Below are 72,089 nucleotides of genomic sequence, written 5' to 3' on the forward strand. Positions count from 1 at the left end.
TGATATGATATGTTGATGCATGAAAATTTTTTGATGTCTTATGTGTCTTTGTGGTGGCAAACACGAGATTGGTGCTCTGGTTTGGGCTCCGGAGAGGGCCTTTCCAAACATGGCTCATGAGATAGATAAGTACACGGGACTGGTGCTCTGGGATGAGCTCCGGAGAGGGCCTTTCCAAAGAATGAATGTTATGAGGCTTAGTGCCATATGCTTGTTGATCAACAGGAACTACGAATGTGCCCATTATGAAGGTTGCCACAATTTCACATAATTCATCACCCCAAAATGATAAGTTTCTATGTAATGTTCATGGTTTATGTTCATGATTTGATGTTGTCCAAGTTGCATGATTTTATTTATTAGATGTTAAGTGCAAAAGTTTATTTAAGAATGAAATGGTAATGTTTTGGGAATATGCATGAAGTCTATTTTCAAGATATAAAGTTAAGTAAGTTGATGTCTATGTTTAAGTTTCTTGCATCTTTTAAGAGTTTTGAAGTTCATGTTTAAGATTTTAAGTTTAAAGTTCCATGATGTTTACGTTAAAATTCTTCAAGTTCAAGGTATCATGTTATGTATGCTCAAGTCATTTTAAGTTTAAATTATTTTGAAGCTATAATGACATCGATATGTATATTTTAATCTTGTTGAGTCCTTTAGACTCACTATACTTGAATGATGCAGATGTTTTAGCAGTTTTGATTTAAAAAGCTTTGGTAGCACGGCTGAAGAGTCCAAGAGGCGAAGACATTGCATGACACAATAGTTCAAAAGCTCTGATGTATTTAAAAAGAAAATATTTACCTATGTTTATTTATGTTATGTTGTTACAATATTTTATTTACGATGTTCAAAAGTAATGGTTTAATTATTTAAATTGTCAATATTTTAAAGATGAGTTTTGAGGATCTCAAATGGTTCGTCTTTTAAATATTCATTTCAGTTTGATAGTTGTTAAGTGAGTTTCTCAATTGCTTTCAACTGTATTTTATTTATATAATAATTAATTGAATTCACATTCCCTTTTCCTATTTAAATGTTAGTAGTAAGTTTTGACGTGCCGTATTTTAAATGGTCTTTGTTATTGAGTTGCATCAGTATTTATTAGACTTCGTGAACACGGAGTCATGAGTTCTATTGTTAAAGATTTAGATTTTAAATTTTTTTTGGAATTGGTGTGATGCACTCGCTGTATGACTTTTAAGTTATGAAAAATTTTTCCAACCTTTTCCGCAACTATTTTATTAAATGTTCTAGAATACGGGACGTCTCAATATTTCCATAGCAATCGCTTCTTCTGAGATCCGCATCTTGATATTTTTGGATTTTTTGTTTTTTGTTTTTTTTGTTTTTCTCGCATTTTGGTTCTTTCTTTCCAAATGTTAGATTCGTCCTTTTTTTTTTCTTTCTTCAGTTCATTTTTGAAAAAAAGAAATTTGTGAAAGGGAGGGAAAAATTTTAATATACAAAGTTTGTTTATCTTGAGGCTAGCCGAATCGAATTAAAATCGAAAATTTTAACAGATTTGTTTTTTAAAAAAATAAAAAACTATAAAAAGTAAAAATCAAATACAATATTAAATATAAACACATACAAAAAATATTATAAATTAGATGTAAAGCTTAATAAAAAAAGTCGAAAGCGAACCGAATTGATCAATTTAATTGAATTTTTTAAAAAATAAAAGCGAACTCTGTATGAACCGAATTTTCGAATTCATTTGATTTGATCATTTAATTCGATTTAATCGATATAATGCTCACTGAAGGGAATATTTTATTTTAATCTTTGTAGATTTGATATGATTAAATTTAGAGGAATCCTACGTCTACAAGAAAACTATGTGAATAAGGATTCTTTGACCTTGTTTATAAAAGAAGGCGTGTACATGATGAAGAGAGACGACCAATAGAGAGTTTTCTAAGAGCTTCATGCGCGTACATATTGAGAGAATTCTGAAGATTTTCTGAAGCTTATTTTATGGTCATGCTTACCTATTTGCCGTGAAAGGTTTGATAGCATGTTGAAGACCAATTGCAGATTGTTGCTCTCGTGTTTTGGCATCTAGGGCCAGCTCCTTGCTTTGATTTTATTATTCTATCTTGCATAAAATTTTAGGAGTTGCTTTTATTATTTATTTTCTCACATATTTTGAGAAAATTGATTTTTACAATAATTCACTAGTTTTAGGGTTTAGTAAACTCTTTGATTATTTTTCTAGTAAAATTTTTGCCCTGAGGCGTTGCAAGAGTATTTTATACTCTTGCTTAAATATCTGAGTCTATTTATTTGGTTGCTTGTTTATTTTATTCACGTTTTTTTTTATTTTTCGCTGCATATTACTCAAGGTTTTATTGAAAGTGTTGTCAACACCTTGTGACAACACCTAAATCTATGTTTGTGAAACCAATTATCCCTTACAAGTGGCATCCGAGTCATTTTCTTGATACACTAAGAACTGATCCTGGTTTATTGTTTATTTTCAGGGAATAACATGGACTCATATACAACTCCCAATATGTTTTTGAAACCTCCGGTTCTTGATGACACGAATTATGCCTTGTGAAAAACAAGGATGCGCTACACTATCAAAGCTATGGATGTTCGTGATGAGCAAAGTATTCTGACTGGATAGACTCCTCCAAAGATATTATATCAAGAAGGAGAATACATTATCAAGCCAAGAACAAATTGGACCGCCGAGGAAACACAAAGCTCGAGCTACAATGCTAAAAAAATCAATGCAATAATTTCAACCGTGGACATGAGAATGTTTGGACTCATAGCTGACTGCACCATTGCCAAGGATGCATGGGATGCTCTTCAAGAATACTGTGAAGGAACTGAAAGTGTGAGAAGAACTATACTGAGATTTCTAAACACAAAATTCGAGAATCTCAGGATGGATGAGAATGAAACTATTGCTGATTATGACAAGCGACTTAGAGAGATAGCTACAGAGGCTTTTGCTCTTGGAGGACCAATTGCTAGTGAGAATATGGTGAACAAGGTTCTTTGGTCTTTGCCAAAGAGATTCAATGGAAAGATTTGGGCGCTTGAGGAAGTGAAAGACACCTCAAAGATGAAGTTGATAGAACTTATAAGCATCCTCCAAGTGTTTGAGATGAACTTTATATCACAAGAGAAGGATAAAAGGAAATCAATAGTCTTGCAAGCATCAAAGCCCTCATACGATGAGTACGTTCAATTCCACCAAGAAGTTCTTCAGTCTGATTTAGAGGATGATTCGATCTCACTCATAACAAATAAATTCAATGACTATCTGAATAAAATAAGAGAGACCAAGAAGATAGACCAAAAACTCAAGGCTCCAATGTTTCCTAACAAGCCTTTAAGAATTACAGGGCCAGAACAGACACCAAAGAAGTTTCCAGACCCTCAGAAGCCTCGACTTATGCTGGAAGGAAAGAAGAAGCCTACTTCAAAAAATATAGATACTTTACAGTGTCATTCATGTCAAGGTTTTGGGCATTATGCAAATGAGTGTGCAAATACTCTTCGGAAGGGAATGAATACATCCTTGAGTGATGAAGAGTCTGAAGAAGATGAAGAACAAGAAGATGAAGATGAAGAAAGTCACACTGCCCTATCTACCCTACTGGAAAGCAAAAAGAAGTTTCAAGCCAATCCTTTAGGTGTTGCCGCAGGTGTTGCCACACCTGGTCACAACACCTCCCAAAGGTCAGTTTGTTTAATTTTTTTTACTATTAATAATGCGTATAGTATTGATGCAGGTGATGAGACAATGTCTATGAAAGAAGCTCGGATGATGTTTTAAGAGCTACATACTGACAGGATTGAAAGAAATAAGACGAATTCTATTCTTTCAAAAGAAAATACTGATTTGAAGGCTGATGTATCAAGGCTTGAGGTTATGCTAAGTAAGAAGGACCTGGAATTGAGTCAGGTAAAGGATGAACTTGTGAAAGCTAAGGCTACACTGGCCAAATTCAAGTCAAGCACAACCAAGCTTGATTCATTACTCATGATGGAAAGATATGGTAAGGCAGGTTTAGGCTTTGAGAACAGCAAGTTTGAGATTGGTGAATCTTCAAAAGCTCTGGTTTTTGTCAAAGAAAGTATCTGTACAGGAAGCTCACCCAAAAAGGACACACCAGTTGAATCACCAAAAGGGAAGTCACATGCTACTGTTCAGAAAAAAATATGGAAGAAAACGTAAGTTTATCTGTCACTACTGTCATAGACCTGGTCATATCAAACCATAATGTTTTAAGCTGCAGGAAAATTATTGGCAGAAGTTTGCATCTAAGGTGTTGTCTAAGATGTTGCCAACACCCTCCCACAACATCCCAAAGAACAGATCTACTGGAAGAAAGGTTTGGGTTCCAAAAGCTGAGATTCACTGTTATATGATTTATATTGCTTTGAAAACTAATGTTTCAGGTGCATGGTACTTTGATAGTGGTAGTTCACGCCATATGACAGGTTCCAGAAGATTTCTCACTGATTATGTTGAGAAGAAGAGTGGGAAAATGACATATGAAGGAGGTTCAAAGGGAAATATTATTGGAAAAGGCACATTGAATGTTGCTGGTTTACCAAAGCTTCGTAATGTGCTTCATGTTGAAGGACTTAATGCAAATTTAATAAGCATTAGCCAACTTTGTGATGATAACTTGCATGTTCAATTTGATAAGAAATTGTGCAAAGTTTTTGATAATTCTAATTTGTGTGTAATGACAGGTACAAGGTCATCTGATAATTGTTATCAAATTGGAGAAGAGATGTCTTGTAGACACTCAAAAGTGATTGAATTTGAACTATGACATCAAAAGTTGGGTCATGCAAACTTTAAGACCTTGAAGAAATTGAGTAAACTTGATGCTGTTAGAGGTATGCTTAATTTAAAATCTGGAATTCCATTTGTGTGTGAAGCTTGTCAAAAGGAAAAGCAGACCAGAGTGTCACACCAGATGTTGTCAACATCTGAGACAACACGTTGTATTGAGCTTATACATATGGACTTAATGGGTCCAATAGAACTCGAAAGCTTCGGAGGTAAGAAATATTCTTTTGTTTGTGTTGTTGATTTTTAAAGATACACTTGGGTGAATTTTTTGAGAGAAAAATCAGACACATTCGATGCCTTCAAGAAACTGCTCACTAAGATTGTGAATCTATACAACATGAAGGTAATCAGAATTCACACTGATCATGGTAAAGAGTTAAAAAACTCTTCTTTTACTAGTTTGTGTGATGCAAAAGGTATTTCTCATGAATTTTCTGCTCCTAAAACCCCACAGCAAAATGGAATATCCGAGAGAAAGAATAGGACTTTGCTAAGAAATGGCAAGAGTAATGTTAACTTCAAAGAATATTTCAAAACATTTTTGGGCAGAAGCCTTAAACACAACATGTCATATTTCAAATAGAGTATATTTTAGGAATGATTATACTATGACATTGATGCGATCATGGATAGCTCGCATGTGGATTGAGTGGCAAGAGGAGTTTGAGATCCTTTGGAGTTGCCACGAGGGCCAATAACGTCCTGAATGCGGTCTTAGGAATATCTTCCTCTCGCACTCTCAGCTGATGATATCCTGACTTCAGATCAATCTTCGAATAGAAATAAGAATCCTGCAGTTGATCAAAAAAGTCATCTATTCGGGGTAAAGGATACCTGTTCTTTACCGTTGCTTGATTCAATTGACGGTAATCAATACAGAGCCGCATAGAACCATCCTTCTTCCGAACAAAGAGAACAGGAGCACCCCAAGGCGATACACTAGGTCTGATGTATCCCTTGGAAATAAAATCCTCAAGTTGTTCTTTCAATTCTCTCAATTCAACCGGTGCCATACGATAAGTATCTTTGGAAATCGGTTGAGTACTTGACAATAAATCAATGCTAAATTCGATCTCACGAATAGGTGGCAATCCAAAAATCTCATCTAAAAAAACGTCAGCAAATTATCTAACCACTGGTATATCAACCAATCCAGGGATAGATTTCAGTACGTCAACTACATAAACCATAAATCCCTCTGCACCTCTCTGTAATAAACGAGTCATTGATAACACATAAATCAAAGGAATTCTAGATCGAGAACCCTTACCGAAGAATTTTTCACTCGTCTGCCATTTTAGGTATGAATCTGACAACCTTCTGAAAATAATCTACGGTTTCCTTATACTTGGTTAAAGCATTTATACCAACAATACAGTCAAAATCTGACAGCCCAAGTACAATATAATCGAATTCTAACAAATTTTCCTCGAAACAAAGTTCACAGTTCCTGACTAATCTGACAGAAATAATTTCTCCACCCAAAGGTGAAGTAACAGCTACTACAGTAGGAAAAAGCTCAGTAGGCAAAGCATGCATCAACACAAATTTTTCAGAGATAAAGGAATGAGAAGAACCTGTATCTATCAATACATGAGCAGAATAACCAAAAATCGAATAGTTACCTGATATAACATCGTCAGGTTCTTCCTGAGCCTGATCCTCTGTCAGAGCAAAGACTCGTACCTGCTGTCTCATAGGCTCGTTCTCATTCGGGTTACCTCCCTGTCTATTCTGCTGCTGAGGCTGTAAAGAGTGAACCACAGAAGTCTGTCTCTCAAGCTGAGCTGAAGGTGTAGTAGAACTCCCACTCTGAGATCAATCTTTACCTCGCTGAGGACACACCTTAGCGAAGTGTCCTGGCTGCTGATAGATATTGCAGTTCCCAAAGACTCCTACACACTGCTCTTGGGCGTGTCTACCTCCACACTTGCTGCAGACCAAAGGTGAAAATCCAGAACTCTGTCCTGAACCGAACTTTTTGGAACCAGTTGAGCTAGAAGAACTGTTCCCTGATTTCTTGAACTGTTTCCCTTTGGCTCTGAAATGATCCTTTCTGTTACCGCTATTGATTCCTCCTTCGTACCTCTGTGGTTGGTTCTGATACTGCGATGGCTGATTCTAATACTGAGATGGTTGATTCTGAGACAGTCTTGGCTGCTGAGGAACAAACGAAGCTCCTTTCTGTCTCAACAAACCTGCATCAGCTCCCTTTGCATGATTCATGGCATCCGCAAAGTTATCAGGCCTAGCAGTGTTCACCAATGTGAAGATGTTGGGGTTCAAACCATTAATGAACTGGTCGGCTTTTGCTTCTTCATTGTCGGAAATGTGCGGTGCAAATCTCAGCAAACTATCAAACTTGGCTACATACTCCTCGATGTTCAAGTTTCCTTGCCTCAGAGTGGCAAACTCGGCTCCCTTATCCTTTCGATACGAAACTGGGAAAAACCGCTTATAAAACTCAGTTTTGAAAAGAGTTCAAGTAATGACTGTACCTCAATTCTCCATGGCTCTCTACGTCGTGATCCACTAGTTCTTAGAAACACCATGCAACTGGTGAATGACTAACCTGGTTCGGCGGTCATCGGAATAATCAAGGGAATCAAACAACTGATCAATGTCATCCAACCAACTCTCACATTCAACAGGGTTTTCAGTACCCTTCAAATTTGGTGCCTTAAAGGATTGGAACCTCTTTAGCAAGGTTTTCATAGGAGTTGTTGTGCCATCCATCTGATTAGATTCAATACTAGCCTGCTCGTTCGGAGGAGTAACTGGCGGTGGGTTTCTGTTAATAACTCGACAAGGACCCATCTGATAATCAAAGGTTAGGACACAAGATATTTCAATCGCTACAATTCGGTGACCTTTCAACCTCTCAGAATTTCGGATACAAGTCGATAACAAAAACAGTTATATCTCAAGTAGATCATGCTTTATAAATTTAAATCACATAATCATGTAATTCAAATAAATCTCAAATAATAAAGCATGCTCGCATGGAATTTAATAATCAATTAAATAACTCAATCACATGCGAGGAGCCAATACACGTAGACTCGATCTACCTCGCTCACTTCTAGTTCAACCAAGAACTTATCTCTCTGATACCACTTAATCTGAGACCACGGTTCTAGACATCTAATCTCGGATTAAACAATAAGTAAGCATACAAGATCCAAGATTAAAAACAATAGAAGAATTTTTTTTAAAGAACATGCCCGGACCCCGTGCACACATCCGTGCACGGGTCCGTGCATTTAACTGAAGCGCACACGGACCCCGCACCACCTCTGTATTCGGGTCCGTGCTTAAACATTGCACTAAAAACCTGAGTTTCTGTTCAACCACACGGACCCTCACCCGGAGGTGGAACGGGGTCCGTGCACTCAAAAATAAGCACACTATAAAACTTGCGAAGGGACACCGACCCTTGCACGGACGTGGCATGGGGTCCGTGACCTGCTGCACCAGAAAAAGTTAATCTTCAGCAGAACAAAATCCATGCTAACACAATCCAATTCTTAAATTCCACAATGATACAAACTCAATAAAACATGCATAAAGAGTACAAGGTAGATCTAGAGTTGTACATTATTCAAACCAGTAGAACATGCTTTGGTTCTAGATTACAATCCGAATACAAAACAAGTTCGAATTACAATTAGACTTCTAAAAACACCGAGTCCTCACTTCTACTCAACTCAACCCCTAGCATGTTGCCTCTAACTTGATCCTGCCCCACCTGTCGCCAAGTACATATACAAAACAAAGCAAGAGCCGGATAACTCCAGTGAGAATGATATTCCCAGTAAAAGCAACATAACAAGCAATACAAGTAATATTACAACAACATGATTTCAAGACAACATATTCAAGTTAATACGAATGAAATGCATGTCTTTAAAATCGAGATATCAACTCTGATAAACAAGGGATTGCTTCTCTGCTTTTGGGATCCCGAGGATGAGATCACGTAACGAATCACCGACTCTCCCAATCGAGGTGGTGCCACGTATCCCAATCTCGTAGACTTTGGTGCGACTATAAGGATTATGCTGACACTAGGTGAACTTCTACACCCAGGCCACTCGATTATAACCCCTAAAACGTCTAACAAAAAGGTCATACAGCCCGCTAAAAATTAAAGATTTAGGCTCAAGATGAATGCATAAGAAAACATAAGCATTTATCCATATAACCAAAAGCTCAAACAAAAAAATACAAGTTCCCCATTCTAGAACAAGTATTGATGCAAGTATGTGATTTTAAGGGAAACTCAAGAACCAACTGTCTCGAATGTGCTATCCCACTAACACGATGACTGCTTGTACCTTTCGATGCAATTAGCTCCAACTCTGGATACGCACAAAATAGGTTATATCAAAATCTATACAACCTAAACAACAATGCTGCTCAAGGTAAACTCTTTACCGCTCTTCGTCCAACTCCTCGACGATCGACTTCTGTTAACTTTGGGCTCGACAAACTTCAAAAAAATCTGTACAGAGGCAAAAGATGATAAAAAACGACGAACAAACCCAACTGCCAAAGTTCAACAACTCAAACGGTTCAAAATCCCAAAACTCAAACCGGCGGCATAACGACTATAAACTGATCAAACCGAAAACACAGACAACATTACAGAATTGCAAACAACTCAAATCAATGCTAAAACAACAATAACAATCCGAATCCAACAAATCACAAAACCCCCCTTTTTGAATTATGCTTTCAAAAATCATAACAAATCCGAACGACGCTCTATTTCAAAACCAACTGAGAATAATCGATAAGAACTATCTCAAGAGCAACATAACCGGAACTCAATCGATTCTAACAACATCCAAAAATAGAATTATAATTGATCGGAGAAATACTTACGATAGAAAAAAGCTCTCGCTGCTGTGATCGCTAATCTTCCTTCGGATTAAAATTCTAACGAACGGATCGAGCAGAAACCGGGATTAGAAAGCTTGAAAGAGGCGTTTCCCAAGCTTCCATGGAGAGGACACGATTTGGAGGGGATGATGGAATAGGACGAATGACTTGGTCAAGTCAAAATAATATAACAATTCCACTTTTTGCGTTTTAGTCCCTGAAATTTCCGAAAATTGCAAAATAGACCCTTATAAAAAACAAATCGGCTTTTGAACTCTGTAATCTCTGATTATCTCAAATAAACTCAATTAAGATAAATTCGGGGCATTACAGAGGCAATGACTGAAATTGGTGAAGGACTATGACTGTGACATTAGCTACCACCCAGGTAAGACTAATGTAGTAGCAGATGCACTGAGTCGCAAGTCTGCGACATTGAACCAATTGACAGTTCAACAAGAGTTAATTGCTGATTTTGAGCGGATAAGTTTGGAGGTACTCGAACCAATGGAGGTATGCACGCTATCGGCATTAACAATAGTACCTAGTTTGCTTGATAGAATTCGAGCAGGCCAAGCTTTTGATGAACAATTGATGGCGTGGAGAATTAGAGATGAGGCTAAGGGTGGTGCATTGTATACCATCAAAGATGAAATTGTTCATCACAGAGTTAGAATGTGGGTGTCAGCATTAGACTCACTGAGAGTTGAAGTAATGACTGAAGCCCATACTGTTCCATATTCCATTCATCCAGGGAGTACGAAGATGTATAAGGACCTGCAATCCTTATATTGTTGGCCAGGTATGAAGAAGGATATTGTAAGATTTGTGAGTAAATGCTTGACTTGTCAACAGGTGAAGATTGAGCACCAGAGGCCAGCAGGACACCTGAAACCGTTCCTTATATCCACATGGAAGTAGGAAGATGTCACTATGGATTTCGTGGAAGGATTGTCAGTGTCACCACGCAGGATGAACTCGATTTGGGTGATAGTTGACAGGTTAACTAAGTCAGCTCATTTTATTCCAGTCAGGAATAACTTATCGATGAATCAATATGCAGAGTTGTACATTTGGGAAATTTTCAGATTTCATGGAGTTCCAGTGAGAATAGTGTCTGACAGGGATCTTAAGTTCACCTCGAATTTTAGGGGAAGTTTACACCGAGGTTTGGGAACAAAGCTAGATTTCAGCACAACTTTCCACCCCCAGACAGATGGTCAGTCAGAACGAGTAATTCAGATACTCGAAGACATGTTGAGGACTTGTATGATCGACTTTGGAGGTAATTGGGAATCGAAATTGCCTTTAGTGGAGTTTACTTACAACAATAGTTATCAAGCAACTATTGGCATGGCTCCTTATGAGGCATTGTATGGGAGAAGATGTAGAACTCCCCTACACTGGGATGAAGTTGGGGAGAGAGCTATTTTGGGTCCAGAGATAGTGGCTCAGACAATAAAATTGATAGCCAAGATCAGGGACATAATTTTGACAGCTCAAAGTTGACAGAAAAGTTATGCCGATCAGCGGCATCGGGATTTGGAGTTTGAAGTAGGTGACCATGTATTTTTGAAGGTGTCACCATGGAAGGGAGTTATGAGATTTGGAAAGAGAGGTAAATTGAGTCCAAGATATATAGGACCTTTCGAGATCCTAGAGAAAGTTGGGGCTCGAGCTTACCGAGTAGCTCTACCTCCAAACTTGTACACAATGTATTTCATATCTCCATGCTAAGGAAGTATGTGGCGAATCCTTCCCATGTTATTCGCCATGAACCAGTGGAATGGACACCAGATTTTTCCGACGAGGAGATGTTTGTTCAAATCTTGGACAGACAAGTTCGTAGGTTGAGGAACAGAGAGATCCAAATGGTAAAAGTCCTATGGCGCAACCAATTGGTTGAGGAAGCTACATGGAAAACTGAGCAGGATATGCGAGCACGCTACCCTAAACTTTTTGGTAAGTCGAATTTCGAGGACGAAATTCTTTTAAAGAGGGTAGAGTTGTAAGGTCCAAAAATTCCACTAGCTTAATGACGATATAATTAATTAAATTAATTGATATATTGCATGTTAGTTAGAAAATTTAATTGTTATGTGTTATTATTCGAATTATGTTAATGTCTGAAATGTATGTGAATGTATGATTTTAAAGTTTTTAAGTTAGTATTAATTTTGGGTCGTAGGGACGAGTCTAGCCTTGAAAAGAGTTAAGAAAATATTTTAAATAAAGTTAAGTAGATGCAGTGTATTTTATTGAGAGATTAAAATTTTAAAACTTTTAATTGTAACTAATGAGCGTGTTGGAAGGCCATTAGTCATAAAATAGAAAATATTTTAAAATCTTCCTTTAATCTGATTAGAACACTTTCATTTTCTCTCCCAAAACTCACGTTCCAACGCTGCATCAAGGCTAGGGTTCTTCAGATTCTCGAGGTTAGATCGTCCTACCGCTTAGGTTTAATTCCATCAATCGATTCAGACAATTTTTTAATGTTTTGAAACCCATTCAAGAGTATAAATATTTTTATATGAACCCTAGGTTGATTTATGATGTTGATTGATGCATGTTCTTGTAAAATTTCATGAGTATGATGTATAAACGTGAAGCGTGAGGTGTTCCCGATGTCTTGATATAGATGTATTGTGGTTTTATGGATTTTGAAGTTAAGATGCAGAAATTTTGAGGTGTTATGGTGTTTTTGAAAACTTTGAATCAAACTATTGTTATTGGTTGATTTTGGGGCAAATTCATTTCAAGTTTTGAGTTTTCTTGTCCGAGATTGATTCTTTTCAAAAGAAAATATTTGATGGTGAAAAGAGGCATTTAGATCAAGAAAAATCGGAATAAGAAGGCTTTGGGCGTCTGTGCGATTGCTGCTTGGTATTACCGACAACGTGCCTCTCACTCGAGCGCAACTTGTTGCCGCTCGAGCGAGATGCACAGCTCGCTCGAGCGGCAGTTTCCTGTGCTCGAGCAAGCAGGGCTATGTCCCAAAATTTTTAAACTTTGCATGCTCAGTCCGAAATTCAAGTTTATGATCTTTTAAGCTCTTTTAAGTGTTTTTAAGACATTCTATTGGAGAAATTTTCAAAATAAATCGTCCGGGACGAACGGAACGGCTCACGTGGATCGTTAAAGTTATGTATTGTATGTTTATGTGATTTTCTCATAAAACCCCTTTCTCATGAAATTTTTTGAATGATTTCACACATGGTAGCATCTCAGTAAAGTTTTAAGAGCATGATGGTTACGAAGTTACGAGAAGAAAGTTGACGATATGACACTTTAAGATATGATAAGATGGATGTTATGTTGTATGGAAAATATTTTGATGACTTATGCATTTTGTGATAATTATACGGGGTATGCACTTCGGGATGAGCTCCGGAGCAGCTATCCAAACATGGCTCACGGGATGGTTATACGGGGTATGCACTTCGGGATGAGCTCTGAAGCGGCTATCCAAAGAATGAAAGTTTACTAGATTAATGTCATATGCTTGTTGATCAATAGGAAACTATGAATGACTCATTATGAAGGTTGCCACACTACTCATACTTCATCATCACAAATATTTTTATGTTATGGCTACATCAAAGTTATGTTTATTGCTTGAAAGCTTAAGTTAATGTTTTCTTTTTTAAAGTTTAGAAAGATCATTTTTTTATGCATTTTCTTGCCGAGTCTTTAGACTCACTATACTTGAATGATGCAGGTAACGATGATGTTGATGCCTTCATTGATGATTATGTGGGCGGACGTGAAGAAGAGGCAGATGTCGGTCCAGTGGGTGATGCATGAGTGCGAATGCTATTGAATGAAAGTTGTTTAAAACATTTTTAGTTGATGAGAGGAAAACAAAATTGAATTTTAAGTTGATGGCCATGTTTGGCAAATACTTTTAGATGCTATTTCATTATTTGTGCACTTTTAATACGCTCATTTTAATAAAAAAGATGATGCTTCCGCAAAATTTTTATTTTTTTCCTTATTTTTAAGTATGTATGTTTTAGTAACGCTCTGATTGTGAAAATTGGGACGTTACATATAAATTCTGAAATCTGTACTTTTGAGACTTATTATTGTCAAATAATGTTTGAAAAAAATGCCGGTATAGATCATCTCGGGTCTGAGGCGTGACAAATTAAGACAATAGAGAGGTAAGAAGATTACTAGTAAGTCCACATGCACTATCAAAATTACATAACAATTTTTGCAGAGTAAAATTGAAGATATATTTTGGTGTCGCATTGACTTACCATTTCTATTATATAATAGTGAAGATAATATATATACATAGAATTTTCTTGGGATGAAATGAAAAATTAAAAGATAAAGATAATATAGCATTTTTTAACTTTAATGACACTTGGAGTAAGTGGGAGATGTAATATCGGTTTTTATAGGAAATGAAATATATAGATAAAAATAGAATTATGTGATAAAAATGTATAGTTGTTGGTGTGGTCTGTACAATTACTATTAAATCTATAAGCTTTCGGAATTGCCAAAATACTCTTGTTCCACAAATATTTATTTTATTTTCCAAAATAAAACGATTATTAGTATTCTTTCTTGAAATTTAATTTCATTAATAATGTTTTACTTTGAAACATAAGTACATAAAAAAAGGTAGATATTTTCAAATTTTTAACATAGTAGTATCAATTTAAATATAGTTGAATAGTGTTATTGCATAACGTAACTAACATCATAAGTGGAAGCTATACTACATATATCTAAGGAACATTGAAGAAAAATAAGATTATATGAACCAATTAAAATCAAATATTACTAAGAAGGAATTAAAGAACTTATAGGATCATGCACATCAAGTTGAGTGGACCTAATTTTATTTGGGAATATTTGGGAAAATAGACTTAGTGAAATATTTTTTAAAAAATTAATCTCTCCAAGTGTATTTGAAATACACTGCATTAATATAGGAGGTCATTTTTTTTTTAAAAAATAGTTTGACCGAGATTAGATAATAAAATACCCATATTTGTTAATAGAAAATACATAACAAGAGAATATATATCTATATTGGGTTTTTTTTAATCATTTTTTTTAAAAAATGTTGACCAAAGTCAATTCCCCAAATATCCCTATATTTTATTATATTTATATTTATATATAGAGAGGAACGTAACACATGCATTACTTAACAAGTTGCACTAGGATTAATAAGAACATGATTAATCTGCAGAACGTCACCCATGATTAATATGCCCGAAATTTATCGGTCATGATTAATAAGAACATGATTAATAAGTTTTAGGAAGTGCATTCAGAAGTATCAAAGCCCGATCTTCATCCTCAATCTTTACTTCAGTATTCTACTAAATCATCCAATATCTTGGTGAACTCCTCGATCTTGTTTTCAAGATTCTTATCATCCTTTATCACAAAGAAATACAAACTCTATTTTATGTACATACGGTTAGCCAAGAATTTCGTCGTGTATAAATTCTCAAGTTTAAGCCACATAGCCGCTGCAGATTCTTCTATCGCAACCTCTCTGAGTGGTCTGTCACCCAAACAGAGAATTATCGCACTGTGTGCTTTCTCGAGCAATTCATCCTTGTTCTTGATATCATCAGACATCTCCTCTTTCTTCTTGAGGGTTTCCAACAACCCTTGTTGTATCAAGATCGCTCACATCTAGATTCTCCAGAGCGAAAAATCATTCTTGTCGGTAAACTTCTCAATATCAAATTTCATTGATCCCACAATCTTTGCTTAGTTTTCCACAGACGGTGCCACTTGTTAGGAATCAATTGGAACAAATTCGATATTCCGAGAATTCACCACACACACAGAAAACTCAAGAACACAATCCCAGATTTTGAATAATATCACACAACACAGATCAAACACCAACTCAACGATTTAAAAACACAAGTATTTAAGTGGTTTGGCAAGGAATTTGTCTACGTCCACATGAGAGCAACACAACACTTTTATTGATCACGAACAAGAGAAATCCAAGCTCAAACTAGATCTTATTATAAAACCAGACCAAAAAACTCTAATGCTAGATACAGACTCAATTCAAGACTCAAATACTTGAATAATCTTGTCACAATCTGTGCCCCAGTTTTCTCTTTCTGAATTCTCTCTTCTCTTCTTTCTCGAAATCTTATTCCGGAGGTTGAATATTCTATTATGATTCGTAATTCTGTTATTCCAACTTTCATATGCTTATATAGAGAAGACTCCGATTTTCATCTTGGGCTTTTAGGTCAACAATTTTATTCGGCCCACTCTTAAAGTCAACAAGGCCCGACTCCGATAAGTTCCTTTTGATCTAAATCAATATGATCTTCTCTCACTTTGATCTGCCTTCAAGCTTCTATTCAGCTTTATGGTCAATCGATCTGACTTCTAACCAAGTCATAGTATCCGAGCACTCGATCTGCTTGAGCTCATCTGAAGAACTCATCTGACAATAAAAATTACGAAACAATTGAATTTAATGAGACCTTTAGATAACTTGTATCTGACAATCTTCAATGAAGAATAATTGACAAACGCCACAAAGTTAAAAACTTTGATAAGTTTGATTTGAACAAAGCCAAAGCTTCAATAAAATTTTTGAGAGAATTTTAGACTGATAAAAATCAATAATCAAATTAATCTGTTGTGTTTTCAATAATTAATTTATATGTTGTATTTATAATACAACTACAAAATAATAAAATATAACACAAAATAATGCAAAAGATATCTAGAAAAAAGTTTCCTAACAAACTAAAATACTTAAAATAAACAAAACTTAAAATAATAGAAAATCTCGCGCACACACATACACAACGAATTGTGTGTGAAACGACGATTCACGCTGGAGCACAGGTATAGCTCGCTCGAGTGCGCCTGCTAAATCCTCTCACTGGAATTTCCATCGCGCTGGAGAGCGTCATTGTCTCGCTCGAGCCCGGCTTCATGCTGGAGCGCAATTTGTTCTCGCTTGAGCGCGCCCGAAAATCGCCTCTTCTGGTTTGAAGGCTCGCACTCAAGAGGGAAAAGTATCCGCTGGGGTGCGAGTTTCTTGTCCGGATCCTCGCTCGATGATTCCGCTGCACTTCAAGGACATTAAACCCCCTCTGAAACGAAATCCAAATGTACCATCTTGATTGTCATGCTTTCAAACTTGATTACCATGGATTCCAAATCCGTCCAATCTTGATGGCAAATTACATAATGATTTTTTGAACAATATGAATCTTCGAGCGTCTCCTAGATTCATATCATGTTGCCAACATCTAGTGACAACATCTGAATCTGATATTTTTTATGCCCCAATATTCTTTACATTATCCAATATTATTTGACTCAAATTCTAATTAGAATGATTCATAGAATACACCATTTTATATTGAGTTGCCATCCTCATATTTTATATCTTTCTTTATCCTATCTACGAGAAAAAACACGATGCGCCTAAGGCTGCCATTTTGGATGTTGATGGGCTTTTCTTTAAACTCGATGAGCAGCTTGCGTGTTTTTAGTTGCATGGAAGTAACAAGCTGCATGAACATTGTGCCAGCAATATTTTTGTTTACTTGGATATGTATATGAGAAATCTGTCAAACGTATGATTTTAAAATATGGAATGATTGCCCCATTTACTTTGTGACAACCATATCACTTACTCACTAAACACCATCTCAGATAAAAAGGAATAAGAGATGTGATCATATGAACAAAATTAGTTCTGGTGTTGGTGAAGAAGAACCACACATCCTGTTATTTTGTTTTGTAATGTTTTATCCGCTGCGTAGACTTTTTTACCAGTTTAAGCATTGTAAAGTTGACAAAGTTCTAGTATTTTGAATGACAGTGCATTTTCAGTATTATGAATAAATAAGCTAAGTTATAAATTTTGAAATTTGTACTTTTGAGACTTATTGTTGTCAAATAATGTTTAAAAACAACGCCGGTATCGATCATCTCGGGTGTGAGGCATGACAAAGACGATAGAAAGGTAAGAAGATTACTAGTAAGTCCACATGCACTATCAAAGTTACATAACAATTTTTGGAGAGGTAAAATTGAAGATAATTAGTATTCTTTCTTGAAATTTAATTTTATCAATAATGTTTTACTTTGAAACATAAGTACATAAAAAAGGTAGATATTTTCAAATTTTTAACATAGTAGTATCAATTTAAATATAGTTCAATAGTGTTATTGCATAACGTAACTAACATCATAAGTGGAAGTTATACTACATATATCTAAGGAACATTGAAGAAAAAAAAGCTTATAAGAACAATTTAAAATCCAAAATTACTAAGAAGGAATTAAAGAACTGATAGGACCATACACATCAAGTTTACTGGACCTAATTTTATTTTGGGATATTTGGAAAAATAGACTTGGTGAAATATTTTTTTAAAAAAATTAACCTCTCCAAGTGTATTTGAAATACATTGCAATGTTGGAGGTAATTTTTTTAAAAATAAAGTTTGACCGAGATTAGATAATAAAATACCCTTATTTGTTAATAGAAAATACATAACAAGAGAATATATATATATATATATATATATAGGAACGTAACACATGCATTACTTAACAAGTTGCACTAGGATTAATAAGAACATGATTAATCTGCAGATCGTCACTTTCCTCGAATGCGGCCCCAAGTTTTTCATCAAGAGTCACCCATCCTTCGATCCCATCCCCGGATCTTGTATCAATTAAATTCACAAGACCAAAAAACTCAGATTCAGAATTTGGACTCACATAACATGATAACCATATAGGGTTCCCCCAACCGAAGTCGACGTCATAGAAACCGAACTTACACCAACTGGTGAAACTCAACTGATTTGCACCCTTCCGAAACCCTTTCCTCGCCTCTTCAAAATGCTCATAGTATCCATTATTATTCTGCAGAACTTTGACGAACTCGCTGTCGATTTTCCTGATCGCCCTATGGACTTCACTCACCATATCTTTGAAATGTGTTGTTGGATTGATGCATTTTGTTGCTGTCAACCATATGAAGTTGCCGAAACTCTCTTCGGGTAGCGCGGGATCGGCCCTTGTTCTCAAGTTCACTTGATGATTGAGTAGAAAGGGCTCTTCAGGATTGCATACATTCATATAACATTTCCAAATGAATGCTGATACCACCTCGTTGGTTTAGCATGATCTGAACTCGTTGCTCTTTCCTTGAGTTTCTCTATAAGCGAGGCATCGAATACATATCTTCTTGTAACAAATTTTCCTAATCTCGCGAAGTTAGCGAAATAATAAGAATACAGCTTTGATTCACTTTTCATTGCATCAATGGATGGAAAAAGATCATGACCGATAAATTTCGGGCATGTAAATTCGGCTTCGTCACCAGTTGAACGAGCAGCAGCAGCCCAAGCTCGTAGAAAAGTAGTGAGACCCATCCCATCTGCTACTGCATGTGCAAAAACAACACTTATAGCCAGCCCGCCACATTCGAAACAGTTCACTTGGATCATAGAAGCATGATCCCCTGGACTTGGTGTGTGAAAAGCGTAATCAATAGGAACAAACTTTGTAATCATCAGCAAATCGGGTTGGCTCAGAAAATCTTCAAGGTGGCCTCTAACTTTGGCTACGAAAAAAGGAATCCCTTCATCGTCGCCGCCGCATTTAACAGAATGGTCGTCATTGATTATCCCGGCTAACGGATAAAAACGAGTCATGTTTGAGGAAAGAGATTCTTTGAGGATATGGATTTTGCGGGAATAATTTGAATCTGATTCAGGAAGGAAATACAAAACAATTGGGTAGAAAGATGGTATAGAGATCTGATCCAAGAGAGAAAATTTGTGGATTTGAGGAGTAGTAGGCGAAGAGGGCTTCACCTTTTCTTTTGAAATTATTTCTACTTCCATAGCCTTTTGGTTTTTTTTTTTTTTTTTTCTCAAGAAAATTAATAAAAATAAAAACTTAGATTCTTGTTCAAGGATCGATCAGAATCTGCTCAAGGAAAGGATAATTTTGTTCCACATCAACTGAATTATATATAGACGTTGATTAATTGTTAGGCCATCACTCTTCATTAGGATGGATCTATAGGTTGCTTTAAAAAGTCAAATAAATAAGCTTCGAGCTAGCTAGCTAGGCCAGTATTGCTTTGTCAACTAGGGCTTAATTTATCCAATATTTGACTTAAATTATGTGAATGATTCATATATCATTTTCTTATCCAATTATGTTGATTTGTCATACTCATAATGTTGTATATCTTTCTTCATCCCATCTACGAGCCAATTATGTTGATTTGTCATACTCATAATATTGTATATCTTTCTTCATCCCATCTACGAGCAAAAACACACTGCGCCTAAGGCTACCATTGTGGATGTTGATGGGGTTTTCTTTAAACTCGATGAGCTTGCGTGTTTTTAGTTGCATGGAAGTAACAAGTTACATGAACATTGTGCGAGCAATATAATTTAGCGACGACTTTGACGATAAAACCGTCCTTAAATAGAACGGTTTATGTCCTAGTTGTATTTATTGTAAAGATCCGATGTTAATTTCTTAATTAATTAACAAGATCTAGTAATAATTATTTTACAGTACGACCAAATTTAAATTTTATCTCACAAAATTAACTTGAGTGATGGTCTCATACAAGTTACTATTAAACTGTCATCGAGTCGTCATGTCTATATGCTTTCAAATCAAAGAGAATAATTTGTATTTTCATTCAATTTTCTAAAGACTATTTCAATTCATTTTTTCACTCTTGCAAAATTAGTCGTCATGTCTATATGCTTTCAAATCAAAGAGAATAATTTGTATTTTCATTCAATTTTCTAAAGACTATTTCAATTCATTTTTTCACTCTTGCAAAATTAGTCGTCATGTCTATAGGCTTTCAAATCAAAGAGAATAATTTGTATTTTCATTCAATTTTCTAAAGACTATTTCAATTCATTTTTTCACTCTTGCAAAATTATTGTTTTAAGCATGTCATAGGCTGTTTTAGGGTTTGGGAGAACTTGAAAGCAACTTATAGGGTGTGCGACTATTAAAAATTTTTTGGTGATATTTTTTTTTTAAAAAAGGGTTTACGATATGTTAAAGTTGTTCAACACTAAATAGGTATTTGTCTAATTAGTTTATAAGCACGTAATTACTTATAATAGTATGTCTGAGAGCTTATAATTTTTGGAAAATTATCTGAAATATATATATATATATATATATATATATATATATATATGAAATTTTATTTCATATCAAATATAACCTCTTAAAATTAAAATTAATAATAATAACGACGAAGAATTTGGGTGATGAGATGCGAGTTGACTTCCTACTCAGGGAGTGTTTGCAATAGGTTGTGCTTTTGTAGAAGTGATTAATTTATAAATTATAAAAAATTTAAGAAAAATCAAAAGTTGGTAGTGCTTGAAAACAAATGTGAAAATCTAAAAATCAAAGTTGGGTAGTGTTTGATAAATAAGTGGTTAGAGTGATTTTAACAATGTTCTTCTTATTAGAATCACTTTTGGAGAATCATAATCACCACATGACTAGATTTTGGATTTCAATTAAGTTAAACATAAGCTAACACCTAATCTAGGTTTAAAAAACACACAAAAATGATTTTTTAAGCCAAAAGCTAACAATCACTTTTTTTAGAGGGTGTTTGGCTAAACTTATTAAAAAAGAGCTTATAAGCTCTTAGAACTTAAAAGCTGTTTTACGAGCTTATAAGCTGTTAGAACTTATTTTAAAAATAAGCTGTTAAAGTGTTTGGGTAAACTTATTTTAAATAACTTAAAGAGGTTGATATGTTTGGTATTATAAGATCTTTTTATTGTCAAAATTACCAAAAAGAGTATAATTCTATGAAAATAATGCATATACGAAAATATTTTTAGAATAAACTTATATTAAAAAATAAAATTGTTTTAATATTTTAATTTTTGAAAAATTTGTGATTTGTAATTCTTTTTTAAATAATATTTAATATTTAATAAGTGGAGGATAAGATGAAGATTTATTAAAATATTCAAGGATATTTTAGAGAGATAGCATATTAAAATAATATCTTTTTAAAAAAAGTACCTCCCCTCTTACTTTTTTAAAAACAGCTTATAAGATGTCATACAGCTTATTTTGACAGCTTATAAGCTGTTTTTAAAAAAATTTACCAAACACTTTTTCAGAGCTTAAAAGCTCTAAAACAGCTTATAAGTTGTTTGAAAGAGCTTTTAAGTTCTGTCAAACACCTTCTTAGTGATTGCAAATACTCTCTTAGTATAGGATTTTCGCTTTGGATTTTCTCCAGAGAACAGTTATATACTAATGCATTATACTATTGTATGAGCGACTCCCGAATGCATAATTTACCTTCGGAGATTGTCTTCGACGAGTATGCAGTATGGGTTCAAATGCATAATTTACCTCTAGCCTTTATGCACTCTAAAATTATACTAAGGCTTATAGAAGGCTTATAGGGTGCGTCTCGGCTCATGACGGCTCCAACTTTAGCTTTCTCCAACTAATTAAAATGTTTAAGGGTAATAAGAGATTTATTACTCATTAATATTTTGTCTAATTTATCTAAAGGGAATATTTATTTCATTAGATATTTTAAAGTTTAAAAAAGATTTATTTTAAAGTTTTTTTCCTTTCTTGGACTTCAAGTTTTTAAATTAATTGAAATATCTTAAATAAGAAAATATCTTATACTCAATTGATTTATTATTTGATGTGAGATATTATGTGCTTAGCATAATATAAATAACTATCTCAAATTAAGAAATGCATATTTTAATTAACAATTTTTTAAATGGAACGTTTAACAAGATTTTTGGGCCACCCAAAAATCTTGTCGGCTAATTGCAATTATACAACCAACCACCCTCTGCCATTTAACGTGACATGACATGTGCATTCTTATCTATAGAATTATTTTATTTGAGATTGTGAGTCACAGGGATTATTAAATCCCAAGGCGCCGTGGAGCCTGGAGGTGGTTTGGTGGGTTGATGCTAGTGGAGAAAGATGCAGCGGCGTGTTGCAGCTGCTTGTTGATGGCGAAATGGAGTGCAGTGATGGAAAGCTGGTAAAGGGATGCTGTTCAAGGGGCGGCGATGGGGTAGATGCTCGTTGTTTGCGGCGATGATGGAGAGGTGGAGATGTTTCATGGAAGCTTGGAGGATGCTGATGCTGCTGGTTTATCGCACGAAGGCAGCTGGTACGCGATGGTTGATGACCTGAAGATTGGTGATGCTGTTGCTGCTCGACGTGGAACTATTGGTGATCGGAGGAGCTGCATCCCTATAAGAGCTAGCTGAAGGCGGAAGAGCTGCTGGTGTGAAGCCATGTTTTTTGGTCATAGGCTAGAATTGTAACAGCCACAATGAGTATGCAGATTAGTGTTGCATGTATCAGCCAAGGAGTGTAACAGCTAGAAATCAAGAGATTGTAACAGCTGCAATAATGAAGAATGATGACTGTTAATATGAGTTATTGGCCATGAATGGGAGGCCCTTCAGCTGCTTCTTACACCTATAAATAGTGGCAGATTTAGCAGGGAGATCACACCAATTTCGAACACAAAAACTGAGTAAAACTCTGCACATTTTGAGTTCCAACCTTCTGCCACTTTCGAGGACTAGCAGAAGCAGTATCAGTTCGATAGCAGCAGTTCAAGCAGAGCAAGGTTTCTGTTCCAGTTTCAAAGCAAGCATTCTGTTCTATTGTGGAAGAAGTTTTCTGCTCACGTTTGAGGCTTACCATCAACATCAAGTTCTGCACGATTTGTTATAAATCGAATACAGTAAGAGGGCTTATATCTATATATGTTTTAAATACGTTCATGATCGTGTTTGTGAAAATTCAATCGTACATGGCCTGGTTCATACTTCTTTGAAATTCGTACATGTTTGTTCTATGAAACTCCTTGTTATGCACTGTTAGAATTCGACTTAAGAAGTGGATAAGGAATTCCGAAAACATGATAAGATATGATATGGCCCTGATGCGGTGGGTTATAATAACCGTTTAAGGCCTCGCCCCCTTAGAGGAGTAAAAATTAGGGACTGATCAGTAGCCATGATTAAAGAGATGAATAACAGTGCTATGTCTAAGTTTATGTGATATTCATGATATGTATTGATGCTCAGTTTCAAGTCATGCCTTGTTCTGATCTATGTTGCGACATGTGTTGGAACGTGCTTCCTTTGAACTCCTATATATATGTATATTCGACATTTGCATGTACGATTGGCCCCCTCTTGCTGAGTGTTTTCCAAAACACTCATCCCCCTTACTTCCCTTCCCAGATACTGAAGAGCAGTTGGATGATGATGAGAAAAACGCATTCTGGGGTTGGTGATCAAGTCTAAATTTATGAAATTGCTAGCAGTCTTATTAGTTTTATTATCGCTTATATTTCGCTTCCGCTATTATCATGTTTTGGTTATTGTAAAGACATTACTGGATTTGTAAAGACTGGTTGAAGGCTGTTTATGTACTACATGGCTTGTTGTTTTACGATTTAAAATTGTTTACAATGCCGATGCTACGTTCCGATCACGGGGTGACAGATGGCGCGAGGTGGCTGTGCTCGTGGAGTTGCTGATGTCCGAGAGGATGTTGCCGCGAGGGGAAGAAGATGGAAGATAGCTGCTGTCCGAAAGAGCTTCCGCTGAGAGGGTGAAGAAGAGAGACTTGAGCTTTCCCGACATGAAGATGCTCATGAAAGAGCTGTTCGCTGCGACACGATGTTCGTTCTCGAAGGAGCTGCGTGGTTCTGCGCTGGTGATGGTTTGATCGCAGCGGTGAGGTGGTGTAGTTGCGCATGGAAGTCGATGATGAGATTTTGATTCTCTTACTTAGCAAGTATATCAACCAAGTTTTCAGTGACATGCGGGTGATAATTCTGATTCAAGTTCAATAATTTCTGCTATTGGTCGAGATAACTTTATCGGTTGTCTTATTAGTTGCTCTATGGCAGATTGTGGCTCTATGGCTTCTTTGAACGAGAATTTCCGCTCACTTTTTAGAAGTGGTGAACTGTGTAGATTGAGGAGGCAAAATAGCGTGGTCGAACATTGGGTTTATTTTTCTTGCTCGAATGTGAAGCCTTTGATTGTAGTCGACGACATTTGATGCATTTGCCTAAAATGAATCCTAGCGAGTGTTTCTTATTTTTGAAAAAGATATTATGTCTCATGTGATTTATCATTATAGTTTGTTAACCAACACGTGGACCAGTGGCATCGCCTAGATGTTTGTTTCGACCATGTAGGAGCTGTTGCCACGATGGCAGAGAAGACAGAGGCGAGCTGCTGCCGTGATGAGAGTTTTAGTACCCATGAATGAGCACCTGCCGTGAGGTTGAAGAAAAGAGAGACGAGCTGCTTCCGCGATGATATTTTGCTACAGAAACAACTCAGGATGTGGTGACTTGTGCAGCACCGTGCATGGTGTTGATGTATTGATGGTTCGTTGGGTATGTGGGGTGGATCTGGTTTCGGTCAGTTTGGTGCGTACTCAAATCACTTGTACTCCTGGAGTGGCCTTTTCACCCGGAATGACATGAGCTCCTAGAGTAGCGTGACCAACCGGATTTCCTAATATGAATTGTTGAGATTTGATGTATCCCATTGATTTACAAGAAACTTCATGATGCTTAACGTGGGAGAGGGGCTTGGGAGTTGATCAAGCTCCCAATTTTTTTGTCATACGAAAAGTCCTACACCTACCTTTTAGGTAGTGAGGTATCCCGAGACTTAATTTTATTGTCGTGACCTCTTATAGAGTCGGCGGTTTAATTTTTCTATAGGGCTGGCTTAGCCTCTTACGTCAGAATAACCTTTATTGACTTCACGGGTCTATGACTTTTTAGTTTAAGCATCGTAGAAGTGATCACTGTAGCATTCTCCAAAATGGAGAGTGCTTTTAAAGGTGGGTTGGAGAGCAAACCCTCCTCTATAATGGAGGAATCCTCCATTATAGAGAAGGGTTGGAGATGCCCTTATTAGTTGCTCTATGGCAGATTGTGGCTCTATGGCTTCTTTGAACGAGAATTTCCGCTCACTTTTTAGAAGTGGTGAACTGTGTAGATTGAGGAGGCAAAATAGCGTGGTCGAACATTGGGTTTCTTTTTCTTGCTCGAATGTGAAGCCTTTGATTGTAGTCGACGACATTTGATGCATTTGCCTAAAATGAATCCTAGCGAGTGTTTCTTGTTTTTGGAAAAGATATTATGTCTCATGTGATTTATCATTATAGTTTGTTAACCAACACGTGGACAAGTGGCATCGCCTAGATGTTTGTTTCGACCATGTAGGAGCTGTTGCCATGATGGCGGAGAAGACAGAGGCGAGCTGCTGCCGCGATGAGAGTTTTACCCATGAATGAGCACCTGCCGTGAGGTTGAAGAAAAGAGAGACGAGCTGCTTCCGCGATGAGATTTTGCTGCAGAAACAACTCAGGAGGTGGTGACTTGTGCAGCACCGTGCATGGTGTTGATGTATTGATGGTTCGTTGGGTGTGTGGGGTGGATCTGGTTTCGGTCAGTTTGGTGCGTACTCAAATCACTTGTACTGCTGGAGTGGCCTGTTCACCCGGAATGACATGAGCTCCTAGAGTAGCGTGACCAACTGGATTTCCTAATATGAATTGTTGAGATTTGATGTATCCCATTGATTTACAAGAAACTTCATGGTGCTTAACGTGGGAGAGGGGCTTGGGAGTTGATCAAGCTCCCAATTTTTTTGTCATATGGAAAGTCCTAAACCTTCCTTTTAGGTAGTGAGGTATCCCGAGACTTAATTTTATTGTCGTGACCTCTTATAGAGTCGGCTGTTTAATTTTCCTATAGGGCTGGCTTAGCCTCTTACGTCAGAATAACCTTTATCGACTTTACAGGTCTATGACTTTTTAGTTTAAGCATCGTAGAAGTGATTGATAATGTTATGTACAATGGAGATTTGATGATGCATGAGGCAAATATTATAATTAATCTTATAAGATTGCATTGAAAGTACTAGCAAAACCTGAAATAATTGTAGCAAAAGAAAAAACATCACCAAGACATGAAATAACTTGCGTAAAAGTTTACAACTGCATTGCTAGACTTGCACTCTAATCTCTGGACTGTTTATAATATCCGCGAGTAGGCCCCCTAGTTATTACAGAGATTACTCCTCCATTCGGTAGGTTGTCGTGGAAATATTTGCTCTGTTTTCCCGACCATTCTTGATATTCTGGAGGTTCCCTACTCGGGTGGTCGTTGCGGGTCTTGTCGTCTCGCTGTTGCTGGTGAGTTTTACTGATCACAAAATTTTTTAAGTAACCGCGTTGGATCAATTTTTCGATTTCCGTCCTTAAGCTAGAACAATCTTCAGTGGAATGTCCTTTGTCTTTATGAAAATGACAGTATTTGTTAGATTTTTGCCGTTTTGGGTTGTCTTTCATTGGTCGTGGGGGTTGGAGCAAACCTTGTTCCTCTGCGACCACTAATATATCAGTGAGATGCGCATTTAGGGGCACGTGCTGAAGACGAGGGCCCTGGAATCCTTGTTTCTCTTCTCTTCGGTTTTCTCTCGGTTTCTCCTCCTCTCTTCTTCTTTTACCCAAATAACGCGGCTCGACAGTTTTCTCAATGCGTATGTATTTTTCGGCCCTCCCTAGTAGTTCTTCTAGGGTACTTGGGGGTTTTCCTACTATGGACTCTTTGAACTTTCGGTGTCATAGGTTTTGTTACATAATTCCTACTAGCAAATCATGAATGACGTGCGGGATTTCGTGGACTGCTTGAGTGAAACGTTGCACAAATTCTCTTAAGGTTTCTCCCTCCTTCTGGACTATCGAGAATAAGTAAGATGCAGTCTTTTGGTATTTTCGGTGAATAGAGAATTGATGGAGAAAACGCTGAGTGAATTGCTCCAAGCTTGCAATGGTGCCTGTCGGGAGTTTATTGAACCAGGTCAAAGCGTGATCTGCCAATGTAGTCCGAAAGATCTTGCAATAGGCAGCATCGCTGAGGTCGTATAGATCAGCCTTTGCGTAGAACTTATCCAAGTGATCTTGAGGGTCTCCTGTTTCATTGTATTCTGGCAGATTTGCTATCTTTTCTCCTGCGGGGAGTACTTCAGCTAGAATGACAGGAGTGAACGGGCTGCGTCGGGTTGGTAGGATTGTCAAAGCACTCTCTCCTTTCTCTTCAGTACGAAACCCTGTGCGCGTGAGCTCGCGGTTATATGACTCATCTTCGTTTAACATTGTTTCCCTTCTTGGATTCGAGAGTGGCACCCTGTTCATTTCAATTTCCTCTCTCTCTATGTGCCTTCTTTCCTGGTCTTGAGGGAGAGGTAGCTCGCCATTTATACTTTGATTGTTCCCCTGATTTGTCTGTTGTGCCACCAGATAATGTGCTATAGCTTCAGTCGCTGCACGTGAGGCAGCCTCCTCCAACATGGCTTTCAATGCATCAGGAGTGATACGGAGCTCCTGTTGTGGCGGGGGGACAGGAGGTCGAACCTCCTGACTACCTTCATTGTTATGGGTGGTATGAGAGCGTGTTTGCATCTTCAGTGAATAGGTGACTTTCCCACAGACGGCGCCAATCTGATGCGGGTTACAAAATTGAGTACCCAAATCAATAGAGTTCGGGTGATCTTTGCAAACAGAAGATAGGAAGTCGCGTGGTCTCCTGCTTCTTGGGTCACCTGATGAAGTCGAGATCCAAAGCTTGATCTCCTCTGGGTTGTCACCTGCTTCACGAACAAACGTTAGAGACGCCGGGTGGTCACCCGACGATAACCCTCCGATGCTCAAGTTAGTGACCTGCTCTGCGATAACAAAAGTTGAGAGCTTTTGGAATGAGAAATCAATTACCTCAAAAATGAAGAAAACCTCCACTATTTATAGGCAAAAATATGCCTATTTGCAGTTTAGCCCTTCTAGCGTCTAGAAATGCAAAATAACCCTTTTGGGGTTTAAAAATTAAAAATTGATCCTTTTAAAATATGAATCTTACAAACTGAGCTATTTATTTTATTTACGTATTTAAATATATAAATATAAATATGTGCATATCCATCACTAAGTATCCATACTAAATTAAAAAATCCAACGCATCATCCTTGCATATCAATATATATACTGGTACCCAACATATTTTGCTAAACAGTGAGATGACACCTTAAATTTCTGACTTTGGCCTGGCAAGATCTTTGGGAGAAGATCAATCCCATGTGCTAACAACAATAGCTGGGACATTGTAATTTATTACTTCATACATTCCCCCTCCTTACTATTTTTCAATATTAACTTACTTTTGTAGTACAACCACAACTTTTCATGATCAATGTCACTGTATGCATGTCCAGCGTGTACATCAGTCCGGAATCAATGTTTGACGGTGTATTCTCAACTGCATCAAACTTGTACTCCTTGCGAGTTGCTGTCCTGGAAATTGTAAGTGGCAAGAAAAGTATTGCTTTTCATCAAAATGGAGAGCGTGTTCATATTGTTAGCAATATTGTAAATTTCAGATTTCGATTGTGTTATTGTGTATCAGCTTACTTGAGACATGAGCAATTTCAAACACTTTTTAACTTTAACTGAACTGCTTCACATACTTCTTGTCCACAAAGGATGACTATAGCCCCTCCACTGTGGAGCATTGTTTTGCTGTTGTGCTTGTCAAATTAATCATCATTCATTTTATTTTATCTAAGAAGAGAAATCATGTGGGCAGGAATGCGACCCAATCATAGTCAAACTCAGGCTACTTAATACCAGTTCTAAAAAAGATATCTTCATTTTATTGAACTTTCTGTCATGCGCTGTTCAGGCACAAAAAATGTGGGATGCTGGGAAAGTGGTGGATTTTGTGCATGAATCGATTCAGGATGTCAATGAGGACGAAGTGCTACGTTGCATCCAAGTTGGTATCTTATGCACAGGAGATCTGCCTCAACGACGTCCAACAACGTCTGAGGTGCTCGACATGTTGCATGGAAAATAGTTATTACACCAACAAAGATTCCGTCTCCCCAAGATGATCATCACTGCGAGCATATATAGGTATGTATGTGTGCTACTGATCGATTGGCATCTGTATTTTTGATGTTGAGTTTATGTTAATCTGGTGTTGTAGTGTAGTTGTAGAAGGATAAGTATAGTAAGTTGTTGCTAATAATGTAATAGGTAATAGGATCTACTTTTAATTTTAGCTCTGTTTGTACTCACTAGCAAGTTGGCGTTTGTGTTTTTAAGTGTCGAGTTTTTGGTTACTTCTTGATGTAAAGAAAATTCTTCATTTAATATAATATTCATTAAAAAAAAAATTAAATGACCGCAGCATAGATATCTAGAAAGAATGGGAAAAACATGTATACTCCACATCATATAAAATTTTTAAATTTCACTAGAGAATTTTTTTTATTAATTTTAAGGACTACTTATACTCTTTCATTAGGATTTCTATAGACAACAATTAATCTATAATCGATCAATTAATTAAGGACAAAATGAAATGCAAGTTATTACTAAGTAAATAATAATGAAACTCAAAATAATAATAAAAATAATGATTGGATATAAATATAGAATTTGTTTTGTTCACAAATAAAAGTTAAAACGATAACTTGCGCGCGTACATAATTTGATTTATTAAGCTAATAATGCAATCAAATGAATAAAATTATTTTTAATCTTCAATTAATTTGTATTGACACAACTGCATTATCTAATTTTTAAACGGAAGATTTAGGGAAAGTGCATTGCACACAAAATTATCTGATACACTTTGGTGTTATATATCATGCTACATTTTGCTCAAAAAAACTTCATTTGTACAAATTATTAAAAATTAAATCCACTAAACATCATGGATGAACAAAATACAATTAATAATTGATAAAACATTTCATTCACCTGTTTTTTCAAATAAAAAAAATCAAGATTTATGATATATATATATATATATATATATAATACACATGTATTTTTTATATAAAGCACTTTAGTGTGTAGAATTTTGTGAGCGACCACTAAAATACGTTAATGTGTGTTAGTCGACGTTTCTAAAAAAAACTACAAAACAGTGATCGCTCACAAAATTTATGCACACTAAGATACGTGAGATTATATATTCTTGATCACCTGCACCCTAGGATGCATGATTTTCGTGAGCGATCAATAAAACTCTGGTACGATGCGGGATTTTTGTGAACGTGTTGTTCTGTGGAAATATGTTGTAATCGGATGTCTTTCTTCAAAGTATGATCGTGGATGAAGTGGTGTCTAACGTCGATATGCTTCGTCCTTGAGTGAAGAATGGGGTTATATGTGATTGCGATTGTGCTAGTATTGTCACAAAAGATTGGTGACTCTTTAGTTTCTATCACATAATATCTCAACTGTTGTTGCAACCAGAGCAGTTGAGCACAGCAACTGCCTGCAGCAAGATCTGTGTTGTAAATGGTGGGAGGCGGTGGCGTGGACCGCCTCGGTCGCTTAGGCGGTTGAATTTTTTTAAGCATTTTTTATGGGTAATCATATATAATAATGCAATGTAATTAAAAAATAGTATGTAAAATTAGGTAAAATATGCAAAAACTAACCTAAAATGCTTGCTGGTGGCGGGTGGCGGCAGCGGCGGGCGACGACAAGCAGCTTGAGGTGTGTGGTGGAAGGTGGGGAGCAAAAATGAAAAACAAAAAGAAAGTGGCTAGTGTTTTTGAAATAAGTCAATAACTAGGGTTTTAAAATGGGTAGACTTTGACTAGGTTTTTAAAATTTATAGACTTTTGACTAGAATTTTAAAATTAGTTGACTCTTGATCTTTGACTCCATTTAAAAATGTGTTGACCACCTTGGCCGCCTCACCCGCCCGAGCGCCCGCCACCGCCGCCTCGCAGCCCGCCTCGCCCGCTGGACATCTTGGGCCGCCTGTAACGTCCGCCTCGACCTCCATTTAGAACACTGATCAAGATACTCTGCTTCAGTTATGGAAGTGGCAATGGAGCCTAGGCGGCCGCCTCGACCGCTATTTAGAACACTGAACAAGATACTCTGCTTCAGTTGTGGAAGTGGCAAAGGACGTTTTTTTTTGCTAAACCATGAGATCAGTCTGTCTCCTAGAAACTGACATGATCCACTTGTACTTTTTCTGTCCAGTTTACACCCTGCTTAATCTGCATCTGAATAACCAACTAAGTTGAAAGAGTTCTCTTTAGCATACCATAACCCAACATTCTGAGTTCTTTTAAGATATTTTATTATTTTCTTGGCATCTAAGTAATGAGATTGTTTTGGATCTGACTAAAACCTAGTACAGAGGAAAACTAAAAATACAATATCGGGTCTACTAGAAGTTAAGTAAATTAATGAATCTATTAGACCTCGATACATGGTTACCTCAACTGAAATTCCCCCTTTATCTTTGTCAAGCTTAATGGTTGAACTCATAGGGGTAGTAGCAGCTGAGCAATTTTTCATACAAAACTTATTGAGAAGTTCTTTGGTGTATTTGGTTTGGATAATAAATGTCTCATTTTCCAATTATTTTACTTCCAAACCCAGAAAGAACGTCAGTTCACCCATCATTCTCATTTCGAAATTATCCTGCATCAACTTGGAAAATTTCTTGCACAATTTAGGGTTAGTTGACCCAAAGATAATATCATCAACATATATTTTAACAAGAAGAGTATGCTTATCTTTAGTGAACTTAAACAAAGTTTTATCCACTATGACTATAGTAAAATCATGTTCAAGCAAGAACTTAGTTAAAGTGTCGGATGCGTCGATGCTGGCTTCAGGGTACTACCCTCAGCCAGTCATCGCTTGACACGTGTAGTGTTTAAAATAAAAATTTTTAATAAAAAATCAAAATTAGGAATATTTGGAGCGAGATCTCCAACCATGGTTACTTTTGAAATTAGAAGCAGACTACTGCGAGACTTTTCCCCTTGTAATTTTACAACCTCGGCGGCTTTCTCCTTGTAATCTTACGACCTCGATGAAGACGGGATTCTGAAAATTTATTTTGACAGGTTGTGCATCGCCGAGTTTGAGCCCAAACCCGTTGAAATTGCATTTCGACGGGTTTCTCTATTTGAAGATCTTCTAGTCTGCAATCCTCAAGGTATGTATGTGAGAATATTGTATTTTATATAGATTATGGGAGAAAGATTTCTGAACATGATTTTGTTTGGCAATGCCCGTGAGGGATGGGTAAGTTGGTGCAAAAAATATTTCGGTTTGGGTTTGGAGTGCAGTAGTTAAAAAAAATCTTGTTTTCTTGATTTCTAATGGATTAATGTTGTCCGATTCTCCTAAGAGTAATAGTCATATCCAAAAATTTGAAAGCTTGTTTGTCGTGTTCCCAGATTTTCGGAAATTACTGGCCCGCTTGAGGAATTCCAGATTTGGAGAAACAATAGGGGAACAATATTAATCTATTCGCCCACGCTTCCACTGTTACGGAATTACAGCCCATAATAACCGATGACCGATGAATAATAAATTCCCAAATAATTGCGGAATAAAGTAATCAACAAGAACACGATATTTTTACGTGGTTCACCCAAAATAGGCTACGTCCACGGAGCTGCTGCAAATATTTATAACCGGAAAAATATTACAAGTGCATACAAAACACTATATCTCTCACCCGATCCCAACCCTCGAGTATTAACGAGAAAAAAATATTTCTCTAACTCACACAAGAAAACACTCAAAAAAACCCAAGAAACTCTTTTTCTTAACTCTCTTTTCTTTTGCTCTCCCACTCTGGGATATTTAAACTGAAGGGGAAGGAGCTCTATTTATAGAGCCCCTTCACGCGTCCTTTACGCGTTAATTAAATGCAGAAGCATTTAATTACTTTCCCTACTCCCAACCACTACCATCCACCTAACAAATCTCACACTTGAAGACTTGATTTCAATCATGGCTTCACACAGTCAATGTAGCAGCTCATGCCTCTTCTCTTATATTTGCAGTTCATCTCATCTTTCATGGCTAACTCCCACTTGATTGAATCATCATTTTGTATCGCTTCTTCAAAGGTCTTCGGTTCACCTTTATCTGTCAGCAAAATATAGTAAAGTGTTGGGGAGTATTTTTGAGGTGGTCTGATTTTTCTAGAAGATCTCCTGAGTTAAATTTCCAGAGTTTTCGGTTCATCATCTTGTGCAACCGTTTCTTTATCCTTCAGTTTACTGGTTTCTGACTCATTCATAGGAATATCCATCAATGGTACTTCATCCGTCTTCTTGACTTCAGGACATTTATCACCAGCTCCAATGCTTAACCTGTCCTTATACATCACATACTCATTGAAAATTACATCTCTGCTCCGAATGATCTTCCGATTTTGGTCATCCCAAAACCGATAACCAAACTCGTTATCTCCATAACCAATAAAGAAAAACTTCTTGGATTTTGGATCAAGTTTTGTTCTTCTACCTGAATCAATGTGAACATATGATAGACATCCAAACACTTTCAAGAAATAAAGGTTTAGTTCTTTGCCGCTCCAGACCTTTTTAGGTATACTTTAACCAAGAGGTACCGAAGGTCCTCTTTTGATCAGATAAGCTGCAGTGTTAACTGCATCAGCCCAGAATGATTTTGGCAGCCCAACGTGCAATCTCATGCTCCTGGCTCGCTCATTCAGGGTCCTGTTCATTCTCTAAGCTACACCATTCTGTTGAGGAGTACCGGGAATGGTTTTCTCCATCTTGATCCCGTTCAACGCACAATACTTCTTGAACTCATCATCTTCATATTTTTCTCCGTTATCAGACCGTAAGCACTTCACCTTCAAGTTGGTCTCATTCTCCACCATGACTTTCCTCCTCTTAAAGGTTTCGTAAACATCAGATTATTTTTCAAAAAATAAGCCCAAACCTTCCTGCTCGAATCATCGATAAATGTGACATAATATCGTGAGCCTCCAAGGGATGTCACAAGAGATGGCCCCCATACGTCAGTATGAACCAGCTTCAACTTTGATGACTTTGGTTCTCTGCCGCTTTTGAAAAGCTCACATTTTTTTGCTTTCCAAGTATACAGCTTTCACATAGCTTGTGTTCGACGGACTTTAATTCTGGCAGCTTCCCATTTGATAACAGCAACCTCATTCCTTTCTCACTCATATATCCAAGTCTACAGTGCCATGGACTCGAGTTAGTTCCAGAATTCACAGCTGCTAACGTATCTCTGCAACTGGAAGTCATGTAGAGGGTTCCAGTTTTTTATCCTCGAGCAACAATCATGGCTCTTTTGCTCACTCTCCAGGAACCATCTCCGAAGGTCACATTATGACCTTCGTCATCGAGCTGCCCCACTGAGATCAGATTCCGCGTCAGTCTTGGTACATGTCTGACTTTATTGATTTTCCAGATAGATCCATTTGACATTTTCAACCGGACATCTCCCATACCAACAATCTCCAAAGGTTTTCCATCTGCCAGAAAAATTTTTCCGTAATTGCCGGCAATGTAATTATCGAATACATCGCGACCCGTGGTATGAAACGAAGCTCCCGAATCCATAACCCAAGAATCAACCGGGCTTTCCATGGATAGTACTAAGGCATCATATACATCCTCAGTAACAACATTTGCATTGTTTTTTGATTTGCAGTTTCTTTTCAGGTGGCCAATCTCACCGCAGCTCCAGCACTTCAACTTCTTTTCAAATTTATTTTTATCTTTACCATTCCTTGACTTGGACTTGCTCCGCCATTTTTTAGAATTCTTTTTGACATTCCTGCCCCTGCCTCTATTATCCAGATTAAGAGCAGAACTCGATGATGCTCTTTCACCGGAATCCATCCTGCGAACTTCTTCGGCAAGAATCCGGTCTCTAACATCATTGAATTGTAATTTTCCTTTGCCTACAGAATTGCTAATTGTTGCCCGCATTGGCTCCCAAGTATTTGGCAAATATGCCAAAAGAATAAGTGCACGAATCTTATCATCAAAATTTATTTCAACCGATGTCAATTGAGAACTAATCGTGTTGAATTCATTGATATGTGTTGTTATTGAACCGCCTTCGCCCATCTTCAAGTTAAATAACTTTTTCATCAGATGTACTTTATTATTGGCTAATGGCTTCTCGTACATGTCTGATAATATGGACATCATCTCCTCCGTGGTATTTGCCTCCGCTACATTATGTGCCACGTTCTTTGTTAAGGTTAATCGAATAACCCCCAACACCTGTCGGTCAAGAAGCTCCCACTCATCGGCCTCCATTTTTTCCGGCTTTTTTCCCAATGGAGGTTGATTTAGCTTCTTGCTATACAGATAATCTATAATCTGTAAGCGCCAGAACGTGAAGTCTGAACCATCAAAATTGTTGATGCCAGGGCCAGATCCGTCATTTTTGGTCATCATTTTGCCTTAGAATTTAAAAAATTTTACACCAAGGCTCTAATACCAGTTGTTACGGAATTATAGCCCATTATAACCGATGATCGACGAATAATAAATGCCCAAATAATTGCGGAATAAAGTAATCAATAAGAACACAATATTTTTACGTTATTCACCCAAAATAGGCTACGTCCACGGAGCTGCTGCAAATATTTATAACCGGAAAAATATTACAAGTGCATAAAAAACACTATATCTCTCACCTGATCCCAACCCTCGAGTATTACCGAGAAAAAAATATTTCTCTAACTCACACAAGAGAACACTCAAGAAAACCCAAGAAACTCTTTTTCTTAACTCTTTTGTCTTTTGCTCTCTCACTCTGGGATATTTAAACTGAAGGGGAAGGAGCTCTATTTATAGAGCCCCTTCACGCGTCCTTTACGCGTTAGTTAAATTCAAAAGCATTTAATTACTTCCCCTACTCCCAACCACTACATCCACCTAACAACTACATAGTGATCTCCCTTCGTCACGGTATGAACTAATTTCTGTATATAGTATATAAACTTTGTTTCCCTCATTCATTATTAATCGTTTGATATGGATGCATATTTTGAATTTGAAAGTGACGTTGATGTGAATAAATTTGTATTGAATTGCCCTCATTCATTCTAGAGCAACTATTGATCTTGAAGAATGATGATTTTGTTCTCTGAGTTGGTACAAAGATATGATTAATCGATTCATCTTTTTATGATTTTATTTGATTTGATTTTGTTTCTTGAGATGTTAGTCTACTGAGCCTATATAAATTGATCTTATGATTATCTTTGTAGCATATATAAAAGAACCTATGATTAATTAGGACTATTATGGTTCATATTAAGCGTGGTTCCACAAATGATATGTTTTGGATAAATTAAAACTTATCATATTCTTTTTTTCAAAAAATAAATGAAAAACTCATTAATATTGATACATACACTCGATTTATTAAAATTTGGAGAAAGTGTGATTTATGACACTTTTTTTTTTCAAATACAGGAATTGAAATATTGTGATTTATGACACTTATTTATTTAAATTTGAAGCATGTTGTCAGTAAATTCTTAGAACCTCGTTTTTTTGGACAAATTATCTTTCTTTATTTACTTTGAATCATTATTATTTTTATTTACATTTTAATCATTTTTCTTTTAATTATAGACTTGATGGGAGACAACATTGAAGATGTTGAAGTTGTAAATTCAGAATATTCGATTTATAAAGACGTTGAGGTATTATCTACTAGCTCTATTATAAATCAATTTGAGAGTAAACTACTTGTTGCTCAAGTAGTCAAAAGCATTGAAGATGCGTATTTACTTTATTGAAATTATGCACATGCTAAAGGGTTAAGCGTCAAAAAAGGTGATCAACGCTACTTTTCTGGCAATACTGATTTACAATCTAAAAAGTTTGAGTGTTCATTTGAAGATAGTATTTACTTTGTTATTTTTCAAAAAATTTTGTATTTTGCTATTTCATTTTATCCTTTTCATGTATATAGATGCAAAAGGAACAAAAACCAAAGGACAAAGCTCTCATCAGTCTCAATGCCCGAATATTCAAGAAGCAAATTATCTCCCACATCAAAATCCTACTACTATTTAACCATTACAAATCAATATCAACCATCAATTTGAAATTGCATCAATTGGATCACAATTTGGATGTGAACCACATCATTCGGTTGTTACAATTTTTCTACTTTTAGTTAATAAATACGGATAGATCTATAAAATATTATTTATATGTGTATTTGGTTGGAGGAAAGCAATACAAACTTTTATTCAAGTGATCAGATGAATATATTATCATATCAGTTTGAAAATCCTCACATATTCCAAGTAAGAAATTTGGTAGATGCATAAACTTGTTACAAAATGATCTTTTTCATCAAATTTTTATTTTTCTAGGGTCATGATGCTGATAATCGAAGATAGAAAAATATAAGAAAAGTGTTGTCTTAACTTTTTGAGGTAGATCGTTTCCATTTTTTGATAGTTGTTTTAGTTGCGGTAGTTATGGAATTTACTATTTGTTTGTAGAATGTGACTGGATAGTATGGATTTCCTCCTATGATAGTTATTTTTAAAAAACTACTTATTTATATTTGCATCCCTCACTGGATTGCCTATCAAAATCCATGAAATGGATTGATGTATATTTTGGGATAAGCTAACATGCAGGACCAGAACCGTGAGTTGCATTTCGAAGTGACTAAGCTTTGGGAATAACACATGTTTATAGTGCTCCCATTATGCCAAAATTGACATTGTTTTAAGTTGAGGAGCTTGTAAGATCAGTAAAGTTCAGAATCTGGAAGCTTGTGATAGTTTTTGATAGTATGTTTTAGTTGGCCATGACTCTATTTCCTTGACTTGATAGATATTGTGTTCAGCTGGTTATAATTGTTTTAACTATGATTTGACTATCGTTCTTTTGGTTGAGTTAAGTTGGTTTTGAAGGTCTTACGGAAGCTAAGCCATGCAACAAAGTTGAAGAGGAGGAGGATGCTTTTGCTTGATTGAATCATAACCTGTTTTTCATTCGAATTGGATCAAGAATCAAGTCGTTCTTTAGACAGATTATGTATTGTGTTTTTGGCCCTGGTGGCTCTACATTTTCTGGAATTGTATGACATTTTTTAATTCATTTCAGTTATGGAATTTCCCAATGAACAAGTAGCACAACATTTTCCAGTTTATGTTATGAATTTTACTTTCTGTTCTGGCATTTTTACTTCATTTGTGTTATGGAATTTCCCAATGAATTTTACTTTCTGTTCTGGAATGCCAATTCCTTTTCTGGAATTTGGAGGGTTCTTAGAATTCAAAGGGTTGAATCTTGAGTAGACTTTTCTGTTTCTTTATTTTGAATCAACAATTTTAATTTTGGAAGTTGTATTCCATATGAAATATGGGCTTAAAATATTACTGGAGTCGAGTGCAACTTTTTTGTCCTTTTCTATTTTATGGAAATGAGAGATCAATTCTTTTGCTGACACAGGGTCTCTTGATTTTCCCAGTGTTATGCGCTCCCTGATAGTCCGTATATGTGGAATGACCAAATAAATAAATCCAAAGGTCTAGAGGTAGAAATGACAAATGCAAAATATAGCCAATAATCCTCCATAATCACTACAAATTTACGAACGTCTAAACACTTGAAATAATTGTCAAATCATTGCACATTTACGCAACTCTAAAGTCTTAGTACAAATACCAAGTCAATACAAATTTCCAATAGTCTAAAATCTTCAACTTCCTAACCATCACGTTTCAACTTTATCTCTTGAACAAATTTTTTTATCTTCTCGATTTCCTTTTCAACATACATTGCATGATTATGGTTCTCAATTTCTAAAGCGAACAATGCTAGTTTCAATATATCTAGCTTTTCAGTTTGAGTAGAATTCCTCTGTGAGCTTGCACTAGAAGTAGTGCTTAAACTTACTGTTAGAGTTGGTGCCCATTGAGCCAAGTGTTGGTCAATGGTCCTTGAGATAACTATTGTATGATAATATTTATTTTAATAATATTTGCCATTATTTAATTTGGCACACCTTTATCTGTATACTCATGCTAGTTGCATAGATAAAACCCTTGAATATAAAAATAGTAGAAAAATATGAGATGGCCATGTGATGACTATCATGAAACTCATATTTGGAATATTGTATATTCTAAATTGTTCCTAGTCGATTCCGCTGCCACAAAGAAGGATAAAGGCCGCTCGAGTTTGAGACTAGTATTTGCGATGTGAGTACCACGTTTCATTGGTAGGGGACATGATGTCCAAGCATGCAAATAGGTGCTCCTTGTAGAGAGCACTGAATAACCCTCCCTAAAGTACTTTTCAAGTGGTTCTCACTTATCGAGTGAAAAAAGTCCTAGTTTATGGTTGTACACCATTAGTCCTTATGACCCGGGACGACATGGAGACTCAATATGCTAGAGCTTCACTTTGACTTGTTTACCGACTCAACTGGGGTAATCAAGTGGCAATGTTGGGTGTTGTGTCGAAACATATAGGAGTCGATGCATTGTAGTCCGGGATTCATCGCTTATCTTCGGGTATGGATATCCTATGTGATCTCATGCATATGTAGCTTTAAATCTCTGATCAGAGTAGGTGGTAATTTAGAATGGGTTTCTTGAATTACACCTTCGATGCAAGTACGGCATGACACATAGGTATCGATTCATTGACAACTCTCGATAAACCAATTGTTGTCGAATCGGTCAGGATATATGAGTTGAAGGGACCGTACTGTACGCTAACCATAATTGAATGGTTCTTGCAGGCTCTATCATTTGATACCTAGAAAGTCATGTAAGCGATGCTGCTAGACGTTTAACATGATTGGTTGGGTACCATCAGACTTGAGTTTTTTGACATTCTTATTATCAGGGAGTTGATAAATAAGAATGGATCTATTTAGGGTATGATCATATAAGGGACTTGTTGATCCCGTATCACATGGAGATGTGAACGCACTGCTAGTTGTATCAATGAACCATTAAGGTCATACAAGTACTAGCTTTCTAAAATCTGTTGAGAATAAAAATTAGTTCAATGTTGAACGACTTATAAAGGAGTTTATAAGTGAGATAAATTAGAAGTATGACTTCTAACGGAGAATAAATGAGAAAGTAACTTTTAATTTGTGAATGTGTTCCAAGATTAAAAGTTGACTTGAATAAATAATTATTTTTGTAAATGTGATTTACAAAACTATTATTATGAAATTAATTAAATTAATTCAAGTGTTGAATTTATTAAAGACTAGTGGGCTTTGTAGAGTCCAAATAATTAAATTAATTCAAGTGTTAAATTAATTAATCATTATTGGATCTTGTAGAGCCCAAATAGAAATAGTGTTGAATAATTATTATACTAGTGGGCTTGAATGAGTTCAAGTTGATTTAATTAATTAATTAAACTTAAATGAGTTTGAGTTTGATAATTAATTAAATATTAAGTTCATAGACCATGTATATATATATATATATATATATGTGTGTGTGTGTGTGTGTGTGTGTGTGTGTGGGTGTGTTTGACATATAATATATATATACAATACATGAGAGAGAATGAATATGAAGAGTTAAAAGACAAGATGCATACTTTTCTATGCATGCTTTAACTTTTTTCAAGCATGTTTTGCCTTTTGTCATAACACACTTTTTATGTACCAATACACTCAATATTCCTCTCTCATATTCACTCAGCATGGCCAAACACTACCTCAAAATTATCCTCCAATTTTTGTCTTTCATCTTGGGAAAAAAGACAAAGAAATTTTCAATAAAAAAATGCTCTAAATATTCTATTACATATTTAGAGTGGATCTAGTTTGACTAGTCGTGAACCTAATTTGAAGAGGAGTCCATTTTCGAACAAGGAGTGTTCTTGGAGGCTTGTTCCATTTTTGAGCAAGGTGTGCTCTTGGAAGCTTATAAATAGTGTCTACCATTTCAAGAGCTAAGTTGTTCACAATTTGGTTGAAGCCATAAATCAATCTTTTAAGATTGATAGGTAAAAATTTCTTAAACACCCTATGGATGTTTAATATTTTTGAATGCTACACATGTGCTCGGTTTTTACATCAAATTTTTAAACTTCCGTTGTGCTTCCGGGCACAAGAGAACCGATACATCAAGTGGTATCTAGAGTCTAGGTTGCTCTTTATTGTGTAGCATTATTTGAATATTATGTTGAGGTCAATTTCTAACCGTATGAGAAAATAATTTCCATTAACTTAAGGGTTGTTTTGAAAAAAAAATTGGGAGTCGTTCCGGGCAGCCTAGGGGCTGTTAGGGAAGCCTACGGGCTGCCCCATCTAATAAAAAAATTTTTGTTGGCCGTAATCTGGTGACGGAGCTCCGGCAACAACTTTGACGACTAGGGTTTCCAAAAGTGTTTTGGGATATCCAAGTGTCAAGGGCCCTAAGTTGTTAAATTTATAATAGTTGATTTTTGTGAAAAATCAAATTAAAGAATGTATTTTCTCATGAAATAAATAATTAAAGTGAGACTTTTATTATTTATAGTAAATGGTGATTTAGAAAAAATTCGGTTATAAATAAATTAATTGGAAAGTAAACAATGATGTTTGTTTATTTTGTTAATTTAATTTATAATTGTAATGGTTAGTAAAGACCAAGATATATAATATTTGATCAATTGATTATTGTGATAATTAATTGATGGTGTATGATATGTGATATTATGCATGAAGGATGATTAAAACCCCAAGCCCAATTTTCTAAGGATATGCTAGGATATTTTGTGTTGAATGAGTTGTAATAACTATCAAATTTAAAGTGGTCTTGGTTTATAGCCCGTTTCCACCCCATGAGATGTATCCCTATTTGCCATGAATATTTTAATGTAAAATATTTGATAGTGTAAGATCAAGATTGAAAGATGATGGGTCATGATGAATTATGAAGATCCAAGACATGTAAATATTGGAAGCTTATGTAATTTTTGCATTTGCATCCCGTGCATTTCCTAGGATTGGACCTAGGCCCGTTTTTGGCTCACACGGGCCATGTAAGGCCCAGAAATATTAAATTATTACTAATGGGATTTTACAATTAAATTCCATATTATGGGATAATATTGATTTGAGAAGAGAAAGAAATTATAGATTTAATTTCCGAGCCAAAAATATTTAATTTGAGAATTTTAAGGATTTTGAGAATTAAATTCCGGGAATTCTTAAATTAAAAGAATAAATATTCGATTTGAATATTTATGGAATTTAAGATTTAATTCCAAGTTTTGGGAATTAATATGATTTAATTTTGAAGTGAAACCTGATCAGGGGTTGATTTGCAAATATCGAAGTTGCAAGGGCTAATGTGCAAAAGGCTGGGATTATTTAATTTAATCCGAACTTATTTAATTTTAGTCCGAGTATATTTAATTTGGGAATATTTAGACTTTTGATTTAAATTCTAATATTCTTAAATTATTTAGGATTGAAATTGAATTAAAAAGAGGGCCGAGGACTGAATTGCAATTTATAAAGGTTCAGGGACTACTTGCAAATTATGCAATACCTATCCGATTTTAATCAGATTATTCTGCATGGATACGTGTATTCTGATAGTTGTGTTTTTGTTGCATTTGTTAGTATCATTTTAGTGTCGTTTAGCATGCATTTATATGTTTTATTTTAGCATTTTGTTCATTTTGCATTTTCAGTGTTTGCATGATGAGATTCTTGTTTTTATGGTTAGGTCGCTTATTTTGCGGACTAAGAAGGAACCCCGGAGGAACGGAAGTTTGAAGCAAAAGAAAAGGGCCGGGAATTTTCTGGGAAGCATCTCTCGCTCGATCTGCAGAAGTATGCGGATCGAGCGAGCGCACACATTATGAAGACAGTAGGATGATGAAGTTGGTCTCGCTCGATCCGCAGGAGTTTACCGATCGAGCGAGACCTATTTTCCGCAAGACAGTAGCATCTGCATATTTCTCTCGCTCGATCCGCAGAATGTTGCAGATCGAGCGAGAGCCGTGTTTCGGAAAATTTTTTTTATTTTTGGCAACTTTGTTAATTTAGTTCCTAGCCTTTATTAGACTTTTATTCTGGTTTTTATTAACTTTTATCAGACGTTTTTTGGGGGGATTGGAGGCTAGGGTTGGTTCTTGAAGATTAATTCCTAAGTTTTCTTCTTTTCTTTGAATTTTTATGAATTTTATTATGAATTGTGTTGGCTAGTTTTTAATACTTGGTTAAGGAAGACGAAGCCCTTGATTAATTTACTCGTGAGATTTTTGTTTTACAGAGTTTGATTATTGTTGAGTATCAAGTATTATTCTGATTTATTTCACGATTGTATGTTTGATTATTAGATTGATCACCTGATAATTTTTATATATAATCTAATGCTAAATTGGAGTTTGAATCCGTAATTGTTCGAATTATCTGATTTGCGAAGCAACTACAATTAATAATCGTCCGCTTGTGAGATTAGGAATTGTAGGGATAATAATTGACTAGGCTAAATTCATCCACTTGTGTATGAGTTGTCTAGATTTATCAGTTTTACTAGTTTGCATGCTATCGTGAGTTTAAATCTAATCGCTTGTATTGGGTTGATTCATTGATAAGGGTTATCTTAGAACGCTTGTGTCTAGTTAACTAAGATTAAGGTAAAACAGGAATTTAATTTCCAATGATGAATATTCAACGTGATTAAAGATTTTTAGATAATCGATGATCGAACGAATGAAATCAAGGGTGTAGTTGACCGAAACCAAGTCTCGTCTCCTATTGAATTTCTTCAATCTTTATTTAATTTTGCATGCTAGTGAATTTTAGTTGCTTAAATTTCTTAGTAGTTAATCCAAACTTGAAAACCCCCCTATTTTATTTATTTAGAACACTTTTAAATTTACCCTTCCTCGTGGAAACGATCCCTACTCACACTAATACATTTTTAGTGATTATCTGATTGAGTTGGGTAATTTGGGCGTACACGATAAGCGCGACCAAATTTTGGCGCCGTTGCCGGGGAACGGTGTTAATTTATTGTGTTCTTTTTCTTTTTGTTTTTATTTGCATTAAGCTCACTCTCTTGTATTTTCTTTGTCACTAGTTCTCGCTAGTTCATGCTTTCAGGTGATTTTACTGAGGAAGACTTTCTCTACGATCCGGAAATTGAAAGAACCTTGCATAGACGAAGGAGAGAACTTCGTAGGCAACAACAAGAAGCCGCTGCTCGAGCTGCTTTTCCTGAAGAATAAGAGATGGCTGATAATGCGAACCTGAGCCTCAGACAATTGGGCACTCCAGATTTGAATCAACAACCCTTATGCATTACTTTTCCCCCATTAGAAAATAATGCTACATTCGAATTAAAATCTGGATTAATTCACTTGTTGCCTTCTTTCCATGGTCTTGCAGGTGAAGATCCTCATAAGAATCTGATGGAGTTCCATGTAGTGTGCATTAGCATGAAGCCACATGGAGTAACAGAGGAGCAGATCCAGCTTCGAGCCTTTCCTTTCTCTTTGAAGAGTGCTGCTAAGGATTGGCTATACTACTTGCCCTCTGGATCGATTACAACCTGGACTGACATGAAAAGAATTTTTCTTGAAAAATATTTTCCAGCATCGAGAGCAGCAAACATCAGGAAAGAGATCTATGGAATCAAACAGATGATGGGGGAATCACTTCACGAATATTGGGAGCGGTTCAAAAAGCTATGCGCTAGTTGCCCGCAACATCAGATAAGTGAAAACCTCTTAATTCAATATTGCTATGAAGGTTTGCTACCTCATGACAGGAGTATGCTAGATGCTGCTAGTGGAGGAGTTTTTGTGGATAAAACTCCGGTGCAAGCAAGGAACTTAATAGAGAATATGGCTGCCAATTCTCAGCAATTTGGCACCAACAGAACTGATCATGCACCGAGGAGAAACAATGAGGTAAATGTCTCTTCCCTTGAACAGCAATTAATTGAATTAACCACTCTTGTGCGTCAGATGGTTGTAGGGAATGGACAGACTGCGAAGGCATGTGGCATTTGCGCTGCAATAGGACACACCACTGATATGTGTCCTACACTTCAAGAGGACTCAGTTGAACAAGTAAACGCTACTGTCGGATTTCCTGGACCACCACAACGGAAGTATGATCCGTATTCCAACACGTACAATCCTGGTTGGAAGGATCATCCTAATTTTAGATACGGGAATCAACAAGCAATTCAACCTGGACCTCAGGCTCCACCGCAGAATCAAACTTTTAGGCCACCATTTCAACCACAACAGCAGCGCCCTCAAATTCCTGCACCAGGTGAGTTTCTTGAAAAGATAGTTAAGGATCTTGCAACTAACACTTTGGCTTTCTAACAGGACACCCGGACAAGTATCCAAAACTTAACTACTCAAATGGGACAGCTCGCTACCGCAATCAACAAGCTGAAATCACAAAATTCCGGCAGTTTGCCTTCCCAAACTGTGGTGAACCCAAGAGAGAACGCAAGCGCAATAACTCTAAGAACTGGGAAAGAATTGAAGGTGAAAGAGAAAGAAGTTGAGGTTGAGCCCCAAGAGAAGCTTAAGGAAGAAGAAGAGAAAAAGGTGAGTGAAGAAAAATCATCCAAGGATGATTCTTCAAGAGGTAAGTTTCCTCCTCTATCTGAATATAAGCCTGTTGCCCCTTTCCCCTTAGCTCTTAAGGACTCTAGGAAAGGTGAGGGAATTAAGGAGCTATATGAAACTTTTCGTAGATGTGAGGTTAACATTCCATTGTTAGATGCCATCAAGCAGGTACCTCGATACGCAAAGTTTTTGAAAGAGTTATGCACCGCAAAGAGGAAACAAACTTTGAAGGGTTGTCAGAAAGTGGAGTTAGGTGAGAATGTATCTGCAGTGATCCAAAAAAAATTACCCGCCAAATGCAAGGATCCAGGTATGTTCTTCATCCCATGCACTATAGGAAATATTAGACTTGAAAAGGCCATGTTAGATCTAGGAGCATCAATCAATGTCATGCCATACTCTATTTATGCATCCTTAAAACTTGGCCCACTGAATAAGACTGGAATTGTCATACAATTAGCTGATAGGTCTAATGCATATCCTAGGGGCGTGGTCGAAGATGTGCTAGTGCAAGTGAATGAGTTAGTTTTTCCTGCAAACTTTTATGTGCTAGACATGGAAAATGGTGATCATAATAGTCCTATTTTGTTAGACAGACCATTTTTGAAAACATCCATGACTAAAATTGATGTTCACAGTGGCACACTCACTATGGAATTTGATGGCGAGGTTGTGAAATTTAATATCTATGATGCTATGAAATTTCCTGATAGTGATGATTATGTGTTTTCTGTTGACATTGTGGATTTCTTGGCCCAAGATGTTTTTGAGCATGCAGGAAAAGATGAGCTAGAGGTGGCTATTACAGCACCCACTATGAAGACAGAAGAAGGAATTAGATGCAGCCGAGAAGTGGATGAGATTGAGGATATTCTGAACAGTGCTCCTGAGCTACCACAGTCAGGTGATGTATCTTATTTGTCTTTACCGATCTCTAACACTCGGCGCCTTCCATCTGTTTTGCAGGCACCAGTGGTTGAGCTAAAAACGCTTCCAACCCACCTTAAGTATGTTTTCCTTGGAGAAGGAGAAACGCTACCTGTTATCATCTCCAGCAGCTTGGAAGCCGAGCAAGAGGAACAACTGGTCAAGGTTCTAAAAGAAAATAAAACTGCTATTGGGTGGACCATAGCAGATATCAAGGGAATTAGCCCTTCCACATGCATGCACCGAATTCTGAGGGAAGATGGTGCAAGTCCCTCACAGCAACCGCAGAGGAACTTGAATCCACCTATGATGGAGGTGGTAAAAGCTAAAATTCTGAAGCTACTTGAAGTTGGGGTCATCTACCCAATTTCTGACAGTCAGTGGGTCAGTCCGGTACAGGTGGTACCCAAGAAAACTGGAATTACAGTGGTGAAAAATAAGGACGACGAATTGGTTCCCACCCGCATTCAAAATGGGTGGAGGGTTTGTATTGATTATAGGAAGCTTAATGCAGGAACCCGAAAGGACCACTTCCCTCTCCCCTTTATTGATCAAATGATTGAGAGGTTAGCATGTCATCCTTACTATTGTTTTCTTGATGGTTATTCTGGTTATTTTCAGATTGCGATTGCACCGGAAGATCAGGAGAAAATGACATTCACATGCCCATTCGGAAATTTCGCATATCGACGCATGCCCTTTGGTCTATGCAATGCACCGGCTACTTTCCAACGGTGTATGACTAGTATATTTTCTGACTTTGTAGAGCATATATTAGAAGTCTTTATGGATGATTTTACTGTCTATGGTAACTCGTTTGAAGACTGTCTGGCTAATCTTGCTCTAGTTCTTAAGAGGTGTGTCGAGACCAACCTGGTTCTTAATTCTGAAAAATGTCATTTTATGGTTGGACAAGGTATAGTAATGGGTCATGTTGTCTCATCTAAGGGGATAGAGGTAGATAAAGCAAAAATTGATATTATTCAGTCTCTACCTTACCCCGTAAGTGTGCGGGAGGTGCGCTCTTTTCTTGGCCATGCAGGTTTTTACAGGAGGTATATTCAGGATTTTGCCAAGATTGCATCCCCTATGTGCAAACTGCTGCAGAAGGATGTGTCGTTTGAATTCAATGAGTCATGCAAAACTGCTTTTGATAAACTCAAGGACTCATTGACTTCAGCACCAATCATCCACCCATCGGACTGGACCAAGCCATTTGAAATCATGTGTGACGCCAGTGATTATGCCGTAGGAGCGGTATTGGGACAAAAAGTTGGGAAGGCATCGCACGCTATCTACTACTGTGAAGACCTGATTTTCCTTAAGGTTAAGATTTTTAATTTACTTATTATGTTGTTTATTAATGTATTTTGTATAATTAGTATTAGATATTGTTGGAGATAGAATATATTTTAGATATCTTGATAGTTAGTTTACATATATTATGAAGATATAAGATTTAGATTTAGATGCAATCAAATCTTGGGAGATATATTTCTATTCAAACTTTGAAAATCATAATCCTAGTCTATCATTAATTCTTGTGTACCTATAAATACAGACTCAACCTTCACAATATTCACGATCAAAAGTCTCTCACTTTCTCTCTTTATTTTCGAAAAACTCAATTAGCTTATAGGTTCTGTTCTCGGCTGAGAATTTCCATAGAAATTCATTCAATTTCTCCAATTGTTTTATCGTTTAAGGCTGCCAATTGGGAAAGGTACTTTGTCTTGTTTCCAATTTTTGGGTTCTCTCCATATACACGTGGGAATATAGGGTAGCCAATTTATGTTTTGAAATTCTGTCAGCTTGTGCCATCAATTGTTCGAGAATCGGCCTAGGGAATTGAAGGATCTAGTGCATGCTTGTCCAATAAGCTTTCAACACGTGGTTTAGGAGGCATAGTGGAATTTTTGGAGATAATCAAATTCTGAATTTCCGAGTTTTCTTTTGAATTCTCGATCCAGGCTTTGCAAGGTTGTTTGATTTCTGTACACATTTACGGTAAGTGGGCTTACGTTTTAAAATAATATGTATGCTTTAAAATTTCGATCGTTTATGTTAATCGTTGGAAGTTGTTATTTAATATTGTTCGTGATGGTGTTTCTTTCGAAATATGTTTTGACACTGTTAGGACTCAAATTATGAGTGAAAAGGGAATTTCTGAACCATGTTATGTTATGGCCCTGATACGGTGGGTATAATAACCGTTCTATGACCTCACCCCTTAGAGGGATTACATATAGGGGACTGATCAGTTAGCCACGAGTAATAAGAGGAATTTCAGTGTCTTGTCAAAGATTATGTTATGTCATGTCAAATATGTTATGATGTTATTTATGCTATGCTATGTTGAGACATGATATGAAATGTTTATGATTTAAATTAATTCATGAGTTTTTGAAATAAATAAATAAATAAATATATATATATATATATATATATATATATATATATATATATATATATATATATATATATATATATATATATATATATATATATATATATATATATATATATCTTGGTATGAACGATCGGCCCCCACTTGCTGAGTGTTTCCCAAAACACTCACCCCTTACTTTTCCCTCCCAGATTATGAAGATGATGATGTAGAAGTTCGTGAGCAAGATATGTTTTGGGGATGGTGATTGATGACCAATAAAACTAAATGTCGTTATGTTTATTTTTGGGATTTTTAATATTAATGTTTTATTATTAAGTTTTTAGACGCTTCCGCATTGGTTTTGTTATTGTTGGATTTATCGAGTTGTAAAGACAATGTTTTGAAGTTTATTTATGATAATAGACTGGTTTGGTTTATACTGTACTACGAGGCTGGTTTTTTTGTAATTTGTGTGAATTTGAAACAACGCCGGTGGCACGTCTCAGTCTCGGGGCGTGACATTTTAGTGGTATCAGAGCCAGGTTCATAAATCCGGATGGGATTCCGTACCGAAAAATTTGACGTTGTCAAATTTTGACCAAAGCCCTACGTATCCTGACCCGAAACAATCTTCTGAGTTAAAATCATACTACGTATGACTAATGACGCTTTTTAGCCCGAATTCAATCGTTTAAGTCTCCGAAATTGCGTTTTTGCCGTTTTAGGAAAGTTTTCGGACACTTATAACTTCACCTAGAAAATTTGAAATCCAATTCCGCGAATTGTCTCACGACACCCTCGACTTGTAGTTTCTGCCCATAAAGAAATCTCAAAATTTTCCATTTTTGGAAATATTGCCCGAAAATCTTGTTCTATATAAATTCTGCCTGAAATTTCATCAATTCGAATTCTAACTTGAACCCATTCCTCTTTATTCTAGGAATATGGCCCGCACCAAAGTCACGGCTCGCAAAAACGTTGTTCGAAGCAAGGATCAAGTTATCGAGTCATTGAGAACTTCACTATATGTGGAGGAATACGAGAAAGAGGAGATGATGGAAGACATGAAGAAGTTAAAGGCGAACAAGAATGAGATGGAGGAGCATCGGGACCACCTCGAAGCCGACGTCGAAAGACTCGCATATTATCTTGATAAGGAAGAGAAAGAACATGAGGAGACGAAAAAGAAGTTGGAGTCGTCCCTAGCTACCATCACTTTATTCGAAGACCTAAGCAACCAAAGAATGATGGCAACGTTAGAACTCCAACACCAAGTGCAAGTATTGCAAAACTCTGTGCAAGCTCATGATGAATTTAACGCAGCCCTGCTCGAGCATATAAATCATCTACAACAAGTAGACATGGTGGCAGAAGAGAACCCCGAAATTGTTCCTGCGGAAAATGAAGCCATGGGCGATGGAGAGATTATAGATTAGGCTTTCATCTAGCTTAGTCCTTTTATTCAGCATTGTTTTGTTTGATTCAGCATGATACCTTAATATTTTGAGACTTGGTTTGATTTTTTGCTTCATTTATCTTCATGACATTTTGAGAATCAATAAAATAACTTTTATTCTTGGGATTATTTATTGATTCATTTATTCTGCTATTTCCCTTCTTTTTAAGTATCATGTTTCGACAAACTCTTAGAACTCCCTTACTGTAGGAAATGGCCGGAAGACACCCAAGAACACGCAACAACAATCGTGGAGATAATGCGAATCCACCTCCAGGAATCAATCTGAGCCGAGAAGACCTTGCGGCTATCGCAGCAATAGTAGCAACGACCCTCCAAGGGATGGGAAATACCAATGGCAACGGTAATCCGCCACCTCCCCCACCTGCTCAGAACGGAGTAAAATTCCATTATGAATCGCTCCGTAAGAACCGAACTGAAATGTTTAAGGGAGATGCTGACCCAGAGGTGGGAAGAAATTGGATGAAGAAAATGGAGGACCAATTGCGTTTACTTGAAGTCCCTGAAGCACTTAAAGTGGAGGTAACAATCCCTTTTCTGGAGGATAAAGCAAGGAAATGGTGGGAAGCTGCTGGAGCAATCACATGGCAACAGTTTCGCACTGCGTTCCTGAAGCAATATTTTCCAGCTGAGGTTCGAATTCAGAAGCTAAGTGAATTTGAAAACCTCACGCAATCTTCAGATATGTCAGTGGTGGAGTACACTTCTAAATTCAGAGCTTGGATCTTATGCCCCAACCATTATGGGAGATGATGCTCTGAAACTGCACCGTTTCAAAAAGGGGTTGAATAGCCGAATCCAGTCGGCGTTAGCAGTTTTTCAGCCTACCAACTTTGCAGACTTGATGGAAGCAGCTATCCGAGCGGAATCGGATATCAAGCGTCGGGAAGACGACTTCAAGAACAAACGACCTCTGTCTGGTCAATCTTCTGCAATGGGGCCAACACCCAAGCGCCCGAACCAAGCTGGTGGACCATCCAAGGGAACTTACTCTGCTCCGAGTTGACCATTGATCAAACCGTGTCCTACCTGCAACTTCCGTCACAAAGGGGAATGTCATCGGAAAACTGGCGCCTGTTTCAATTGTGGGAAGTTGGGGCACCGAATGACCGATTGTCCTGAACCAGTAAAGCCAAGGATCGGGCCGAATGCTGGTACTGTGCAAGCTTAACCTAAAGAGACAAAGCCCAACGCTCGTGTGTTTGCTATCACACAAGAAGAGGCAGATGAGGCGAATGAAGTCGTGGCAGGTACCATTTTAATCAATACTAAGCCTGCATATGTTTTATTTGATTGTGGTGCCACTCATTTGTTTTTATCTAAGAGATTTGCTAAAAAGATAGGGCTTATCTCTGAGGAACTAACTGAATCACTGAGAGTAGCAACCCCTACTAACAAGATAATTGAGACACTCAAGATACATAGAAAATATAAAGTGTGTGTCTGTGAACAAATCTTTGATGCTGATTTGGTTGAACTCAACATGGTAGAATTTGATGTCATCCTTGGGATGGATTGGTTGTCTAGACATCATGCAGTGGTTAACTGTCGGGATAAGAATGTTAAACTTCGAACCACAAACCTCGAAGAAATTATATTCCAAGGAAAGACCAAGACACGAAAACCCCTCTTGTCGGCCTCCCAAGCATGGAAGGCGATAAAAGGTCGCGAAGAAGTTTACCTAGCTATGGTGAGCGAGGTAAAAGAAGAGCTAGTGCTCAAACTAGAAGACCTTCCGATGGTACGAGAGTTTCCAGATGTCTTTCCGGAGGAACTACCCGGAATGGTTCCAGACCGAGAGGTAGAATTTGAGATTCAGCTAGAGCCTGGTGCTGCTCCGATTTCGAAAGCTCCTTACCGAATGGCACCAGCGGAACTCAAGGAATTGAAAGAGCAACTACAAGAGCTGCTAGACAAGAATCAAATTAGACCGAGTGCATCCCCGTGGGGAGCCCCAGTCTTATTTGTCAAGAAAAAAGATGGAAGCATGAGAATGTGTATAGATTACAGAGAGCTCAACAAGATCACAATCAAGAACAAATATCCTCTTCCAAGGATAGATGACTTATTTGATCAACTTAAAGGAGCTACTGTTTTCTCCAAACTAGATCTGCGATCGGGCTATCACCAGTTGAAGGTCAAGACAGGAGATGTTCAAAAAATGGCTTTTCGAACAAGATATGGGCACTACGAATTTTTAGTAATGCCGTTCGGCTTGACGAATGCCCCTGCAGCATTTATGGACCTCATGAACCGAGTTTTCAAGCAGTTTCTTGATAGGTTCGTGGTGGTTTTTATTGATGATATCCTCGTATACTCACCTAGTGAAGAGGATCACAAAGAACATCTTCGTATTACACTGCAAACCTTAAGGGAGAATAAACTCTATGCCAAATTCAAGAAGTGTGAATTTTGGTTAAGAAGTGTGGCATTCTTGGGACACATTATCTCAGCAGCCGGAGTCTCGGTGGATCCCAAGAAAGTTGAAGCAATAACAGACTGGCCCAGACCCAAGTCAGTGACTGAAATTCGAAGCTTCCTAGGGTTGGCTGGCTATTATCGAAAATTTGTGGAAGGATTTTCTTCAATAGCTATACCTCTTACGAAACTCACCCAAAAGAACGTAAAGTTCGATTGGAACAAGGACTGTGAAAAGAGCTTCGGAGTCCTGAAGGAAAGGTTAGCATCTACACCAGTACTAGTGCTACCCGAGGGAGGAAAAGATTTTGCAATTTATAGTGATGCATCAAAGGAAGGTTTGGGATGTGTGCTAATGCAAGAAGGGAGAGTGATCGCCTACGCATCTAGACAGCTGAAACCTCATGAGCAAAACTACCCCACTCATGATCTAGAGTTAGCAGCAGTAGTGTTTGCACTGAAAATTTGGAGACATTACCTCTACGGTGCCAAGTATGAAATTTTTATTGATCACCAAAGTCTCAAGTATTTATTCACGCAAAAGGAGCTGAATATGAGACAAAGAAGATGGATCGAACTCTTAAAAGATTACGATCTCACCATAAGCTACCATCCAGGTAAGGCCAATAAAGTGGCTGACGCCTTGAGTCGAAAGAACATGAGCAAGAATATTCTAGCTTCATTAACGGCACAACCGTGTCTTCGTGAAACAGTCAAGTTGAGTCAAGACCTAGATCCATCGTTGGCTAAGTTCAAGGAGCAAATCAAGGAGGGTAAGTTACCAGATTTTCAAGTGGATGATAAAGGAATCCTATGGATGAAAGGACGTTTATGGGTGCCGGACGTCAATGATCTTCGGAATGAAGTCATGTCTGAAGCACACAAGTCAAAGTTTTCAGTACATCCGGGGAGTACAAAGATGTATAGAGATCTAAAAGGGAATTTTTGGTGGAATGGAATGAAGAAGGATGTCGCAGAATTCGTCTCTAAGTGTCAAGTATGCCAACAGGTTAAAGCAGAACATCAGCGACCTGGAGGGCTACTCCAACCATTAAAAATTCCGGAATGGAAATGGGAGCACATTTCCATGGATTTTGTAGTGGGACTCCCTGAATCAAAGCAGAGGCATGATGGTATTTGGGTGATCGTAGATAGACTCACAAAATCTGCGCATTTCCTACCGGTACGCATGACATATACTTTGGACAAATTAGCTATGCTATACATGGATAATATAGTATGGCTACATGGGGTTCCAGTCAGTATCTTGTCTGACCAAGATCCAAGATTTGTATCACGCTTTTGGAAGAGCTTTCAGCAAGCTATGGGGAGTAAAGTCACACTCAGTATGGCTTATCACCCCCAAAATGATGGCCAAACTGAGAGGACAATCCAAACCCTTGAAGATATGCTGCGGGCATGTGCCCTGGATTTCAGCAGCAATTGGAGCGAACATTTACCTTTAATTGAGTTTGCTTACAACAACAGCTACCATAGCAGCATTGGAATGGCTCCGTATGAAGCACTGTATGGGAGAAAATGTTGTTCTCCTCTTTATCGGGATGAAGTCGGAGAGAAGGCTGTCATTGGACCCGAAATTATTCAGGAGACAGTGGGAAAGGTTGCAATAATCAAGGAGAAACTTAAAGCTGCTCAAGATCGCCAGAAAAGTTGGGCAGACCTGAAAAGAAGACCTGTCGCATTTGAAGTGGGTGAAAAAGCTTATGTCAAACTTTCACCTATGAAGGGAGTCGTACGTTTTTGCAGAGCTGGAAAATTAAATCCGCGATAAGTGGGACCATTTGAAATTCTCGATAAAGTGGGAACATTGGCATATCGACTAGCTTTACCACCTTCTATGTCAAGGGTCCACAATGTATTTCATGTTTCTCAACTAAGAAAATACATTCCCAACCCAAGTCATATTTTGGAAGCCGAACCATTAGTGACGGATGGTAATCTGAATGAGGAGCTGAAGTACAACGAAGTTCCTATACGAATCATGGATACCATGGACCAAGTTCTTAGGCAAAGGACTATCCCTTATGTCAAAGTTCAATGGTCAAATCACACTAAAAGATAAGCTACATGGGATTTGGAGGAGAAGATGCGGGAGAAGTATCCATATTTATTCGAAGCACAAGTTGATTCAAGATTCGAGGACGAAACTTCCAATAAGGAGGGAAGGATGTGAAGACCTGATTTTCCTTAAGGTTAAGATTTTTAATTTACTTATTATGTTGTTTATTAATGTATTTTGTATAATTAGTATTAGATATTGTTGGAGATAGAATATATTTTAGATATCTTGATAGTTAGTTTACATATATTATGAAGATATAAGATTTAGATTTAGATGCAATCAAATCTTGGGAGATATATTTCTATTCAAACTTTGAAAATCATAATCCTAGTCTATCATTAATTCTTGTGTACCTATAAATACAGACTCAACCTTCACAATATTCACGCTCAAAAGTCTCTCACTTTCTCTCTTTATTTTCGAAAAACTCAATTAGCTTATAGGTTCTGTTCTCGGCTGAGAATTTCCATAGAAATTCATTCAATTTCTCCAATTGTTTTATCGTTTAAGGCTGCCACTTGGGAAAGGTACTTTGTCTTGTTTCCAATTTTTGGGTTCTCTCCATATACACGTGGGAATATAGGGTAGCCAATTTATGTTTTGAAATTCTGTCAGCTTGTGCCATCAATTGTTCGAGAATTGGCCTAGGTAATTGAAGGATCCAGTGCATGCTTGTCCAATAAGCTTTCAACACGTGGTCTAGGAGGCATAGTGGAATTTTTGGAGATAATCAAATTCTGAATTTCTGAGTTTTCTTTTGAATTCTCGATCCAGGCTTTGCAAGGTTGTTTGATTTCTGTACACATTTACGGTAAGTGGGCTTACGTTTTAAAATAATATGTATGCTTTAAAATTTCGATCGTTTATGTTAATCGTTGGAAGTTGTTATTTAATATTGTTCGTGATGGTGTTTCTTTCGAAATATGTTTTGACACTGTTAGGACTCAAATTATGAGTGGAAAGGGAATTTTCGAACCATGTTATGTTATGGCCCTGATACGGTGGGTATAATAACCGTTCTATGACCTCACCCCTTAGAGGGATTACATATAGGGGACTGATCAGTTAGCCACGATTAATGAGAGGAATTTCAGTGTCTTGTCAAAGATTATGTTATGTCATGTCAAATATGTTATGATGTTATTTATGTTATGCTATGTTGAGACATGATATGAAATGTTTATAATTTAAATTAATTCATGAGTTTTTGAAATAAATATATATATATATTTTTTGGTATGAACGATCGGCCCCCACTTGCTGAGTGTTTCCCAAAACACTCACCCCTTACTTTTCCCTCCCAGATTATGAAGATGATGATGTAGAAGTTCGTGAGCAAGATATGTTTTGGGGATGGTGATTGATGACCAATAAAACTAAATGTCGTTATGTTTATTTTTGGGATTTTTAATATTAATGTTTTATTATTAAGTTTTTAGACGCTTCCGCATTGGTTTTGTTATTGTTGGATTTATCGAGTTGTAAAGACAATGTTTTGAAGTTTATTTATGATAATAGACTGGTTTGGTTTATACTGTACTACGAGGCTGGTTGTTTTGTAATTTGTGTGAATTTGAAACAACGTCGGTGGCACGTCTCGGTCTCGGGGCGTGACAACTATGCTTCGCGCATTCTGAACGATGCCCAACGAAACTACTCCACTACTGAAAAGGAGCTTTTAGCAGTAGTGTTTGCTTTAGAAAAATTTTGTTCATATTTACTTGGTGCTAAAGTTATTGTCTATTCTGATCATGCAGCTCTTCTTTTTCTGATGGCGAAGAAGGAGGCAAAACCAAGACTGATAAGTTGGATACTACTATTGAGCAAATTTGATGTGGAGATTAAGGACAAGAGGGGTACTAAAAATCGAGTGGCTGACCACTTGAGTCGGCTAGTTCATGTTGACGAAGAGCTGAAGTTGCGAGAAGAATTTCCCGATGAGCAGCTATTTTCAACCAGCACGGAATTACCATGGTACGAAAATATTGTGAATTATTTAGTTACTAATGGATTTCCGTCTGAATTCTCTAAGGCACAAAAAGATAAGGTCCGAAGTGACGCTAAATATTATGTGTGGGATGATCCATACTTGTGGAAGCACTGCGCTGATCAAGTCATACGACGATGTGTATCTGCTAGCGAGGTAATCCCAATTCTCACATTTTGTCACTCATATGCTTGTGGTGGCCATTTTGGAGCACAGAGAACAGCTAGGAAGGTATTAGAATGTGGATTTTTCTGGCCATCCATATTTCGAGATGCTTACATGTTTTGTAAGTCCTGCGCTCAATGCCAAAAGACAGGTAATATATCCCAGCGTAAGGAGATGCCTCAGCAACCCATTTAATATGTGAAATCTTTGATGTATGGGTCATCGACTTCATGGGGCCTTTTCCTAGCTCATATGGTTTTAACTATATATTACTTGCTGTGGATTATGTCTCGAAATGGGTGGAAGCCAAGGCCACCCGTACTGACGATTCCAAAGTAGTTGCAGAGTTCATTCAGCATAATATTTTCTCTCAATTTGGAATCCCAAGAGCCCTCATTAGTGATAGAGGAACGCACTTCTGCAACCGGACTATGGCTAGTTTATTGAAGAGATATCATGTGACGCACAAACTCTCCACTGCGTATCACCCACAATCGAATGGCCAAGCGGAGGTCTCAAATCGAGAAATCAAATCCGTTTTGGAGAAGACAGTGAATCCTACTAGGAAAGACTGGAGTTTGCGTTTGGATGATGCACTGTGGGCATACAGAACCGCATTCAAGACACCGATTGGGATGTCCCCATATCGGTTGATTTTTGGGAAACCATTCCATCTGCCTGTCGAATTGGAGCATCGAGCCTACTGGGATATTAAAAATTTCAACATGCGGATGGATGAGAGTGGAGCGCACAGGAAGCTGCAGTTGCAAGAACTAGAAGAGATACGCAATGATGCATATGCGAGCTCAAAGATTTATAAGGAAAAGACAAAGGCCTTCCATGATAAGATGATATCTAGACGGGTGTTTGAAGTCGGTCAAAAAGTTTTGCTGTATCACTCACGACTTCGATTATTCCCAGGTAAGTTGCGTTCTAGATGGATTCGCCCGTTTGTTATCACTGATGTCTTTTCTCATGGTGCAGTGGAAATAAAAAGCTTAGAGACGGCAAAAACATTCAAGGTGAATGGCCAATGTTTGAAACATTATTTTGAAGGGGCCAAAGCAAATGAAGAAGATGATGCGCATGATCTTCAACTTGATGATCCGCCACAAATTGATTGAAATCACGGCATGCAGTCGAGCTATAGACTAACTGCAAATTTAGCGCTGACTGGGAGGCAACCTAGTGTTTCTTGCCTTTTTACTTCTGCTCGTTTTTTATTTCTTCTGCTTTATTTAGTCTTAATTTCATGTTTTTGTTGCTTCTTGTTTTGTTGTTTTCGAAATTTTGAAAAATCCAAAAATTTTATTTTTTGTGTCTCGCTCGATCCGCAGGAGTTTACGGATCGAGCGAGCGTGTTTTTGCTCGGGACAGTAGGGTATGCATTTTGGTCTCGCTCGATCCGCAAGATCTTGCGGATCGAGCGAGCACACTTTAAGTCGGGACAGTATGTTTGGAAATTTTGTCTCGCTCGATCCGCAAGATATTGCGGATTGAGCGAGAGCTCTTTTTGCTTTAAATATCGCAGATTTCTTTCTTTCTTTTCTATTTTTTCTTATTTCCTTCCCTTCTCTCTCGTTCTTCATCCCTACACCCCTAAATTCGTGCCTCCACATTTTCTCTAATTTACTTCTTGATTCAATTTCTCTCACAGGGATCTCTCGGAAGCACCGCTCTATATCATCGGAACAATCTTCTCCGGTTACCTTCTCCAACATCTCTATCGTCGGAACTTTGCTCAGTCGCCGGGCCCCATTCGAATTATTTTCTCATCGTGGTTGTTTTTCGTCGGGTTGCACTTCTCCGTTGGCATCTCCTACACTAGTTCATCATTGTTGATCTTATATTCTTCAAGGAGTGCCGGATTATTCTTTCGCCCACGAGGTGTTCGACAAATTGCCCTACCACTACTACTCTCATCTTACTACTCTTCATGGGTCCTAAACCCGCACGACAAAAGGGTGAATCTTCTTCTCGGGCCGCTGAGCGATCCGCTGATCGTGTTTATCAAGAGTTTGTGGGCCACTTTGTTAGTGAGGCCGCTCGTAATAGATACTTCGAAGCCAAGGTGAGTCGTTCACCAATCCCTGAACGTGGCTTTGAGGCAAATTTGGCCTACCCCGAGATTGTCCATCCTATTCATGACCGTGGGTGGACGAAATTCTGCGAGGACCCTGCACCAGCTGTGGTGCCGCTTGTACGGGAATTCTATGCCAATGCAGCTGAGCGCACTGATAGCAAGGCATTTGTACGGGGGAAATTGATCTCTTTTCTCCCCCATGAGCTCAATGCCTTATTAGAAATACCGGAGGTAGACGACTTGCTCTACCAAAGCCTGCAAAACGGTCCGCTTTTGACCAAATTACTTGACCAGCTGGCGTTCCCCGGTGCTACATGGGTTGGCCCCGCTTCTATACTGAGCTTCAAGGAGCGGTTCTTGCGTGTGATACCTGCTAAATGGTATGGCTTTGTGATTCGGCGTCTGATGCCGATCTTGCATTCTAGCGAAGTCAGTCTAGAACGCGCCACCATTCTTTATGCACTGGAAGTCGGCGCACCCATTAACGTGGGATGGATTCTGCATAGTGAGATCCACCGGTCCATCCATAATATCACACTGGGTCTCTACTTCCCCACGATCATCTCCTGTCTATGCTTGAACGCCGGTGTTGCAGTTAGGAATGATGAAGAGTGGTTGTCACCTCAGCGACCACTCGACTCCGCTTTCATCGAAGCAAAGAGGGCACACCGTGCTAAGCACTTTATGAGGGACGGCCACTTCCAGCCACCGCAAGCTCCGCTAAGACCACCACCCCCTACTCGATGATCTCAAGCTGACGCCATCCGCGAGCTTACAGCTTTTGCCCAACATCAGAATGCCTACAATACGGTAGCGGCGCATAATGCACAGGCTTTGGATGCTTTGTTGCGTAATTTGACGATCCATCATGGTCTTGATCCAAATGCCGTGCCAGCCGCTATGCCATACCCGCCACCCTTCCCATTTCAATACGCTGCCCCTGTCCTTCCTCCGGAGGCTGAAGAGGAAGATGCCGCAGACCAATAGACTAGGGGAGTCCCGTTTTGTGTTTATGAATTTCATTCTATTTAGTTATTTGGTTGTGTTCTTTTGTTTTTGCATTGAGGACAATGTATTGTTTAAGTTGGGGGAGGGGGGGGGGGGTTGCATTACATGCATTTTGTTTATTTTGTTTTGTTGTTATGAATCGTATTGTTGTTATGTTCGTTTGTATTGTTCAATTACATGAGTTAAGGATGATTTCTAGTCTTTTTAGCCTATGACGAGTTAGTTGAAAAAAATGGATTTTTTTTTTGAAAAAATTTAACTCTTGATTGGATTTGAGAAACCGTAGGTTGTTTGTTGAATAATCTTAAGCATGCATGTTTAACCAGTGAAGTGTAGCGATGTATTAGATATCGTGGATGTCTGTTGAACCATTGCACGACAATAGGTGTTTGTGAAACTTGATAGTTTCTTAAACCTTGATGATTTTTTTTGATGTGACACCGACGATCTTGGGCGCACCTAGAAAAAAAAATTTATATAATAAATGTACAACTCCATCCGGGCCTTGACAGGATTTAAATCCTAAAAGAGCAAGATCAAGGCTAAGTATGCGGATAAAATGGGGTTGATGCTCCATCCGGGCTATAGACGAGGGGATTGAAATTCTAGTCCTGTCTTTGTTGTAGCTAAGTTGCGGGTAATTATTAGGGCTATTGCAATACCGGGTGCAAAATCCGGAGGTGCGTAATTATTCTCAAGAATGTTGTGTTGTGTTGAAGGATTGTTAAGAGGAGAGTTCTTGATAGTGTAGCTTACACTGAATTGTTAATAGGTCGGCGAACAGTCTTGAAACTTTGTCTTTTGAAGTTGCATGTAACTGGGGTAACATGGCACACACACACATTCGCATTCGACTGAAGGTGTATCATTGATAATTGAGAGTTGCTACGAACTTATTTTTAGTTGAGCGGTTTTCTCTGAGGCTATGCTTTGCATGATTCATCCTTGCTTGTGTTTTTGTTCTGTTTCATTTTGTTTTGCATAACTTGCTCGAGGGCGAGCAAGGTTCAAGTGTGGGGGTATTTGATAGTTGTGTTTTTGTTGCATTTGTTAGTATCATTTTAGTGTCGTTTAGCATGCATTTATATGTTTTATTTTAGCATTTTGTTCATTTTGCATTTTCAGTGTTTGCATGATGGGATTCTTGTTTTTATGGTTAGGTCGCTTATTTTGCGGACTAAGAAGGAACCCCGGAGGAACGGAAGTTTGAAGCAAAAGAAAAGGGCCGGGAATTTTCTGGGAAGCATCTCTCGCTCGATCTGCAGAAGTATGCGGATCGAGCGAGCGCACACATTATGAAGACAGTAGGATGATGAAGTTGGTCTCGCTCGATCCGCAGGAGTTTACCGATCGAGCGAGACCCATTTTCCGCAAGACAGTAGCATTTGCATATTTCTCTCGCTCGATCCGCAGAATGTTGCAGATCGAGCGAGAGCCGTGTTTCGGAAAAAAATTTTTATTTTTGGCAACTTTGTTAATTTAGTTCCTAGCCTTTATTAGACTTTTATTCTGGTTTTTATTAACTTTTATCAGACGTTTTTTGGGGGGATTGGAGGCTAGGGTTGGTTCTTGAAGATTAATTCCTAAGTTTTCTTCTTTTCTTTGAATTTTTATGAATTTTATTATGAATTGTGTTGGCTAGTTTTTAATACTTGGTTAAGGAAGACGAAGACCTTGATTAATTTACTCGTGAGATTTTTGTTTTACAGAGTTTGATTATTGTTGAGTATCAAGTATTATTCTGATTTATTTCATGATTGTATGTTTGATTATTAGATTGATCACCTGATAATTCTTATATATAATCTAATGCTAAATTGGAGTTTGAATCCGTAATTGTTCGAATTATCTGATTTTCAAAGCAACTACAATTAATAATCGTCCACTTGTGAGATTAGGAATTGTAGGGATAATAATTGACTAGGCTAAATTCATCCGCTTGTGTATGAGTTGTCTAGATTTATCAGTTTTACTAGTTTGCATGCTATCGTGAGTTTAAATCTAATCGCTTGTATTGGGTTGATTAATTGATAAGGATTATCTTAGAACGCTTGTGTCTAGTTAACTAAGATTAAGGTAAAACAGAAATTTAATTTCCAATGATGAATATTCAACGTGATTAAAGATTTTTAGATAATCGATGATCAAACGAATGAAATCAAGGGTGTAGTTGACCGAAACCAAGTCTCGTCTCCTATTGAATTTCTTCAATCTTTATTTAATTTTGCATGCTAGTGAATTTTAGTTGCTTAAATTTCTTAGTAGTTAATCCAAAATTGAAAACCCCCCTATTTTATTTATTTAGAACACTTTTAAATTTACCCTTCCTCGTGGGAACGATCCCTACTCACACTACTACATTTTTAGTGATTATCTGATTGAGTTGGGTAATTTGGGCGTACGCGATAAGCGCGACCATATTCACTTAGTTCATTCAGAATTGAAGAACAGAGGAAGCCGAGACCTTTGTTTTCTTTTGATTTTCGATTTTCAAAACCCCGTAACTTTTGATCTGATCGTCCGATTTCAATTCCGAAAAGAGTTCTGGAATCCTTGAAACAAGGACTTCGATTTGATGTAAGTCTTGATTTATTTTGGCATGTTTCGAAGATTGAAATTTGATAGAGATCAGAATTTGATTGTATGTTCATGTTCTTGAACGTTTCTAACTCGTATATTCGAAACCGAATCAAAGATTGATCATTGAATGAACTTGTTATGATTTCCAGCATGTATATAGAGAGTTATAGCAGATGATTGTGTTTGATATGCTTGTGTATGAGATTATAGTGCTGATATATCACACGTTCATGAAGTTAAATAAGTTAGATTCGAATTCGATATTTCGTCGGTTACCGATTTTTAATCGTTATGCCGTCGATTGATGATTTGAAGCCATTTTGATAGCCTATGACTGAGATGAGATATTCTTTTAGATGTTATCGATGATATAGCAATTTTATTTCTCAGTTTCAGACTAGTTTGAAGGCTAACGACTCAAGACTCCGAATTCGAACCGAAGAATAAGAAGTGAGGTTTGAAATGATTTTGATTGAAGATATATTGATGATTGTGACTCGATTCTAAAATGATTGAATAGAATGAAGCTTTATATGAATGTTTTGATGTTATGTTTCAGATTTGAAGCGTTCAAAACTGAAGAAATACGAAGGTATAATGACGACATCGAGAGTCAGGGATTTTGAAACTCAAGATCGATTCTTCTTGAGTTGTCCCGCCAAAACCACATACGTATTTATTGTTTTGATTTGATTTTGATGTTGTCGATCCATCTCAGGTAGTGGATCATTGAGTTTGAGTCGATATGTTTACGATATGATATGCTATTGAATTGATTCTATGCCAAGATTTGAGGCGATCTTATTTTCTAGTCTGAGACGACTACGATAGATGGATATCCATGTCAAGATCATTTATGAATCTTGATGGCAACGAATTTATATGAATCAATTCTTATTCCAAGCGTTAATTACTCTATTCATGAGTCGTTATGTTTAGAGTTATTTGAAATGATTTATTTAACGCTTTTGATATGTTGCTTATACTGAGATAATTTCTCACCGGAGTTTATCCGGCTGTTGCTTTGTTTTGTATGTGTGCATTGAAACAGATGGGGCAGGAGCTAGTCTGAGATGATGTTGATAGCTCGGGAGCAAGACTTAACATGTGTGGACTCGGGTTTTAAGCTGAAGAATGGTAGTTTGATAGCATTGAATTTGACATGAAACTTTGTTTTAGAAGCTCACTTTTGAGACATGGTATAGCTAGTAGTTTCATGCTTTTTATGATATTCGTTTGATGTAATAAATGCATGATTTGATACTTGAAACTTTATACATGTTGATATGCATGTTTTAGAATTTATAAAACATGAATTGAGTTGATATTGAATTCATTTGGACTGATGATGCAAGATTGACAGCAAAAAAATAGTGTTGTCATTTTCTGGAACAGGAGCCCGCTCGATCGGGTGAATATCACCGATCGAGCGAGGCCTGTTTTTATTGGGAAAAAACTTGAATATTTCTTGCTCGCTCGATCGGTAGGATTTGACCGATCGAGCGAGGCCAAAATTTGTTCAGACCCGAGAGCTTGATTTTTATAGCTCGCTCGATCGGTGAAGTTTGTACGATCGAGCAAGGCTCTTGAATAAAAAAAAATTAGCTCTTAATTTTATTTATTCTTAATTGTTTGATTAATTGTTTAATTAATCATTAGTTTCCCTAAGAAGAGATTAGCAACCCGAGGTTCTCACAACAGGTGGTATCAGAGCGTAAGTTTCTTGGACTGAGATAGAAGTTGAGCGGGGTAGATTGAGTCGCATGCATTTATATTATTGCATGATTGTGCATTACTTGATTTGATGATTCGATGATTTGAAGAATTGCATGTGAACATGATTTACTCTTGAAGTGAAACTACCTGATTTACTGATTTGTAAATTTTTGAATTTCTTTTCGATGTTGTTATAAGATTTTCCCCGAGTGATGTAAGTACCCATAATTGAATAGAACAGTGTTCTTTGGGTGACGTAAGCACCCCAGACTGACAGAATAGTATGGCCAGACTGAACAGAATGGTATGGTCAGACTGAACAGAACAGTATTGCTCAGCTGAAAGAAGTATCTCTGATTGAATAGAACAGAATATCAGCGAATGAATAGATGTTATTGCAGGTAGAAGTTGGCCTGAAGAACTTGATCAGTCGTTCAGATACCTGAAAGATACAGATGAATGACGTATCAGATTGACTGTCTACCAACTTCAAGACCTAGCAACCAGCTGATAGATTTTGATGAAGAAATTCTGACAGGATTGAGGTATATTTGTTTGTTGGTAAGTGCTCAGAACAGATTTTGATTAACGGTTCTTTGCCATAGCAGATAGAAAGGATGAGAAGGCAGGATATGCCAAGAAAGAAGAATAGCCAAAAAAATAGAATATACCAATTAGAATTAGAGCAATTTGCAGACTGAAGAATATATTCCTAGATTTTCAAGCCTACTACTACGATTCTATGAATTATAGATGATGAAGAAGCTCAAGATTGAGTGTTTAATTCATGGCTTGAATTCGAAGATTATGTCTGAATAAATTTTGACAACTGAAACGTTTTATGAAAGACATAGACAGAGCAAAGAAAACTGAAATTGAATGATGAAGCAGAAGGAATGAAATTGTAGATATGCCACAGTGTATGAGATAATCACAACTGGCTGCAATTTTTCCTTCCAAAATAGATATGAATTGAACGATATGAAAGTAGTTCTTTAACTCTAGTAGACCGATACAGATGTGTTTGGGTCTGAATGCAGAGTATGTCAGAGATTATTACACTCATTGTAGAGGGATTTATCCGAACAAGCAGTGTAAAGACATTTCAAGCCAATGTGCTAGACTATATTCGAAGCAAATCAGATTTTGAGATGATTTGAATGAAGAACGGTTCCAGAAGTATACAGAGGATCAGAATGAAATTGCACCTGAGAATGAAATTGCAGGTAAAAGATTTATTTTGTTTTAACCTGTTTATGTTATTGGTGCAATAGATATATGATAGCTAAAAACTTATTATATGTACACCTCTGTATCAGAAGAGAGAATTTGTGAATTGAACTGAAGAATGGAACTGCTGAATTGATGAAATGAGACTGGACATGATTTTTCTTCAAAGAAATGAAACTGAATATGATTGTGTTCATATTTGAGATATATGTTAGGTTGCATGATAGATGATGATGCAATAACCTATTACAGATTGTTAGAAAATTGATGATAAGAAATGATTGAATTAGATCAGCCAGAACATAATGTGCATATGAATAAGATGATATGATATGGGATCTAGAAGTAAGATTCTTTGATTTCGGTTTTATATATGATGTTTGATTATAGAAATATTCCGAAATAAGTATATTCAATGCACTAGATATGTTCAAGATCTAAATCAGCATTGATAGATATGCCGATGAATAGAGATGACAGATATATTCCAGTAAGATTTCGACTTTAGTCTAAGTTGTGAACTGGAATTTTATAGCGACTTGATGAATTGATTAATTGAATGCTACTTTTGAGGTTTATAAGATAGACGATGATATGAAAATCAGTTACAGTTGAGTCTTTTCTTTGATTATGCTGAATCGATTACATCAATTGGAAATATGATTCTTGAAATGATTGAATATTGATTGGCTCTCATGGCACATTGCTTTTGTTTATAGCCTGTGTTGATTCACTCATTTTGAGTTGGGTGATGCAAGTGAGTTGTTTTCACTTTGCAGAGTTTGTAATCCGGAAGATTTGATTTTGGATGACCTTGATTGAGGGATTTTCTCAATCTTGATTTATTTCTTTTGATTTTGAGAATTATTAATCCTTTGATAGATATTTCAGCATATTTTAAGATGGTTGGCTCGTAACTGATAGAAGAATTTGAATATGATCCAGAGTTTGAGTTAAATGACATGAATTGTCAGTATTTTGGAGATAGAAATGAGGAATGAAATAGGCATTCGATAAATTGATTTCAGATTTTTGTGTATTTTGGTTCGAGTATTCAGACGAATGCATAACAATCAGGATGAATCTCGATTAGAAATGAGCTAGAACTATTCAGAAGATGAAAAAAACCACAGAAAGTAAATTGAAACGATGAGAATTCAGTAAAGAATGCCAGATTGAGATATGAATTGAAGCCTCAGATCAGAATGGATGAATTCGTTTGTGACTGATTATCTGATTGTGCCTGATATTTTCGAAAAGAGATATCAGAATTGGAAGAATTGCACAACAATGAATTCAATATTCGTTCAATAATTGTTTTATCAGAAGATAAAACAAACAGATGTAATAGAATTAGTACGTTTTCGAAGTTAAACGTATAGAGAGTTTCTGATAAAGTTGAAAATCGTTGACCAGATGAGTTCAGTGATAGTTTAGAAACTACAGAAATTGAAACGAGATTATGATCTGAAAGAATATTTTGCGAAACTACCATGATGAAGCAGTATAGATGAGGAAAACAGGTGGTAGTTATGATCAGATTTATTGAAGTTACTGAATAAGATGATCTGTCGGTACGAATAAATCACTAATCCGTGATCAGAATTGTGCGAGATGTCACAGTAAGCCAAGAGTTATTGTTTCAAATTGAGACATTAGGTTTACTAGTGAATTGTAATATAGACGATCAGAAGGCTCTGAGTACTTTTTGGATGTGAAAGTACAAGATGTTATTCTTGAATTGAAGAATAGTTAGAGCAGATGAATCGAATCTCGAGAATGAACTATATCTGACATGATACCGATTATCAACAACTCTGAATATTTTAAAATCTGTGAATATAGCCTATTATTTTTTGATTAATAGATAGTCTGAACAGACTAATCAGATTTTCAGAATACGCTGTATAAGATGTGGTACAGATATGAACAGATAACTGTTAAGAAGATAAGGATATGATGAAATTACAGGAATGATTAAAATCTATTGTCATGATTAAGACTTTAGATTTATTCGATAGATGTGGCATCGATTGATTGATGTTCTGGGTATTGGTTATATGTGATTGCATTATACCATTATCCGATTGATGGATTATCTGACTTGATTATCCATAATTTTTGAGAATTTTCTCAGAACTTTAATACCTGATTTGGTATTAATTAAATTGATGTATTGCCACTTGATGATTATAATTCCTATAGCAGCTATCGAATTGATATTGAAGTGGTGCTGTGATGATGTGATGAGAAGAAATCAGATTTCTTTGTGTTGAAATGATACTACCAAAGTATACGACATTAGATCAGACATGATTTGCCGACATCAGATCAGATTTGATTTGAGGAACACAAAGATGATAAATATGAATCTGTATGAAGCGAGAACAATGAAGAAGAATCAGAGTAAGTAATTGAATGATAGATATAACTTTTGAAGCTGAAACTGATTCGTTAAGCGAAAGAGTTATTCTTGAAACATCATTCAATTCAAAATTGAGAAAGAGCAGAGTTATTTTACAGATTCAGAATATGAATGAGAATACTGATTTTGAAGCGATGAACAGAATGACAGTGTAGACTTGATATATGTTCTATACAGAGCATGGAATAATATAGAGAAAGAAACAAGTCAACACAAAAAGCTAAAATTCATTGAATGAGATGTCCGACAGAATTGATGATTTGATTGAAAGATTTATTCTTTTCAGCTCGATACAATGGGTCCGAATTGTTCCATTTGAATAAGAGAAGAAAGTATCAGTAGATTCTTCTTATGTACTTTAATCCGATGAGATAGATATTGAAAAGATTCTGAGTTAAGTCGATTATTCGACAGATATTTGATTGAAGAAAGAAACAACTCAGAGAGAATTCTTTTCAATTAATTAAAATACCAATGAATAGATATCGAATACAAGAGAATAGAAGCAGATTCTAAGAAATAATCTGATAAGAGATGAAGAGATGAGATACGAAGATCAGAGTTGGATGATTGAAGTGAGAATCACTTCAGATAATCATTCAGTTCATCAGACTTAATATTTCAATTGAATGTGATTTCGAGGACGAAATCATTTCTTAGAAGGGAGAAATTGTAAGGCCCAAAAATATTAAATTATTACTTATGGGATTTGAGAATTAAATTCCATATTATGGGCTAATATTGATTTGATAAGCGAAAGAAATTATAGATTTAATTTCCGAGCCGAAATAATTTAATTTGAGAATTTTACGGATTTTGAGAATTAAATTCCAGGAATTCTTAAATTAAAAGAATAAATATTCGATTTGACTATTTATGGAATTTAAGATTTAATTCCAAGTTTTGGGAATTAATATGATTTAATTTTGAAGTGAAACCTGATCAGGGGTTGATTTGCAAATATCGAAGTTGCAAGGGCTAATGTGCAAAAGGCTGGGATTATTTAATTTAATCCGAACTTATTTAATTTTAGTTCGAGTATATTTAATTTGGGAATATTTTAGAGTTTTGATTTAAATTCTAATATTCTTAAATTATTTAGGATTGAAATTGAATTAAAAAGAGGGCCGAGGACTGAATTGCAATTTACAAAGGTTCAGGGACTAACTTGCAATTTATGCAATACCTATCCGATTTTAATCAGATTATTCAGCATGGATACGTGTATTCACTTAGTTCATTCATAATTGAAGAACCGAGGAAGCCGAGACCTTTGTTTTCTTTTGATTTTCGATTTTCAAAACCCCGTAACTTTTGATCCGATCGTCCGATTTCAATTCCGAAAAGAGTTCTGGAATCCTTGCAACGAGGACTTAGATTTGATGTAATTCTTGATTTATTTCGGCATGTTTCGAAGATTGAAATATGATAGAGATCAGAATTTGATTGTATGTTCATGTTCTTGAACGTTTCTACCTCGTATATTCGAAATCGAATCGAAGATTGATCATTGAATGAACTTGTTATGATTTCCAGCATGTATATAGAGAGTTATAGCAGCTGATTGTGTTTGATATTCTGGTGTATGATGTTATAGTGCTGATATATCACACGTTCATGAAGTTAAATAAGTTAGATTCGAATTCGATATTTCGTCGGTTACCGATTTTTAATCGCTACGCCTTCGATTGATGATTTAAAGCCGTTTTGATAGCCTATGACTGAGATGAGATGTTCTTTTAGATGTTATCGATGATATAGCAATTTTATTTCTTACTTTCAGACTAGTTTGAAGGCTAACGACTCAAGACTCCGAATTCGAACCGAAGAAGAAGAATTGAGGTTTGAAATGATTTTGATTGAAGATATATTGATGATTGTGACTCGATTATAAAATGATTGAATAGAATGAAGCTTGATATGAATGTTTTGATGCTATGTTTCAGATTTGAAGCGTTCAAAACTGAAGAAATACGAAGGTATAATGACAACATCGAGAGTCAGGGATTTTGAAACTCAAGATCGATTCTTCTTGAGTTGTCCCGCCAAAACCACATACGTATTTATTGTTTTGATTTGATTTTGATGTTGTCGATCCATCTCAGGTAGTGGATCTTTGAGTTTGAGTCGATATGTTTACGATATGATATGCTATTGAATTGATTCTATGCCAAGATCTGAGGCGATCTTATTTTCTAGTCTGAGACGACTACGATAGATGGATATCCATGTCAAGATCATTTGAATCTTGATGGCAACGAATTTATATGAATCAATTCTTATTCGAAGCGTTAATTACTCTATTTGTGAGTCGTTATGTTTAGAGTTATTTGAAATGATTTATTTAACGTTTTTGATATGTTGCTTATACTGAGATGATTTCTCACCGGAGTTTATCCGGCTGTTGCTTTGTTTTGTATGTGTGCATTGCAACAGATAGGGCAGGAGCTAGTTTGAGATGACGTTGATAGCTCGGGAGCGAGACTTAACATGTGTGGACTCGGGTTTTAAGCTGAAGAATGGTAGTTAGATAGCTTTGAATTTGACATGAAACTTTGTTTTAGAAGCTCACTTTTGAGACATGGTATAGCTTGTAGTTTCATGCTTTTTATGCTATTCGTTTGATGTAATAAATGCATGATTTGATACTTGAAACTTTATACATGTTGATATGCATGTTTTAGAATTTATAAACAATGAATTGAGTTGATATTGAATTCATTTGGACTGATGATGCAAGATTGACAGCAAGAAAATAGTGTTGTCATTTTCTGAAACAGGAGCCCGCTCGATCGGGTGAATATCACCGATCGAGCGAGGCCTGTTTTTATTGGGAAAAAACTTGAATATTTCTTGCTCGCTCGATCGGTAGGATTTGACCGATCGAGCGATGCCAAAATGTGTTCAGACTCGAGAGCTTGGTTTTTATAGCTCGCTCGATCGGTGAAGTTTGTCCGATCGAGCGAGGCTCTTGAATAAAAAAAAATTAGCTCTTAATTTTATTTATTCTTAATTGTTTGATTAATTGTTTAATTAATCATTAGTTGCCCTAAGATGAGATTAGCAACCCGAGGTTCTCATAGGCCAAGTAGTATTGGGGCGATTGATCATCTTTTTTATCCGGCAAACATACAAACAAACATGGCGAGCTATTTTAAAATTAATGATGAGACCATTTCAAAATTAAAAAACTTCATTTTGAATAAGATTCAAAATTTATATCAAGCCCGAAAAGGGGAATTATAAAATTGTTTATAATTTCCATGTCTTCCATCGACAGTGGGTGAATGATGAACGCTACCCGCAGTCAATGCTCGGCTCATATTATTGTGGCGGGGGGG

General features: G+C 36.8%; 3 protein-coding genes across 3 annotated transcripts; 1 reads left to right on the forward strand and 2 right to left on the reverse strand.

Moving 5' to 3' along the window:
* The first annotated feature begins 2,764 nt into the window (after positions 1-2,764).
* On the forward strand, positions 2,765-4,791 carry LOC140878863 (uncharacterized). Its single transcript, XM_073282485.1, has 4 exons — positions 2,765-3,555; positions 3,817-4,100; positions 4,426-4,604; positions 4,726-4,791. Exons 1-4 carry the CDS (start codon positions 2,765-2,767, stop codon positions 4,789-4,791), a joined length of 1,320 nt encoding a protein of 439 aa, XP_073138586.1.
* A 13,507-nt stretch (positions 4,792-18,298) lies between these two features.
* LOC140878864 (epi-neemfruitin B 7-O-acetyltransferse L7AT-like) lies at positions 18,299-18,835 on the reverse strand. The gene has a single exon (XM_073282486.1). The coding sequence runs from the start codon at positions 18,833-18,835 to the stop codon at positions 18,299-18,301; it is 537 nt and encodes a 178-aa protein (XP_073138587.1).
* LOC140878865 (epi-neemfruitin B 7-O-acetyltransferse L7AT-like) lies at positions 18,832-19,605 on the reverse strand. Its single transcript, XM_073282487.1, has one exon. It carries the CDS (start codon positions 19,603-19,605, stop codon positions 18,832-18,834), a length of 774 nt encoding a protein of 257 aa, XP_073138588.1.
* Between the last annotated feature and the right edge of the window lie 52,484 nt (positions 19,606-72,089).

This window comes from Henckelia pumila, chromosome 2, assembly GCF_033568475.1.
Source record: "Henckelia pumila isolate YLH828 chromosome 2, ASM3356847v2, whole genome shotgun sequence".
NCBI lineage: Eukaryota > Viridiplantae > Streptophyta > Magnoliopsida > Lamiales > Gesneriaceae > Henckelia > Henckelia pumila.

Coding starts and splice junctions, on each gene's coding strand:
- LOC140878865 (XM_073282487.1), bottom strand. CDS start 19,605: ATGGAAGTAGAAATAATTTCAAAAGAAAAGGTGAAGCCCTCTTCGCCT.
- LOC140878863 (XM_073282485.1), top strand. CDS start 2,765: ATGAGAATGTTTGGACTCATAGCTGACTGCACCATTGCCAAGGATGCA. Junction 4,101..4,425: donor TCTGGTTTTTGTCAAAGAAA/GTATCTGTACAG, acceptor CTAATGTTTCAG/GTGCATGGTACTTTGATAGT. Junction 4,605..4,725: donor AGCTTCGTAATGTGCTTCAT/GTTGAAGGACTT, acceptor GTGTAATGACAG/GTACAAGGTCATCTGATAAT.
- LOC140878864 (XM_073282486.1), bottom strand. CDS start 18,835: ATGAATGTATGCAATCCTGAAGAGCCCTTTCTACTCAATCATCAAGTG.